Source organism: Suncus etruscus, chromosome 6 (assembly GCF_024139225.1).
Source record: "Suncus etruscus isolate mSunEtr1 chromosome 6, mSunEtr1.pri.cur, whole genome shotgun sequence".
NCBI lineage: Eukaryota > Metazoa > Chordata > Mammalia > Eulipotyphla > Soricidae > Suncus > Suncus etruscus.
The window spans coordinates 114,388,199-114,442,461 of NC_064853.1; the positions used below are offsets into that span (position 1 = coordinate 114,388,199).

A 54,263-nucleotide genomic window follows, 5' to 3' on the forward strand; every position below is an offset into this window, starting at 1 on the left:
ACCCATTGGCCAAAGAATCTGTTTTATCCCAGTAGCACACTGTTTTGATAATTGTGAGTTTGTAGTACAGCTTAAAGTTAGGTAATGAGATGCCTCCCTTATATGTTTTGGAGTCTTGTTTTTGTTTGTTTGTTTGTTTGTTTTTGAGTCACACCCAGTAATGCTTAGGGGTTACTCCTGACTATGCGCTCAGAAATCACTCCTGTCTCAGGGGACCATTTGGAATGCCGAGGATCGAACTCAGGTCTGTCCTGGGTCAGCTGCGTGCAAGGCAAATGCCCTACAATTGCGCTATAACTCAGGCCTCTGTTTTGGAAGTCTTTTATAAAGTCAATTATAAAGTTTGTGGCCCCACATAAAATGACTCTTCTAAGTTCTTAAAGAATGTTTTGTGGGGCCGGGCGGTGGCGCTAAAGGTAAGGTGCCTGCCTTGCCTGCGCTAGCCTTGGACGGACCGCGGTTCGATCCCCCGGTGTCCCATATGGTCCTCCAAGCCAGGAGCAACTTCTGAGCACATAGCCAGGAGTAACCCCTGAGCATTACCGGGTGTGGCCCCCCCCCCAAAAAAAAAAAAGAATGTTTTGTGATTTTGGGTAGAAATTGCATTGAATCTATATGGTAGTTTAAATAACATGGTCATTTTGTGTTGTTTTGGCCACACCTGGCAGAGCTCAGGGGTTACTCCTGGCTCTGCACTCAGTAGTCATTCCTGGCAGGCTCAGGGGACCATATAGGATGCCAGGAATTGAACCTAGGTTCGTCCCAGGTCGACTGCATGCAAGGCACTGTGCTACCACTCCAGCCCCAACATGGTCATTTTGACAATATTTATTATTTTCATTTTAATATTTTTATTGAGACCATTGTGAATTACATGTCTTTTATAGTTGTATTTCAGGCATATAGTGACAGTGAATTAGGGCCATTTTCACCACCAGTGTTGGCCTCTCTCCATCAGAGTTCCCAGCATGCACGCTTAGCCCTCTGGTCTACCAGTGTAACAGGTCCATTTTGTGTTTAACTTGTTATAGTTTGGCTCTCTTGATTCTATTGTTTGACAATATTTATTCCTCCAATCCATGAGCATGGAATGTTTTTAGTTTTCTAAGGTCTTTTTCAATTCGTTTCTTACATTTTTTAAAGTTTTTATGGTATAGGCCTCTCACCTCTTTTGTTGAGTTAATTTCTAGACACTTGATTTTTTTTAGACACTATTTTAAATGTTACCATTGATTTTTTTAATTCTTGTTTCGTTTTGGGATCCAAAAATGCTCTGAGGTTACACTCAGTGTAGTATTTTAGGGATCATGAAGTTCTGGAGAACAAATCAAAGGTTCCTGCAGGAATCCAAAGTGCCTAATTCACAGCACCATAAGCCCAGTATGAGTAAGGCATTTTCTTTTAGTGATTCAACACACAGGCAATACCTTTTGGAACCACAGGCCCATGAAACTTGGCACTGCCTATACTGACCCAGCCTCCATCCATGAGCCTCCTCCTTCCATTACATTTACTAATTTCTGCCTCATAGTCTTTACATCCTGATATCATCAAGGGGAAATGTTTCAATGGTTGACACCTAAGACTGAATGAATCCAAAGTTATCTCCTTGGAGAATTCATTTATTCCAATGAGATATCTTGTGAGGGCTTAAGCAAGCAGCTGAAGGGAACATAGAGACAGAGACGAGGGTCAAGAAAATCTGCAGAGGTGAGATTTGACAAGGGTATGAAAAAGACCATAAAAAGGGATCTACCAGAAGGAACAGTAAAATTGATTGAAAGACCCACAAGAGATGAAGGATTTAATTTTACACAAACACTGGTTTAACATTGGCAGGAAATCCATATGACATATAAAGACATCATCTGTTCAATGAGTGTTTACCACCAGCTAGAGAGAACAGGGCTGGAAGATGACCTAGTGGAGCTGATAGACAAGCTCTCCGGATCTACAAAACTGCAGTGAATGACATGTGTGAAAAGTCAAGACACAATTTTTGTTTTTGTCTTTTTGGCCAAAGCCAGTACTTCCTGGCTTTGCACTCAGGAATCACTCCTGGCAGGCTCAGGGGACCTTATGGGATGCCGGGGATCAAAACTGGGTCAGTAGTGTGCAAGGCAAACACCCTACCTCTTGTGCTTTTTGCTCCAGCTCTCTCAAGACTCAACTTTTATATAGCTTTGTAGTGGAAGACATATATATGTAAAATTTATATACTTTATAGTTGACTTCTCTGTAGAAACAACCGACTTCAGCTAGAGTTCAGGTAGTCCAAGAGAAGGTGCAGATAATGATCTGAGGACTCTTAATGTAATTAGAAGCAGCTATTCACATGTGCCCCACTCCCTGGCGCCTGGGTTCCTGTTTACATTCTCTTATCTGCCACCCTTCCCTGGAGGAAAACAACCTTCAGAGATTATATTTAACCTTCTCATTCCTTACATTTCCTTAAGAAATGTAAAGACCCCCTTAGGCTTAGTTAGCTTTAATTGAGAATTTGTTTGCTGTCTTTTTTTTTTTCTATGAGTGATTATTGCCAAATAATAAAAGACCTACATGGAGTACAGACAGGTTTTCATGCTCTGTCCACCAGGCAGTGAGGCCCCTAACTCCATGCTGTGTCTCTAAAGTCTCTTGTAATCCTCATGGGCAACCATGCTTTAGGCCTGTTCACCTGGAGCTGGACTCCAGCACAGCTTCATTTAGATTCTGGCTGCTATATATCTGTTCTTTGTCATATTTTTCTAAAGAGACTAATTCTCTTATGAGATGGGTCTTGTCTTTTACAAATACTTATCTTTTATAAATACATGTCTGTCTTTCTTATATAAGTTGGAATGTTTGCTTCTTCTCCTAAATGATGAAGCCCAACAGAACCAATGAAGACTTTCTCAAATCATTTTTTTGTTTTTGGGCCACACCTGGAAGCACTCAGGGGTTACTCCTGACAGGCTTGGGGGACCATATGGGATGCCAGGGATCAAACCTGAGTTTGTCCCGCTATGCTATCACTCTGGCCCCTCAAACTATATTTAAGGATGTATTGTACAGGGAGTAAAATTAATCTATAAATTTGCATTTTTCTCCAATAATTTTTATTCTAAATGACTTCACATTGAAATCCCTAGTAAGAGCTGCACTAAGAACTGAGGAAACAACCACATGAGTATAGACCAACAGACTAGGGGATTTTCCTCAGACTCAACATCCTTAGGAGCTGACTATTCTTTTTCATTCATCAGATTGTTTGAAGGTGCCAGGAACTAATTAGAAAACTTCAGCGAGTTATATAACATTAAGTTTCTCTGTCTATCCAAGCAGCATATACATTCTCAGAAAAGATATTTCTTAAGAGTATAGAATATTTTGACATTATGTTTGGGAGAGGGGGAGAGCATATAAAACATAAGGACCTCTTATTTTATATAGATCAATGCTAATTCATTGATACTTCATTGAGCTCCTGGGTAAAAGAACTAAATTCATGCTTGAATACAGGTCATCTAACGCCTGGGTTTTCAACGGTCTTGATCTTAGACTACATTTTGCTCTTGCTAACACTAAACAGTATTTTGACACTATCACCATCATTGTTTTTTTTTATAAATCAAGGTCACAAAATCATGAAAATACTGCAAAAAAAAAATCATGGAACTAAAATGTATTGTGCTTGTTTATAGCATGAAAGCTGAAATAAGATGGCATTGGCTTACCCTAAGCTAGGAACAACTATTATCAGGAGGCTGAACGTATTCATTATAATGTTTCATAAAAACAACAATATTCATGTATTAATTTTGGAATTATGATTGTACAAATTAAGTGAAATGGCAAATAATGAAGGCTGACTTACACACAAATGTAGGTACATGCATAATGTTTGGGGAGCATTGAGGAAAAATAGGCACCTCTATCTGCACTGATTGAAGATAGGATGTATAGGGGCCCAGAGAGATAGCACAGCGGCGTTTGCCTTGCAAGCAGCCGATCCAGGACCTAAGGTGGTTGGTTCGAATCCCGGTGTCCCATATGGTCCCCCGTGCCTGCCAGGAGCTATTTCTGAGCAGACAACCAGGAGTAACCCCTGAGCGCTGCTGGGTGTGGCCCCCCCCCAAAAAAAAGATAGGATGTATAGAATGTAATACTTCTGTGATGACTATTATGGGCATTACCAGTACCAGGTGACCTGAACCATTATTATTTGTCTTATATGAATAAGGATGAATAGGATGCAGGAAACAGCAGGGAAGAGGAAATAAAACAGTGAAATAGTAGAAAATGAAGGGATTTAAAAAGACCTCACATGCCTTGTTTGGTTAAAACTTCTCACATTTCCTGTCATTCCCCCACATGCCAGTATCTTTTAGTTAGTAGGATTGGAAATGGGGACTTTATTTTGTCTTTGATTGCTTGCTTAAATCAGTTTAAATTAAAGTCTTGGTTACTTAATCTAAGGAGAGAATTTTGTGAATCTCTGAGCAGAAAACAATGTGTCAGCCCTTTGCTAGTCTGTCAAAGGAAGAATTACTGACATTAAGTTCTAGAAATTGGAAGTTAATAAAATCACAGATTCTTAAAAGAAAAAAGGGGGTAGGGGTAGAGGAAGGGATAGTTTAAAAGGTCCACGAAGATGCTACTCAAGCCTGGAGAAAGTGTCTTTTTTGGGATATTGGTCATGGGAATGTTGCACTGGTAAAGGATTTTATTTATATATATATATATATATATATATATATATATATATATACTAAAATCAAAAAAAAAAGAAAAGAAAAGATAAGGCCTCTCAATTCTTACCACAGGCTGTGTTCTTTACACTAACTGTATAGAAAGAGGAGGTACAGTAAATGCACCTCATATACAACTCAACACAGGCCCTTTGCCTGGTCTGTATTGTGAATTGGGAAACAATAAATTTTTTTCTGAGAATATTTGTTTGGTTTTTGGGCCACATCCAGTGATGCTCAGGGATTTCTCCTGGCTTTGCACTCAGGAACCATTCCTGGAGTGTTCAGAAGACCATATAAGATGTTGGGGATCAAACCTGGTTTGGCAGTTTTCAAGGCAAGTGCCTTGCCTACTGTACTATCTCTCCAGCCCCTTATTTTCTTTAACTTAAAAATAAGTTTTGGGGCTGGAGTAATAGCTCAGCAGTAGGGCATTTGCCTTGCATGTGGCTGGCCCAGGATAGATCCTGGTTCGAACATATGGGATGCTAGATATCAAACCTGGGTCTGCCACACACAAGGCAAATGTCTCACCTGCTATGCTATTGCTTTGGCCTCACTCCTTTTCTTATCATCACCTTCCACTTCTCAGAATTTCCAAATAAACACCTGTTTTTATTTCACTACTCCTGTCTCTTCCTGAAATTTGTTTCTGTGAGGGAAGGCGACAGACCTGAAAGGCCTGGGTAAGATCTAGGAACTGATTGCCCTTTCCTGAAAAGAGCAATTTCTTGCTCCAAATTGAGCTCACAGTTCCCTGAGAAATCGTGTGGTAGGGATCACATCCCACATTAGGCAGACCAAATGGGCTTCAGGTGAGGCTTGACAGTTGCTTAGTGGAACTGGAGGGACTTGGCTTTTATGCTGTTCAGGGGTTCATTGCAGACTTTATCTGTCTTAGATCTCCCCAACCATCCCCAATGGCAGAGACAGAAAGAAAGCTGCAGATTCTTCTCAACGCTACTGCTTCTCCTCACCAATTCACATAAGTCACCATCTTCATAATCTTAAAGATATGAGACTTTTTAGAATCAGGATTACAGGGAAGAAGGGGGGGGGCTAGTGTTCCAGTGGAAAGGATGCTGAGGTGGGTAAAGTTCTAGTGACAGTGAATCCTTGAGGTGGGAGAAACTCACCTACTCTGCACAAGAGAGCGGGATTAGAGTAACTTTGGAGATATACAAGCGTGGAGTGATTTTTACCAGAAACATTTGTTTTAGTTGAAGCCACAAGTTACAGTCTGTTGTCAGAAAGATGTGGAAGTGTGATCAGGGATTTGAGAAGAACAAATATGAAGCTTAATCACTGTGTGAATGGGAAGTGGAGTGTTAAAATTTTTGCTACTTTGCCCTTTGCTTTTTCTTCTTTCCTGAAAACTTAGGGCTCTCTGGGCTTAAGAAAAAGTTAAAACAGACAAATTGGACGCCTGAAGTTTGGAGGGTGTGACAATATCTCTGGGAGAAACTGTATGAGCCAAAAGAACTTCAAGATCATATTTGCACTGAAACCAGCCCCCTGACTACACAATACCAGCCAGTGCACATTGGGAATACATACTCTATGAGACTACCATTTTCTGTACATGTGAGGAATGTTCAAGGTATAATCCACATGTCTGACAATCTCTCTTATGAATATACATGATGGGCTAGAAAAGATAGGGCATTTGCTTTGCATGGGCAGACTTGGGTTTGATCTCTGGCATCCCATATGGTCCTTTTGAACCTGCCAGGAGTGATTTCTGAGTGTAGAGCCAGGAGAACCCTGACTACCACCACGTATGCCCCAAAAACAAAACATAAAAAAATAATATGTATGAGCTTCCTGAAAAACTTTTGAAACATGTATAAACTGGTATATTACTTTATCTTTGATAAACATAAACCTACTACTACTACATAACCCCCCACTCCCTCTCATTAAAGCTGCTTTGCCGCCCATACTGGTGGACATCCTTTCCAATTTAACTTGTTTAATTGCTGATAAAGTTTCTCCTTTCTAGTAAGCAGTTTCTGTGCCTTTTCTTGGATGACAAGAGTCAGAAAAGGATAAAGAACTAAGGGAGAGGAAACCTTATAGTCCAACTAAAGCATCTGACCAGTGTAATGTTTTTGTTTTATTATTCCTGTAGAGTTCATATCAGTTTTGAGGGCACAAACTTACACAAAATTTTGATTATTTAATAATAGGAACAACGGAACTCTCAATCACTCCAGGGAATGCAAAGTGTTCAATAACTTTGATAAACTGCTTAGCTCTTTCTTATAAAGCCAGATATACTCTTGATCATTCGATTCCATAATAAAAGGTTTCAGTTTTACACAATGAGTTGGAACCTATGTCTACCTAAAAGCTCACACACATGGATAATTATAGCAGATTTTAATAATAATTTCCTTAGTTTTGCAGCAACCAAGATGCCCTTTAGTAGATTAATGAGTGACTAAACCAGTACATCCAGAAAACCAAATGCTAAGTAGAGCTAAAAATAAATGAGCTTTGAAGCCATAAAAATACATGAAGAAAATAGTCAAGAGGGAGGGTGTTCTTTCCGAGACACCACTTTGGTCTGTGATTTGGACAAGCAAAGATCACATGGAGCCATGTTCGGAGCCATGTCCTCCCCGTGTTGCCTGCTGAAGCTTCTGACTCCCCGAGAGGCGTTTGCTTCCTAATTGCTGGAAGTCGGAAGTTCACCAGTCCCCTCCCAGCCCCTTGCAGGAACGAGGAAGCCTGGGGTCTCTTTTAAATTGCTCCTCCCCGGAACCCACTGGCTGGGACCCTGAGCAGGTGTCCAGGAATAACCCTGGGGATCGGGAGGAAAGAGAGAGGAGGCTGTGGGGGGCAGCCGAGGCTGCATCTTCCACTTAGCTTGGCCAAAAAGCCTATAGCGTGGAGCCATGCCGTCCACGTGTTGCCTGCTTCAGACTCCATCCAAAAAAAATTAAAAACAAATAACTGCAACAGAATGCCTGTCTCGAATACAGGCAGGGGATGGGAAGGGGGGGAGGGGGAATGTTACACTGGTGAAGGGGGGTGTTCTGTTTATGACTGTAACCCAACTATGATCATGTTACTTAAATAAAAAATATATTAAAAATACATGAAGGAACAATAAATTTATGTTATTAACACAAAAAAGTATATAAAAAGACTAAATATGTGTGATTACATTGTAATGACATGGCAAGAAAGACAAAACTATAGAGATTCTAACATGATCATTGATTGATTACTATCAAACTCCAGGTAAAAACAAATGTGTTGGCAGAACACAAAAAATTTTTTTCAGTGAAGCAAGTTAGTTGCTATTTTGTTTGTTTGTTTGTTTTGGGAGCCACATTCAGCTCAGGGGTTACTCCTGGCAGACTTGGGGATCATATGGGATGTGAGGGTTGAACCCGAGTCCGCCACTTGCAAGGCAGATGCCCTGCCCACTGTTCTATCACTCCAGCCCCAGTTTTGTTTTGTTCTGTTTGTTGATTTGGGGGTCACACTTAATGGTGCTCAGGAGTTTCTCCTGACTCTGTACTCAGGAATTACATGTTGCAGGCTTAGAGGGCTATATAGAATGCTTGAGATTGAACCAGGTTGTCCCATACAAAGTAAATACCCTACTCTCTGTACTGTAACTCGGGACTCAGCACAGTAGTTTGTAAGTGAAACTTATTTAGAAAAGATATAAAAGGAAAGAAAGAGAGAACTGCGCATTTGAGAGGGAACAGACAGGAAAGAAACACATAGACAAACAAAGAAGATACGTGTTCAAGGGAGAACCTGGACTTGAAGAGCAAGCCAAGTGCACAGAGAATTTTTTGACAATAAAATAATTCTGAAAAATATTATATTTGTCTAAGCCTGTAGGATCAATGCCAGTAGGAGTGAACTCTGATATAAAGATGGATTTGAGTGACAATGATGTGTCAATGTAAATTTATTGAATATATCAAATGTACTACATTTTTGGAGGGATGTTGATTGTGAAAAATAGAATGCTTGAACAAGATATGGGGGACACAGGAACTCCCCATATTGATCGATTTTGTTCTGACCCTACAATTGCACCCAAAACAAAAAGTTATGAAAGAGTAAAATAATAAGCTGGCAGGGCATTTGCCTTGCACGTGCAGTCAACCTGGGATGAACCCGGGTTCGATTTTCAGCATCCCATATGGTCCCCCAAGCCTGCCAGGAGCGAGTTCCAAGTGTAGAGCCAGGCCGAGTGCTGCCAGGTGTTGCCCCACCCCCAAACCCCCCAAAAATAATTGCCATGCAGTTACCACAATAAATATGCTACAATATTGTAAACCATTGAAGAAGGCAGTCAGATAGAGAAGGGCCCTTCATGGCAATGAGGTCTTGGGATAAAATAAGAGTTTTTAGGACATAATTATACCAGGAGATGGAATTTGAAGAAGTTGCTCTTGTTAGTAGCCCTAAGGCTTGTTTGTGGATGCAGGATCTAAGGCCATCTAAGAGAAGTCCTGGAAGGAACAAAAGCCAGAAAAGGAAGGTCAAACAAGACCATCAATTTATCCCAACCCTTCCCCTTAGCAACCACCCTAGCAATGGACTCCTACCTAAGAAGAAAGTCCCATGTGAGGCAAGTTAGGAGAAACAATATAAACCACTTAGAATAAAGGATATATGCACACATGTGTTCCCACAAACATATATCAACACTATCCCTCTTGGTATGTGTACTTTCAGACTTTTCCACTTTCCCACTGGGATGTGCGTTCTTCACCTTTGGAGAAGCCTCTGTTGAGCACATAACTCTCTTTCTCTTCTCCCCTCTTTTCCTCAGAGTTTCCAAATAAAACCTGATTTTACTTCACTGTTTGTCTTCTGAAATCTTTTTGAAGAGAGAAATGAAGGAACAGAAGGTTACGGTTAAGGTCTAGGTCTGACTTTGCTTTCCATGACCTGGCAAAGCCCACAGCCCTAGATCTCACAGCAGTCCCTAGGGTGGTCAGAGGTGAAGGTATAGGAAATAGTAGATTTTCTTCTTGGGACTGCTGCCTCTCTCCCTCCACTTCACATAAGTCCCCTGGTGACCCCTCACTCACCAGCATCGCTCCTCCACTCTATGTCCCATGCCACCTCCTTTGTGATGTGTGAATTATGAATTTACCTTCAGAAGGAGTGTACTGTGTGGACTAAGGCAATATGCTTCTGACAGACAAGCATAGTTCTGAGGGGACAAGGTGGCTTGACTTGGCAAGATCATATGAGGTCATTCTTGATTATTTTTAAAAGTTCTTCCTGAGTCAATCAACAGGTAGACAAGTAAAATAAGCAGACCAGACATGTGTTCAAGGGATTCTAATCAAGAACAGAGTAGAGATATGAAAACATATTGCTCAACCCAGTTATATAAAGATATGTCTCATAGAGACATTAAGATAACAAAGCTATTTATAGGCTTTAGATGAGATGCGACTGAGGAAGAAGGAATGGCAGCTATCTAGTCCAAAAAAGGCCCTCTCATAGGCAGGACATAGTTGTGCTATTGTGCATTTTGGAGCCCAGGATTGGGTACACATCCTGTTCTTGAGTCATCTTGAGTCAATGCAGGACTCATTCTGGGCATTAATCCTGCCACATTCCAAAGGCCTCAAATAGAATGCTTTTGTTTTCTGTCTTTTATTAATTTCAACCTCTTTACTCTCTGCCTCTTCTAGTTGATATACTTTTAAGGATTTTGATTTATCCCTCAGATAAATCTTTCTCAGTGTTTTCTGATTATTCTATTTCTGTTTTTGTTTTTTTTGTTTGTTTGTTTTTTGGGCCACACCCGTTTGATGCTCAGGGGTTACTCCTGGCTAAGCGATCAGAAATTTCCCCTGGCTTGGGGGGACCACATAGGATGCCGGGGGATCGAACCGCGGTCCTTCCTTGGCTAGCTCTTGCAAGGCAGACACCTTACCTCTAGCACCACCTCTCCGGACCCTGATGATTCTATTTCTTACTAAAGAAAAATGTGTGTGTGTGTGTGTGTGTGTGTGTGTGTGTGTGTGTGTGTGTGTGTGTGTGTGTGTGTGTGATGGGTTAGGGGCCACATCTGACTGTGCTCAGGGCTTATCCCTGAGGATATTGGTTCCCCAGTCAGGGAACAAATATGGTGTTGGAGATTAAAATTGGGTCTGCTGTAAATGACCTACCAGCTATATTGTTGCTCCAGCCATTTACATAATTTTTAAGTAAAAAGTCCCCAAACAAAATAATTTTATTTTTTAAACTATTTATTTATTGATTGATTGTTTTTTGGGCCACACCTGGCAGCACTCAGGGGTTACTCCTGGTCTGTGCTCAGAAATCACTCCTGGCAGGCTTGGGGGACCATATGGGATGCCGGGAATCAAACCAGGACCCTCTTGGGTCAGCTGCATGTAAGGCAAAAACACCCCACTGCTGTGCTATCTCTATGGTCCCCCAAAACAAAATAATTTTAGTTAAGAAAGATGGGAGAGGGCTGGACCAATAGCACAGCAGTTGGGTGTTTTCCTTGCATGCAGCAGATCTGAGACAGACCCAGGTTCAATTCCCAGCATCCTATATGGTCCCCTAATGATTTCTGAGCACAGAGTCAGACTGTAACCCAAGCCCGCCAGGTGTGGCCCCAAACCAGAGAGAGAGAGAGAGAGAGAGAGAGAGAGAGAGAGAGAGAGAGAGAGAGAGAGAGAGAGAGAGAGAGAGAGAAATATGGGAGGAAGAGATTAAGAGGAGAAAGAGAGAAAGACAGAGATAGGAGAGAGACAGGGGCCATAGAGATAGCATGGAAGTAAGGCATTTGCCTTGCATGCAGAAGGTTGGTAGTTCAAATCCCGGCATCCCATATGGTCCCCTGAGCCTGCCAGGAGCGATTTCTGAGCACAGAGCTAGGAGTAACCCTGACTGCTGCCGGGTGTGACCCAAAAACTAAAAATAAATAAATAAATAAATAAATAAATAAATGGAGAGAGACAGAGAATGTATGGTATTGAGGAGTTATGGAATGGAAGACACCTACCTTCATTATTGACCCAAGCCTAGTTTAACCTCCAACTCATTTCCATGAATGTTCTGGAAGGTGTGCTAACATTTAGGAGCACATACTCCCACCCCACTTCCCACTGCTATTCCAAAATGTCAGCATGCTTGCATAAAAACCTGTTTTTTTTTTGTTTTTTGTTTTTTTTGGGGGGGGGGGCACACCCGGCAGTGCTCAGGGGTTACTCCTGGCTGTCTGCTCAGAAATAGCTTGTGGCAGGCACGGGGGACCATATGGGACACCTGGATTCGAACCAACCACCTTTGGTCCTGGATTGGCTGCTTGCAAGGCAAACACCGCTGTGCTATCTCTCCGGGCCCTAAAAACCTGTTTTCTGAGGGTCATGGTATCTGACTGCATCAGCCTCCCTTCTCCTGTCCACTTTCTTTAGACTCCCTCTTAACATTAAATTGGCAAGCTCTTGGTTTACATGCCTGCTCTCTAATATCACCCCCCTAATTTTCAGATAACTTCTTTAACTCCATGAATAATATTTAACTACTTCCTTGCTTGGTCACTGTGACACCAGGGACCAAATCCAATTCCACAGGGAACACACCTAAGGGCTAAGGGTTGTTCGTGGTCCATTTGGGCCATACCTAGTGGACGCATGACTTTCCTGGGTTCTGTGTACAAGGAATTACTCCAAGTGGAGCTCTGGGAACCATTGTAATGATAGGGACTGGATAGCAGTCAGTGTGCCAGGCAAGCACCCAGCACTCCATACACTTTCTAGCCTGAGACCTTCTCTTCAACCACCTTTCCCTCCCAATACTTTCCCTTATTTACAAGCTTCAGCAAATTACACACTAATGATCACATTTTGTAATTCGCTGATACAACTAATGTCTATATATATATTTGTTTTTTTGGGTTACACCCGGCAGCACTCAGGGGTTACTCTTGGCTCTACACTCACAAATTGCTCCTAGCAGGCTCGGGGGGACCATATGGGATGCCAGGATTTGAATCACCATCCTTCTGCATGCAAGGCAAATGCCCTGCCTCCATGCTATTTCTTCGGCCCCTAATGTCTATATATATTTTTTTTTCTTTCTTTTGGTTTTTGGGCCATACTCGTTTGATGCTCAGGGGTTACCCCTGACTATGCGCTCAGAAATTGCTCCTGGCTTGGGGGGACCATATGGGACACCGGGGGATCGAACCACGGTCCATCCTACGATAGCGCTTCCAAGGCAGACACCTTACCTCTAGCACCACCTCTCTGGCCCTAATGTCTATATTTTTAAGTAAAAATTTATGGGATGCTTTCATGTCCATGTCTTTCTCTCTTTCTGGGTATGTCTTGCAGAATGGACAGTTGAGTAGACAGAAGCTATCAGCAACCATACACCTCACCTGCTATACTATATCTCCCATACCTATACATAAGATTTTTTTTTTGACAAAAATACAATCTTGAGAGCCAGAGTGATAGCACAGCAGTAGGGCATTTGCCTTTCACACAACCAATCCAGGGCGAATCTCAGCATCCCATATGGTCCCTAAGCCAGGAGTAACCCCTGAGAATCACAGGCCCAAAAGCCAAAAAGAAAGAAATGTTCTTAAAACTACAAAGTATTTTAAATTAAAAGTTCTGTGATTAGGGGGCCAGAGAGATAGCACAGTGGTATGGCATTTGCCTTGCATGCAGCCAACCCTGGAGGGACCTGGTCCAATTCCAAGCTTTCCATATGGTTCCCCAGCCTGCCAGAGGTGATTTCTGAGTGCAGAGCCAGGAGTAACTCCTGAGCACCACTAGGTGTGGCCCAAGAACCAGCCAACAAATCAATAAAGTTAAAAAAAATAGTTCTGTATTAGTTTCCAATATGAATCATATCTCTTTATAATAATTAAGTTCAATTTTTTTGTTTGTTTTCTGGGCCACACCTGGTGGTGCTCAGGGATTACTCCTGGCTCTGCACTCAGAAATTGCTCTTGGTAAGCTTGGGGGACCATATGGGATGCTGGGAATCGAACTCAGGTCTGTCCCATGTTAGCCGAATGCAAGGCAAACACCCTCCCGCTGTGCTATCTCTCCAGCCCCTTAAGCATTTCTTGGTAGTCCTTGTGTAAGAAGAGCAAACATAGCTTCCCAAACAGCACAAGTCTTGTCACATTTTTTATTGACCAGCTCTTTGTTCACTCCACACTGTTAAGTGGCCGGTTGCCACTCAGAGCAGAGGACACAGAGTAAAGAGGACAGAGATAGGCTTATTAAAATTCACCTCTGAGGGCCTGCAAGTGCAAGAGACTTGGAGCCAGAAATCTCAGATGGACCTCCATATGTTACTGTTCAACGTGCAGAACAGAGGAGAATATAAGGATAGATTTATTAAGACTCGGCGCTGATATTTTGCAAATCAAAGGACTTAGAGAGCTGAGAGCCCGCAAGTCTGAAACACCTGGACCTATGTGTTGTGCCCCACTCAGGAAGGGCACACATCAAAAAAGTGTTGCACTCCTGAAAGAGAATTATTTGCCAAAAAGGCCCGCTTAGAGCAGTCAAAATCAGTTGACCCTTTGCGTGGATTGTTTGGCCATAATTCTTATATGTGGCTGTAACTATCTCTCTCTTTATTTTTAACCAATATTAAAAATCAGGCCTTAGTAATTCTAACAAAGAAGGACAGTACAAATCCCGCCAAAAGTCTCCCACTAACCAACTCTTGTGTTCTTTGCTACTTTGGCGCCAAGATCATGTTTTTTCCCAAAAACTTAGCTCATAGTAAAGCAATTTTCAGTTTTCCCCCAAAACTCTAAAATATTTCTCTCTCTTCCCACTTCCCTGAAAATTACCTGTTTTTCCTGCTTACCCAAAACAAAGCTAACCCAAAACAAAACTTTTTAACTTCAGTATCGGTTCTTTAATGTGCAAATTTTATCCATGGTCTTTCATTCTCTTTCCCTAACACTCTCCCACTTTCTTTGATGTCAAAAATTACACCCTGCATTCCAAACCTCAACCTTAAAAGCTACCCAGCTCAAAAAATAAATTTGTCTTCGTCTTTCTAGACGCAAGTCCCCACGCAGTCTGTGTGGTCTCATTCATTTCATATTTCATAATTCATATTTCATATTCGCCTCTTTGTGCTCCCATTTGACTTCCAGTGGGAAAATGAACTCACTAAGGAATTGCTTAGGAACTTTTTATCTCATCAGGATAAAACAGTCCGCAGCACCTATGAGCATGGCGTAGGCATACAACTTATGCATTTTCATGCGTACAAGGCACACATCTGCATTTCTAACCCTTATCTAAACAAAGCAGAAGTTAGATTAAGCCATGAATCTTGTGTATGAGCCCCGTTTGCTTGTTGTCCTCTGGTCCCAGCCCTCCCAGGGACCCTGGGGGAAATTTTCATTTCTGTTACTGGGTGGGTCTGGTCTTCATTGTTTTACTAGGTTCAGGCCAGAACTGTGTAATGGCACTTCTCTCACTTCTCTAGTTCACAACACCACCTGGATGGATACCCCCTTTGTTCCCCTCAATCACGGGAGGTGCAAAAATGTCCAGAAACAGTGGCAGCAGCTGGTACTGGATCAGAAACAAATTGGCACAGACCCAGAGAGGGACAACTTTGCCAAAAAAGGCAAAGTGCTAAGAATAGGCGGCAAGAGGGCAAAGTTGGGAAGGGGGAAACAAATGATCTAAAGCAGCTAAAATCACCAGATTAATTTGAAGCCACAGCATCAACAAAATTTTTTTGGAGGTGAAATATTAAAATAGCATAAAGCCTCCCCTTATACCCCAAATTGAAAAAAAAATGGAATGTCTCAAAATTTAAAAGTGCTGAAGATTGAGAATTGTTTTTTATCAGTATATCCATAAACCTTGTTGGTAATGGCTTCTCTTTGTTTCTCACAGGTCTATTTTTGTTTGTTTTTGTTTGGGGGCCACATCTGGCGGTACTCAGAAGTTACTCCTAGCTCTGCACTCAGAAATTGCACCTGGCAGGCCCGGGGGACCAGAGGGAATCAAACCTGGGTTCATCCTGGGTCAGCCACATACAAGGCAAACACCTGATCACTATGGAACCACTCTGGCCCCTCATAAGTCTATTTTTTCCTTTATTTCCCAACTCTATCATTGGAGGTTGACCCCCTCCCCCAGAGCTAAATATATCGGGCTTCTCTGTTACTTTCCTGCTGGGTCAACGAGCCTCTGACCAACAGAAATAGAGAACTAGTCTTCAGTAGGAATTTTAGGGGGGTTGAGGAAGCGAGAGTAGATACAGACTCTAGTGATGGTGGAATGTTTTATGCACTAAACCACATCATTCACAGTATTGTAAACGACGAATTTTTAAAAGTAAATACTTAAAAATAATAATTTTTAATGAGTCAAGATCAGAGAGAGTCCACCCTATAGGTTCCCTAGTTCAGCAAAAAGCTCTGGCTGTGGCAACATCATTCCAACAGGGGGCGCGCCTTCATTGCCAGGTGGTAAAAAGCGGCTTAACTTCTTCCTCGAATTAAAAAAAAAATTGTTTATCACCTCATGAAGCTCACCACAAAGAGTGATGAGCTTAGTTAGAGAAATAACTACATTGAGAACTATCCTAACAATGAGAATGTATGAGGGAAATAGAAAGCCTGTGTAGAGTACGGGCAGGGGTGGGGTGGGGAGGAGGGAGTTTTGGGACATTGGGGATGGGAATGCTGCACTGGTGATGGGGGCTGTTCTTTACATGACAGAAACCCAACCACAATCATGTTTTTAATCAAGATATTAAATGAAATATTATTTAAAATTTTTGTTTTTCAGTGTTTTAAATATAGGAAATACTTTAGAATGCCTGTAGCAAAGAGCCCTTTTTGTTTTTACTTGTTTTTTGTGTTTTTTTTGTTTTTGTTTTTGTTTGTTTTGCTTTTGGGCCACACCCAGTGGCGCTCAGAGGTTACTCCTGGCTATGTGCTCAGAAATTGGGACCATATGGAATGCTGGGGATTGAACCCAGGTCCGTCCTGGGTCAGCCACATGCAAGGCAAACACCCTACAACTGTGCTATCGCTCAAGCCCCCATTTTTTGGTATTTAAGAAAAATTTGTAACCATGATAAATCTTTGTGGTCTGCATTCACACTGCTTAGTATAGGACATAGCGACAGTTTCTCTTTCAAGGGGCTCCAGATTTAAAAGAGCTGAACAGGGTCCGGAGAGAGATCATGGAGGTAGGGCATTTGCCTTGCATGCAGAAGGACAGTGGTTCGAATCCCAGCATCCCATATGGTCCCCTGAGCCTGCCAGGCGCAATTTCTGAGTGTAGAACCAGGAGTAACCCCTGAGCGCTGCCAGTGTGACCCAAAAACCAAAACCATCCAACCTAATAGATAAATAAAATAAAATAAGAGAGCTGAATGGTGTTGAACCTACTCTTTCAGGCAGAAGAGAAGTTCTGGTTTTAAATGGTTCAAGTAGGGGGCCGGAGAGATAGCATAGAGGTAGGGCATTTGCCTTGCATGCAGAAGGATGGTGGTTCAAATTCTGGCATCCCATATGGTCCCCCGAGCCTTCCAGGAGCGATTTCTGAGCGTAGAGCCAGGAGTCACCTCTGAGCGCTGCCTGGTGTGACCCAAAATAAATAAATAAATAAATAAATAAATAAGTAAATAAATAAGTAAATAAAATGGTTCAAGTAATACTCAGTTAATGATTTTGTAAGGGGAGGCAGAGAGATGAAAACTCTGCTGTGGTTTGAGTAGACTGTGATGAATCAGAAACAAGTTTGCTGTGACTCTTTCAGCCTATGTCCTGGTATACAGGAAAGCAACTTCACTACAAATCATTACTTCCATACAAGCATAGCAGCACATATGTAGCTGAAAGGAGAAAAATATCATAAGAGGTTGAAGAATAATGTGTCTGTGTGTCTGTGTGTATGTGAGAGAGAGAAAGAGTGAGAGAGCGAGAGAGAGAGCAAGAGAGAGAGAGAGAGAGAGAGAGAGAGAGAGAGAGAGAGAGAGAGAGAGAGAGAGAGAGAGAGAGAGAGAGAGAGAGAGAGAGAGAGAGAAACCTCAATGTTGGCTAAGGGCCTTGGAGGTCCAGGAACAAACCCACTCAAGGCACAAGGAGACAGTGTATTGTCATTGCTTTCACTTCTAGCCAAATGCTGAGACCAAATATAGTCTAAGACACTTTTATTAGCCACTCTGTACATCTTATCTCTCTCTGTCCCTCTCCCTACCACTTCCATCTGCTTCAAGATCCCTGGAATCTTCTCTGTGGTGCTCACAGGGGGAGAATAAGTGGGTTCTCATTCTGGGCTACTCCTGGACACTCAGCAGAGCGTTGTTCTTTTGAAGGAAAAGGTAGGATGAGCAGCTTTTCCTCCAAAGGCCCCATGAAGAGGAAGGAAACGTCCAGGAGCTCTCCTTCAGGTTTGTTGGTTAGATCCAGATGCACAGGGAAGGCTTCGTCAGGACTTTGATTCCGCAACTGAGGACTTTTATCCTGCAACTGCTCGGGCCTCTCATCATCCAAATCAGGGAGTTTCTTGACAGTTCCTTTGGGTTCTGTTTTGGACACTGCGTCTAGGAGCTCTGCTTTCTTCTGCGTGGTTTCTAGCGCCTTGGGGAGTTTGGGAGGTGGTGTTTGAACAGCAACATTTTCACCTCCAGGAGCAGTAGCCTGAAATAAGGAGATTTATTTAAATAAGAGGCTCTCCCCAGAGGAATTCCCAGCAAGCTAATTGGCAAGTGTTCTTCTTCTTATTGGCACTTCTAATTGGCAAGTCTCAAAGAGATCAGATTGAGGTATGGGACTCTGGTCAAAGGAATAAAGCAAAAAGAGGGAAAGGTTGAGGGCACCAACAACTGTTGGGAACTTGATGGCAAACTTAGAAAACTTATTATCTACACAATAGTCCAGAGTGGTGAGCTGTGTCCCTGCTCCAGTATAGCAGTGGCAGCCATCTTTAGTGTTTTCCTCTATTCCAGGTCTAACATGTCCTCACCATACAGGCCTTGCACATGCTTCTCACAGACTCTGAAGGAGGAAGCTGCTGCAATACCAATCTATTTAGGTATTTAGAAGCTGAGCGACAAGCTGAGCCTACTGTCATACAGCTGTCATATGGTAGAGCAGTGTTGGAATCCTAATAGTTGATGCCAACCTTCCTCCAGTGATTCATGGAAGTGCTAAATCAATATATTTGTAAAGAGGTAGAATATTTCCAGAACATGAACCTCTCTTTATTGGTCAATGTGAAGGTCTTTGGGACACTGAGTTATTGCCTCAAAAACTTGAGACATCCAAGTTAACAGGTCTGTATTTTTTTTTTTTTGGTTTTTCGGGCCACACCCATTTGATGCTCAGGGGTTACTCCTGGCTAAGCGCTCAGAAATTGCCCCTGGCTTGGGGGGACCATATGGGATGCCGGGGGATCGAACCGTGATCCTTCCTTGGCTAGCGCTTGCAAGGCAGACACCTTACCTCTAGTGCCACCTCGCCGGCCCCAACAGGTCTGTATTTCTAAAGGAGAATAACTTATTTTGTAGTACAACAGCTAAACAAATCTTGAGTAAAATGAAACATAACAGTTTACAACATCTACCCTTTGTTTGTGGTTATGGTACACTGAGTAAAATGCTAATCAAGAATGTTAGAAAAATGAAAGTAGAGGATGACATGGTGTCAGCTAAACTGTAGATAGTTTACCTTGTTCTCAGAAAGGTAAATGATTAAACTGAAAGAAAAAAAATACCTGTAATTCAAAGAAATCACAAGACACAGTGACAGTCCTTTTCGTGTGGACTTCTACCAGAGAGCCTTTGCAAAGACCAACAGGCTAAAGAAAGAGAAAACACAATGAGCATGACAGTTATATGATAATACACAGAAATCAATTTTCTTTCTCATTATATAGACACATAGCCAATAAAAACTTTTTGTTACTGCCATAAAATAGGCAACACTATGCCAATTCCACCTAGTTAATTCTTAGGGGGAAAAATCACACAAAAAACCCTAACTTGAATTAGGGGGAAATCAGGAACTTGATCACCAAATTCTGAATATATTAAATTATTTATAGTGAATAAAAATCAGTTTCTCTATAACTTTTATTTTCCCTTGTAAATAACACTTAGAATTGAATGTACCAAATATGTATAGATAGGTGATCTAAATGACTCAAACCATATGAGAAGATTAGAAATTCCTGAATATGGAAAAATCCACTAATGCAGGAAATCTTTATGGATTTTTTTTTTTTGAGCCACACCTGTTTGACGCTCAGGGGTTACTCCTGGCTATGCACTCAGAAATCGCCCCTGGCTTGGGAGGACCATATGGGACGCCGTGATCGAATTGAAGTCCGTCCTACGCTAGCGCTTGCACCTTACCTCTAGTGCCACTTTCCCGGCCCCTATGAAATATTTTTTTTAATACTTTTACTTCCTCTTCATCATCAAGCCACATAAAGGAGAAGTTCTCAATAAGTTTTTTTGAAGAGAATGTTGATATAGTTATTACAATTGCTATACCAACATGGATAGGATTTATTGAGTCCTCACAAATCATAGGTCAAGATGGGACTACAGTAGAAGATCCACAAAGAGGGAACTTTTGCATGTACTTAACACGTACATGGAGGGCTGGAGCAAAATCACAGTAGTTGGTCTTGCATGCAGCCGACCCGAGAAGGACCCCGTGTTCAATCCCCAGCATCCCATATGGCACCCTGAGCCTGCCACGAGCGATTTTTGAATGCAGAGCCAGGAGTAACTCTTGAGCGCTGCCTGATGTGACCCGACACCCCCCACCCCAATGTAAAATCAGATAGCGGTGATTGTACTACAACTCGATATATACTAAAACATTCACTAAAATATGCAAGTAATAGACCACAACAATAGTATATTGACTAGGGCATTCGTCTTGCACACATGCCATCCAGATTCAATTCCTGGCACCACAGTGTCCCTTAAACCCTTCCAAGAGTGATCTTTGAGTACAGAAACCAGGAGTAATCCCTGAGCACTACTAAATGTGCTCCCCCCCCAAAAAAACCCCAAAAGAAACCAACTACCCTCCTCCAAAAGATTATGTATATATATATATATATATATATATATATATATATATATATATATATATATATATATATATATATATATTAGTAAGAGTGAAGTTTATGACTGTGAGTTAGTTATTACTAAATGTTGCTAAAAACAAATAGGTAAATGTGCAAGGAAGGAAGCTTTTTGTTGGTTTTTGAGCCACACCTGGCAGTGCTCAGGGGTTACTCCTGGATCTGCACTCAGAAATTTCTCCTGGCAGGCTCCAGGGACCATCTGGGATCCTGGGGATCAAAACCAGGTGCAAGGCAAAGGCCCTACCCACTATACTATGCCTCAGACCCCAGGAGGGGAGCTTTTGATGTATTTTCCACAGCTGTGGTACAATACACTTGTAGATTAATGAGACATTTCCCATTGTTTTTCCATAGTGGCAAGGCAATTTGTTGGATACATTGCTTAGATAAAGGCCTATTTGACTTTGTCTTTCAAGAATGAGGCAGGGAATAGAACATGCTACTGTATTCTAAATAAAAAGAGTTTTCTTTAGATGAAAGCAGAACACCACCAACCACTGAGGAGTTTCATCTATATTTGTATCCTCTTGTGATAAATTTTAGCAAAGATATCACATTGCGGATGAAAACAGCACTAACAATAAATACTTATTTATGTGAGTTAAGGCATTTGCTTTAAAAGTAGCACAAGGGTTTCATGCCCAATAACAGTTCATACAAAATTTGCACTCAAAGAAATAATCAGAAATGTAATAAATCTTGGAATATGAGTATAAATCTTGAAGACATTCAGAAATACTCACCAAGTCAGAGGGAAGTACACAGATGCTGTCCATAGATTTGGTACACGGAGGAGGTGACTCTTTGATTAAATATTCCACAAAGTAAAATGAACCAAATCCCCCCTGATATAAGACAAGAATTAAGAAACAAAAATTAATACTTTGCATGTGAGAGATGAATCAGCCTTGGCAAATTATAGTAATTCAATCACATGTTCCTAGAATTTTTTTCAAAACAGGTATCTTGTTCTTCTTAATCTCCACCATGATCAAAGTTTATGTTCTGATTTTAGTATTTTGAAAGCATAATAATTATACTTTTCTTCCTTTGGTAAGGACTAGAATGCATTCTAAAATCTTCCTGTGATTGGGACCTGAGGCAAGGTACTATCCTTACTTGTAGCCAACCCAGGTTTGATCCAGTACCCCATATGGTCTCTAAGACCCACCATGAATGATTCCTGAACAGAAGCAGAAGTCCGGAGCACTGTGGATGTGATCTCAAAATAAAATAAAAAAACAAAAGTCTTCCCATAGTTGATCTTATTTTTCCTTCTGTACAATTGGGGATGGGGGTTGGAACACAGCAGCTGTGCTCAAGGGTTACTTCTGTCTCTGCACTCAGGAATTATGGGGTACATGGGGAACCATAAGGAATGCCAGAAATCAAACCTGGGTTGGCCAAGTGCAAGATAAATGCCCTATTCACTATACAATTGCTCTGACCCTTCTCTAATTTCTATTAGATTAGTTTTCCCTCAGTATAATAAAAATCAACAAAAAATTCAATGCAAATGAACCTCTATTTCATTTGGTTCATAAAACCAAACACCCCTCCACTCCAGGTCTTAGAAGAGAGCAGAAGCTGATCTGCGAAATGATTCATGATCAAGCAGACATGAGAACATAAGTGAGTAGTTTGCCTAAGTAGAACAACCTGGGAAGATTTTCTTTTTGCCATAAAGCCAGTGAAAGAAACTGTAAAATCTCTCTCTGTTCTTGGGGTGGGAGACATAAAAGAGAGAGACATGAAAATACCCAGAACCAAAATATGATTGTGATTCATGGGGTCTACCAAAGCAGAATATGAAGAAAATACTCCTAAATGTTATTCAAGAGCTTAATAGCTCTCAGTTTAGGGTTGATGGCAGCATTTTAGAGACACATTGTTGGTTTAATTGGGTTGAGGGGGGGTGTGGGATCACACCTGGCGGTGCTCAGGGGTTTCTCCTGGTTCTGTGCTCAGAAGTCACTTCTGGCAGTCATGGGAGACCATATGGGATATTGGGATTTGAACCACCGTCAGTCCTGAATCAGCTTCGTGCAAGACAAACGCCCTACTGCTGTGCTATCTCTCCAGCTGCAAAATATCTTATTCTATTTTTTGTTTTGTTTTGTTTGTTTTGGGGGTTCACACCCGGCGGCACTTGGGGGGTACTCCTGGCTCTGTGCTCAGAATTCTCTTCTGGCAGGTACACGGGGGACCATATGGGATGTCGGAATTAGAACCACCGTCCTGCATGCAAGGTAAATGCCCTACCTCCATCCATCTCTCTGGTCCCTACCGCTGGGTTTTTTAACCTCACCTGACTGGTAGCCTGTGTGACTTCAACGAGAGAATACTTCTTCGAGGTGCTCTCTCTGTTGTATTTTGCAAGAGACTCTGTGGCAGCTTCCAAAACCTTGGGATTTGACCCATCAATGGGGACAGGGCTGGGGCAGTCAGGACAAGTCATGTGAACACTTCTTCGAGAAACTGTTGATACCAAGGAAATGACGTTAACAACTAGACCTTTAAATTCATAATGACTTCTAATCCTATAAGTCATATAAACACAATCGAGGTAGAAGGTAAATAGATGTTTAAATCCTCACTTAAGAAAAGCAATGAAAAGTCATTTTCTGGTAGAAAAGGAAAAGGGGGAAGTTATTTTGGAAAGAAGGGAAAGTAATTTTCTGGAGAAAAAGTTAGCTTCAGTCAGGGTTTCTCTGCTATGAGCATGCATTACATTCAAAATTCTCTTTAAAAAAGAACGTTCTCTTTCAATTATTGACCTTATGAATTATACCCAAATATGTTATGTGGCCATTTTAACAGAATTACTCCCCCCTCCCCAATCAATTCAATATCTAGGATCTCTTTAAGGCAGATTGGGTATCTTAAAAAATTGGAATCTTACATTATCATGCTTAACATTCAACATAAATATCTAGAACTTAGTTAATAATATATAGAACTTACTGCTTACTTATTCACTCATGTAGAAAATGGGAGTGGAATACAAGATCTTTGGGTTAAAGATTCTATTGAGAGATTAAATATCAACAATCTAGGTGCAGCTCTGTTGGAGGCCTGACTTAGAGCTCTGGTATCACATATACTTTGAGCATCACCAGGAGCAATTCCCAAGTACTGAGCATCCAAGTACAAGAGCATTCCCTGAGTCCTAACAGTGTGGCCCAAATAACAGGAAGGAAATGAAAATGCAAAGGAGATTAAAAAAAAAGTTGGTCAAATCACAGTGATTAGAGAGCATAATTATACTTTCTATATAGTTATTTTTTCTGATTATAATGAGGTTGGTGTGGTCTGGAACTTGATTTTGTAAACTAAGTGCATTATTTGAATCAATTATTAGTTCACTGGATGTGTGCTAGAGAAATCCATAACCTGTGTGTCCTGACCTCCAAGAACTGTGCTTGTGACTTTCAGTAATGTCAAGATCTATTTTATTATTTTTTTGATCTCCAACTTATTTAGATAAGACTAGTCTTACAAGGAGGAAGCTAAAATGACTAATACAATCTTTTCTCTAGTCTCTTGTCCCTCAAAAAATAAGCACTGTTATCCTTTGGTACTTGTTAGAAATGTAGATCTCAGACCCCATCCCAGATCTGTGAATCAGAATTTGTCCTTAAACAAGATCAACTTGGGAATTTGCTTGCACACAATAATTTGACAAGTGGTCCAATTCTGATTTCCCAGGTCATCTTAAGTAGCACCCAGCATAAAATCATGTTGGATAATTCAAATGTCACTAGTTTTAATTTTATTTTAATCCATTTATTCATTCAAGTTCAAAATAACATGTAACAAAACTACAGGAGGGATATTGAAAGGAGGAAGAAGAAAGAAAATATTTACATTACAAAAGCAGAAGACTCCAAATTAAGAAGTATCAAGTAATCCTTGAATGGTTAGGCTAAAGTGTTAAGGGAATGTACAACAGTTAAGCAATGTTCTTTTCTTGAATATAAAAAGTAATGGCGAAAGCTGTATTGGCAGTAGTCCCAAAGAATACACATGAATTTGAAGGACAAAGAGATCAAAGAGAGCGTTCTCTGCAAGGAAGAAACATGAGCAAGACAAAAAGATTGTATAATGGATTGTTAAGGAGACAATGAGGCATTCAGTGAATGGAACTCAGAGGAGGCATAGGAAGAGAAATGGACAGAATCTTATCACTTAGCTCCGATGATCAATTTTGCATTGAGATCAGTCCATGATGAAACTGATACTTAGAAATATGAAGTTTGGAAAGAGAATCAGTGAAAATATTCATATTAAGAACCTGCTCTTTGGGCTGGAACAGTGGCGCAGTGGTAGGGCATTTGCCTTGCATGTGGCTGACCTAGGACAGACTGCAGTTCAATCCTCAGTGTCCCATATGGTCCCCCAAGTCAGGAGTGATTTCTGAGTGCATAGCCAAGAGTAACCTCTGAGCGTCACTGGGTGTGGCCCAAAAACCAAAAACCAAACCCCCCCCAAAAACCAAAACAAACAAACAAACAAAAAAAAGGACCTGCTTTTATAATGAAGGAAGGAACTAAGGACAGGAGACTCCTCTACATTATGAGATTGTGTTGTTTAAATGTTTCCTCTCCACTTTTTACTTTAAAAGAAATAAACAGATATATGTTTACCTGGACGAAGAGTACAATTATAAGCAACTGTATGGAGAACCCGTCTTGGTCTGTTAATGTAAAATAATGCCTTGCATTGGCCATAAACCTGAAACAAAGACATTTTATGAAAGGTTAGAACAAATTCTGCCTTTTCAAATTTCTCAAAGTAAAACTGACATTTTATTTGTAAATTCTTTTGTATATATCTTTATTTTATTTATTTGTTTATTTATTTTTTGGTTTTTGGGTCACACCTGGCAGCTCAGGGGTTACTCCTAGCTCTATGCTCAGCAATCGCTCCTGGCAAGCTCGGGGGACCATATGGAATGCCGGGATTCCATCCACCGTCCTTCTGCATGCAAGGCAAACACTTTACCTCCATGCTATCTCTCTGGCCCCTATATCTTTTTTTTTTTCATTTAAAATTTATATATTGATGTAATGTTGGCTAACAAGAATGTAAATGTTTATAAGATTTAGGCTATAATATCACCTCACTACATCCACCATGGAAAGCCCAGTATCCTTGCATCACAATGCATTGATCCTTTGTTAATTTACTATTTACATGGTTTGGGACCACACTTGGTGGAACTAGGAGTTACTTCCAGATGATTCTGCAGAGGTCACTCCCAGCACTGGTCAGGGAATCATAGGAGGACCAGAGCTCCTAATTGTAAGGCAACAGGTGTCCTAGTATAAATAGGCAATCTGTTTGCAAAACCAATAAATTAGGTTTGGGCTATTTAGTTAAATAAATAAATAAATATGTGTCAACCAACTATTCTTAATTATTAACACAGTACTATACTCATTTTTATTAATAGATACAGACCCAGAATAATTGAAAATAAAATGAAAGCTGACTACTTTTTTTCAATTCTAGTGAACATGAAAAGGCTAAATTCCATGTCTTTTGGGAGCCTCCCAAGAAGTGCTCAGGAATGCCTATGGAGTCCACTAAAACAAATGAGAGCAAAAGGATTAATGTGAGGGCCAGAACTGTGATTCTTCTGTCACCTGAGCCTTCTTGGGGGTCTCAAGGACATTTAGGGCCACACCCAACTATGACTGGAACCTCCAGTGCTACAATAAACTGTATTTTGGGGACCTTGTGGTCTGGGGTTCAAAGTGGAATTTACCCAATGCAAGATGTGTGTCATATGGTCTGTATGGTCTCTCTAACCTCAATTTTGTTTGTTTGTTTTGGCAAAACCCAACGATACTCAGGGGTTACTCCTGGCTCTATGCTTAGGAATTACTCCTTACAGTGCTGGGGGCCTATATTGAATGCCAGGAATTGATTGGCTGTGTGCAAGGCAAGAACTTGCCTTCTGTTCTGCCCCTCTAACCTCTCCAGCTTCAATTTTTTTTCTTTAAAAGGTGTTTATTGGTTATATACAAAATAAAGAAAACCTTATATGACACAAACATATACTATGTACAGCAATAAATACCTGGAACCTGGCCCAACGCTGCCCCCCCCCCAGCAATTTAGCAACAAATACTGCACTGGGCAGGTGGGGCCCTCCTCTGCCCACCCCAGATGGACTTGGAACTCCAAGGACACTGCAGCAGCTTCCTGACAGCCCCCCCGGTGTGGGCCTTCTCCAGACAGGCAGCATCTACCAGCTCTGCTTTGTGCTGGGCACAAGGCACAACAGATGAGCTGGGCTGGGCTGGCAGCCTAGTCCTGGGCCACTTCTGCTGGGTTAAAGGCTCCAGGGATAAGCAAAGGAACCAGCTGGACCAGCCTCAGTTTTTTAAAATTGTTTTTTAATTTTTTTGACTTAATTGACTTTAGAACCACACATCTGTGTCCCAACTCTGATTGATCATGGGAGATTATTTCCTGTGCTACTCAGGTATAGGTGTGGTTTTTGTATACAACCAGGGCCTTCAGCAAGCAAAGTTATACCTCCAGGCCCAGGGACAAAGTCTGTAGCCTCATAGTTTGTCTGAATTATCTGAAAACTTCATTTTCATCATTTTGGGTTCACAGTTCTAAACTACATATTAGTCTTTATTAAAACAAAATCAAACAAATAAATCAAATAAATAAGGACTCTTTCTTTGGCTCCTACCACCATCTTTAAACACACATATGGAATACTTCATTTCAGAGTTTTATTTCCTCAAAATTTAGGCTGGCTTAGAGCAGCCAGATGAGCTCTTTTTGTAGAGGTAAAATTTAGGACTAATTTTCAGTTATGTTCCAAAACCCCTTCCAATTGTCTCTGCTCTGCAGCATCAACTACATGGGCCCCTTGACCAGAGATTATAAATGAAGTTGATTTGATGCTCCATGTTGTGCAATCTGCACTTTGTATAGAGAAGAACGAGTTTCTCCTCTAGAAGCCCCCAGACACAGGTACTTACTAAGCCACCCAGAAACCTCTCTGAACAGTCCTTCCAGGACTTCCGGCTGAGCACATGGCAGCTTGTCTCTAACACATCCAGGGTGAGATAGAAAAGAGATCCTCCTGGTTCATCATCCTGTGGGCAGGTGAAAAATTAGAGCACTTCATCATGAAGAACACGCCTCAAATAATTGGTTTCCAAAGTTTCTATTTTATAACAAAGTCAAGGCTATCACTGTGACATTTCATCTCAATTCTGGAATGCCAGTAAGTGGCAGGTAGGATAACTAAAAGCACTTGTGCCCAGGAACAATCCCCAAGAACTTTATGCCTCCTTGCAGAGGAGAGCAGAGCCTCTTGTGATCTCTCCACTTTCGAAGCATCTTCCCACACATATTTCAGGGGTCCCCTCACTCCCACTCCTTCCACCCCATTTACACACCTGTGAACACCCAAATAAGGGCCACCACTTGCCTGTCTCTGTTCACGAGCATCGCTCACTCGGTTGAGGCGGAGTATGTAGCCATCTGTTCGGTCCTTGTTGATGTTCTCCAGGGCAAAGTCAGCAAAGGACAGCACATCTGAGTCATTGCAGCCTCGAGAGAGTAAAAGGGGTGGCCGTGGTGCTACGACCTGTTGAGGTGGGGATCTAGCACTGAGGCTTGAGGCCAGGGCACAGAGCACCAAGGGAAGGAGGAGACCCATCCTTTAGGGAGAATGGGCCAGGTCAGTGTGAAGAGTCACAGAACCTGGTTGTTTATAAGGCTCTGTAGGAACCACCTGAGCAGTTTTGTAATTTCCGCTGATCTAGTGACCAGGATCTGAAACATGATGTTTTCTTCTATCTACCTGAAATCTCAGTATGCATTTCCCTGAGTCAGTACCATGAGAGAGGATTTGCCAATGTTTCTAACCTTAGACCCTGTGGGCACTCTATAAACATGCCCATGTAAACAGATTTATTTCCTAATCTTCTTCCAGGGAATCATAATACACACTGATCAAGGCTCGTGGGAGGTCATTATATCCTGACTTGTATTCTCTGTGAGAATGTGTGGGATTGTATTTGCTCTTCTTTAAAAAAAAATCTTTAAAAAAAACCTTTTTATTAAAATATTGGGATATACAATAGATTTTTAAAATGTTTTTCAATATTTATTGCTAAAGAAAAACTGTAAACTAGCAACAATAACTTTAAAGTGCAGAAAACCAACACTTTTAAACAATAAATAAATAAAACAATAGTTTTAATCACACTTTTCATACATAATTCATTCCAACACCAGACCCATTACCAGAGTGCTTTTTTCCTTCCATCAGCATCCCAGAGACCCTCCCAACACTCCTTACTCCCACCTCAAGCAAACTCAGTTTAATAGACAAAAATCTTCAGTATTAATGACTTTATCCATTTGTTGTCCTCTTACTATGTTTCTCCACACACTTACAAATAGGAGAAATCTGTGTGTGTGTGTGTGTGTGTGTGTGTGAGAGAGAGAGAGAGAGAGTGTGTGTGTGTGTGTGTGTGTGTGTGTGTGTAGATAATGACACTCCATACATATAGATAAATAGAGTAACCTGAAATTCCACAAAATTGTAACTCAATTTAAAAAATAATTTTTTTCGCAGGCCAGAGTGATAGCACAGTGGTAGGGCATTTGCCTTGCACGCATCCAATGTGGGAAGAATCCAGGTTCAATCCCTGGCATCCATATGTTCCTCCAGCCGGCCAAGAGTGACTTCTGAGTGCAGAGCCAGTAACCCCTGATTACTGCTGGGTGTAGTCCAAAAATAAAAACAAAATAATATTTTTAGAAGTATACATAAATTTAAAGAATATTATGAGGGGCCGGAGCAATAGAACAGTGGTAGAGCATTTGCCTTGCACATTACAACCTGGGACAGACCCGGGTTTGATCTCCGACATGCCATATGGTCACCTGTGCCTGCCAGGAATGATTTCTGAGTACAGAGCCAGAAGTAACCTGAGTGCCATCAAAAAAAAGAAAGAAAGAAAGAGAAAGAAAGAAAGAAAGAAAGAAAGAAAGAAAGAAAGAAAGAAAGAAAGAAAGAAAGAAAGAAAGAAAGAAAGAAAGAAAGAAAGAAAGAAAGAAAGAAAGAAAGAAAAGAAAAGAAAAGAAAAGAAAAGAAAAGAAAAGAAAAGAAAAGAAAAGAAAAGAAAAGAAAAGAAAAGAAAAGAAAAAAGAAAGGCCAAAGATAATAACAGGAGTTTGGAAACTTGCCTTGCACATAGCAAACCTAGGTTCAATCTCAAGCATCCCATATGGCCCTTTGAGCCCACTAGAAATGATTCCTGAGTTTAAAGCCAGGAGTAATCCCTGAACACCACTGAGTGTGGCTCACAAACAAAACAAAGATTTAAAGGGTAAAATCTGAGCAGGCCTATCAAATTACTGTGTCTTATCCTAAGAAAGAAAATATTGGCTTTATATTAGAAAATACTATATTGTAATTAATCCTTAAGTGTCTTCATTAATAAGTAAAAGATTGTACTAAAAATCTCTATTGGGCCAGAACCATAGTACAAAGTGTATGATGCTTGCTTAGCACACACAACCAATCCAGGTTTGATCCCTGACATCCCATATGGTTCCCTGAGCACTTCCAGGAGTTTATTTCATTTTCTTTAATTTTTTAACTTTATTTATTGATTGATTAGTTTTTGGGCTATACCGGCTGCTCTCAGGAGTTACTCCTGGCTCTGCACTCAGAAATCGCCCCTAGCTGGCTGGGGGACCATATGGGATGCCAGGAATTAAACCGGGTCATCCCCCCTCTTACCCCCACCCCTGGCCAACCTCATGCAAGGCAAATGCCCTATTGCTGTGATATGTCTCCGGCATTTACTGCTGTGCTATCTCTCCAGAGTTTATTTCTGAGTACAGAGCTAGGAGTAACCCTTGAGCCTCGCAAAGGTTATTCGTAAGTCCCCAAACAAAAAATCTCTATGGATGTAAAAAAAAATAAAACCAAATCAGACATATAGTATTCATTATAAATGAGTTGTTAATTCATTATTGAAAATGTATAAAATTCCTTACTAAGCTAGAAGTAAAATAGCTGTGCTACTGTAGTAGAGGGCAACTATCAAAATGATTGAGTACCATAATCAGTGACATACTCTGGGAAGTTTGAATGTTGGGGATTTAAAGATATTCTAACAATCGATTTAAAAGGATGTGGGTTGGGCCAGAAAGATAGCACAGTGGTAGGGCATTTGCCTTGCACACAAATGATCCAGGAAGAACCTGGGTTCGAATCCAGGCATCCTATGTGGTTCTCTGTGTTTGCCAGGAGCTATTTCTGAGCACAGACCCAGGAACAACTCCTGAGAGCTGCCGGGTGAGCCCCCCCCCCCCAAATAAGAAGAATGTGTGTTAAGGGTAAAAGAATGAGTCAAGGTGGTCAAAGATACAAACTTTCATTTATCAGAGGTCTTAATATCTAATGTAGATTATATAGTTACTGCCCATCAAAATCTTTAATGCATGTTATAAATATAATAAGTAGATCATAATTGTTTTCTATAATGCATTGAAAAATGATTATATGAAGTGACAGACTTGTTAACTTACTAATATGGCAATAATTTTTCAATATATATGTTTCAAATCAACACATTATAAAACTTCAGCTTACCCATTGTTTCATAGTAATTATATGTAATAGTGATTATATACATATATATTGGTTTTTGGGTCACACCCGGCAGCGCTCAGGGGTTACTCCTGGCTCTGTGCTCAGAAATAGCTCCTTGCAGGCCTCAGGGAACCATATAGGATGCCAGGATTTGAACCACCATCCATCTGGATTGGCTGCGTGCAAGGCAAATGCCTACCACTGTGCTATTGCTCCAGCCCCAGTAATTATATTTCAATGACGTTGGAGGTAAAAGAAAATGGGGTGGGATCAAAAATGCTAAGTATAGGATATCTCACCTAACATAGGAGAATTAATGTTACAAATAAAAAAATTCTTTGTACATTATCATTCCAAATAAAAAAGTAATACAAATTAATATTGAATAATACCTGGCAGATCTGTTATGGAGTTTCTTAAAATTTCCTTACTTGCTATTTATTTTTCTTCAAGAACTACAACTTAGGCAAGTGCTGTCAGAAACACCTCAGATTCATCATGAGTTTGATTTTGATTAATTTTTGGTTATACATTCAGACAAAAGTTTTGTGACTTCTGCATACAGTGATGTGACCCCATATGAGGTTGTTACCCATACAGTTTAAGAAGCAAAAATTTACTTATTCACTATTGAAATATATAGAGCTATACATAAAATACATCACTATTTTATGTACTTAAGCTAGAGATTTTGTCCTTTGTTGTTTGAAAACCAAAATTCCAAGTTTGGGAAGCATAAGAATAGAGAAAAACAAGAACAATGAGTTTTTATTGGCACAACAGGAATAGTATGAGTTAATAAGTTGATATAAATAGCATATGTGAGTGTATTATATTAATTACATTGCATATGTTGAAACTTCCTTGCATCCCTGGAATAAATTCCACTTCATTGTGGTACATAAATTTTTTTATCTACTGTTGGATTTGGTTTGCTATGATTTTGTTGTTATTGTTTTTTGGTCACACCCAGTGATTCTCAGGGGTGACTCCTGGCTCTTTGCTCTGAAATTACTCCTGGAGGTGTGTCTTTCCCCGCCAGAGTTGTGGATAAGACACACTCTGCTGGGCCCCTTAAGCTTGGCAGACATTTTGGGGCTTCCCCTGCCTTGCTTCAACCTGGAAACGTTTGTTTTTTTTTTGGGGGGGGGCACACCTGGCGTTGCTCAGGGGTTACTCTTGGCTATCTGCTCAGAAATAGCTCCTGGCAGGCACGGGGGACCATATGGGACACTGGGATTCGAACCAACCACCTTTGGTCCTGGATCGGCTGCTTGCAAGGCAATCGCCGCTGTGCTATCTCTCCAGGCCCCCAACCTGGAAACTTTGATTTTCTCTGCCTTTTGATTCATCCCCTGATGGCTGAGGTGAGTCTTTCTGGGCCGCAGTTGCAGATAAAGCTGACTCTGCTGCCCCCCTTAAGTCCACCTATAAGAGGTTGAAGCAGAGGAGCGCAGCCGCTCCACTTCGTGGCTGCGCACTCTACCTAGCCAATGAATACCACCACAACACGTAGAAAAACCCACAGCATAAACATGACAATGGGGAAACTACGCAGAACAACATCAACCATAGAGAATGAAGATGGAAACTCTGATGACCCAACGATGGCCACCCACCTAAGCAGTCTTTCAGAAATGAAGTTTAGAGAAGAAATATGAAGGATGCTCACAGAACTCAAAGAAAGTATAGATCAGAACACTAATAAAAATCAAGAGAATATGAAGATAGAAATCAGAAAACTCCAAACTGAAATATCAGGACAAATAACAGGTCTGAAAAACTCAGTAGACGAATTGAAGAACATAATGGATGAGTTTTCTAACAGGTTAAAAGTGGCTGAGGATAGAATTAGTGTGCTGGAAGATGCAACGCATAACAACTTTATACAGCAGAGGAGATTGGAAAAAAGCCTTAAATCAAATGATCAGACAATGGAAAAATTACTCAAAGAATATGAGCAGATGAAAATAAAAGTCTTTGATAAGCTCAACAGAAACAACTTTAGAATCATTGGAGTCCCAGAGACCCAAGAAGAAAATCTCCAGGAAGAATCAACAGTCAAGAACATCATCACAGAGAAACTACCAGAGCTAAAAAAAACATGTGACCAAATCCTGCATGCCCGAAGAGTATCAGCTAAAAAAGAACCCAGGCGAAACACCCCAAGACACATCCTAGTTACAATGATGAATCCCACAGATAGAGATAGAATACTGCAAGTAGCAATATCAAAACGAGAAATTACATTCCAAGGAGCATCCTTAAAATTTACAGCAGACCTGTCACCAGAAACACTCAAGGCCAGAAGGCAGTGGTGGGATATAGTGACAAAACTCAATGAAATAAATACTTCGCCAAGAATACTGCACCCAGCAAAACTCACTTTCATGTTTGAAGGAAGTATACATGGCTTTATAGATAAACAACAGCTCAAAAACTTTACAGACTCAAAACCAGCCTTAAAAGAAAAACCGAAAGATCTATTCTAAAGACAAGACAGAACAAAAAACACACCAAACTTCTACACAAAGATGGCAATAAATCCCATGACAATTATTTCTCTCAATGTCAATGGACTAAATACACCAGTTAAGAGGCACAGAGTGGCGAAATGGATCAAAAAACTGAAGCCAACCTTCTGCTGTCTACAAGAAACACACCTGAATAGTCAGAATAAACATAGACTCAAAATCAAAGGCTGGAGGAAAACCATTCAAGTAAACAACACCCTTAAAAAAGCAGGGGTGGCCATACTAATATCAGATGACACAAATTTTATACTCAGAAAAGTTGTAAGGGACAAAGATGGATATTATGTATTAATCAAGGGGTTTGTACAGCAGGAAGAAATCACTCTCCTAAACATATACACACCCAATGAGGGACCAGCAAAGTATTGAATACAATTGTTGACAAATCTGAAAAAGGATATCAATAATAACACAATAATTGTGGGAGAGCTCAACACAGGCTTGTCAAAACTTGATAGGTCAACCAAATTGAAACCCAACAAAAATATACTAGACCTGAAAAGAGAAATGGAAGAAAGAGGCCTAGTAGATATATATAGGACACTCCATCCTCAGAAACCTGGATACATGTTCTTTTCCAACGTACACAGGTCATTCTCCAGGATAGACCACATGCTGGCACATAAAACATACCTCCATAAAATCAAGAAGATAGAAATTTTGCAGGCTACCTTTGCTGACCACAAGGCTCTGAAGTTAGATGTGAACTACAAAGGGACACAGAAGAAAAAATTTAACACCTGGAAATTAAACAGTCTACTACTGAACAACTAGTGGGTCCGAGATGAAATCAAAGAAGAAATCAAAAATTTCCTGGAAACAAACGACAATGAAAACACAAAATATCAGAACCTATGGGATACAGCAAAAGTGGTACTGAGAGGAAAATTTATAGCTTTCAAGCAAACATCAGGAAGGAAGGAGCATACATGAATAGCTTAATGACGCAGCTTATAGAATTAGAAAATGATCAACAAAAATAAATAAAAATAGGGAGACAGAAGGAAATAACAAAGCTGAGAGCAGAAATCAATGAAATGAAAACCCAAGAAACAATCCAAAAGATCAATGAAAGCAGAAGTTAGTTCTTTGAAAAAATAAACAAGACTGATAGACCATTGGCAAAACTCACAAAACAAAAGAGAGAGAGAGAGAAGCTTGATAATGTGTACTAGAAATGAAAAGGGGGAGATCACTACAGATACTGCAGAGATTCAAAGGATATTCAGAGAATACTTTGAGAAACTCTACGCCACTAAATATGAGAACCTGGACAAAATGGATAAACTTCCACGGTTGAATAAAGAAGATGTAGCTTATCTAAATACCCCCCATCATGATTGAGAAAATTAAAACCGTAATCAAAAATTTGCCCAAAAACAAAAGCTCAGGCCCTGATGGATTTACGAATGAACTCTTTCAAACCTTTCAAAAGGAACTACTACCAATCCTGGCCAGGCTCTTTTATGAAATTGAAAAAACAGGAACACTTCCAAGTAGCTTTTATGAAGCCAACATCACCTTAATATCAAAACAAGATAGAGATGCTGCCAAAAAAGAAAATCACAGACCAATATTCCTGATGAAAACAGATGCAAAGATCCTCAACAAAATCCTGGCGAACAGGATCCAGTGTCTCATCAAGAAGATCATTCACTTTGATCAAGTAGGTTTCATCCCAGGAATTCAAGGATGGTTTAACATTTGTAAATCTATCAACATAATATACAACATAAACAACAAGAAAATTAAAAGATCACATGGTCATATCAATATCATAGATGCAGAAAAAGCATTTGATAAGGTCCAACACCCATTCTTGATAAAAACTCTCAGCAAGATAGGAATAAAAGGAACCTTTCTCAATATAGTTAAGGCCATCTACCACAAGGCAGTGGCAAATATTATCCTCAATGGAGAAAAACTAAAATCCTTCCCTCTATATAATGGTACAAGGCAAGGCTGTCCTCTCTCACCACTCCTATTCAACATATTACTGGAAGTACTTGCTATACCGATTAGGCAAGAAAAAGATATCAAGGGAATCCAGATAGGAAAGGAAGAAATCAAGCTCTCACTGTTTGCAGATGACATGATACTCTACTTAGAAAACCCTAAAGACTCTACCAAAAAGCTTCTAGAAATAATAGATTCATATAGCAAAGTGGCAGGCTACAAAATTAACACACAAAAATCAATGGCCTTTTTATGCACTAATAATGATAGGGAAGAAATGGTCATTAAGAGAACAATCCCATTCACATTAGTGCCACACAAACTCAAATATCTTGGAGTCAACCTGACTACAGATGTGAAGGATCTATACAAAGAAAACTATAAAACACTGCTCCAAGAAATAAGAGAGGACATGTGGAAATGGAAACACATACCTTGCTCATGGATTGGCATGATCAACATCATTAAAATGGCAATACTTCCAAAAGCATTGTATAGATTTAACGCGATTCCTCTAAAGATACCCATGACATTCTTCAAAGAGGTGGATCAAACACTTCTGAAATTCATTTGGAACAATAAACAACCCCGAATAGCTAAAGCACTCCTTGGGAAAAGAAATATGGGAGGCATTACTTTCCCCAATTTTAAGCTGTATTACAAAGCAATAGTTATAAAAAAAATCATGGTATTTGAATAAAGACAGACCCTCAGATCAGTGGAATAGGCTTGAGTACTCAGAGAATGTTCCTCAGATATATAACCACCTAGTTTTTGATAAAGGAGCAAGAAATCATAAATGGAGCAAGGAAAGCCTATTCAACAAGTGGTGTTGGCACAACTGGTTAGCCACTTGCAAAAAAGCGAACTCAGACCTCCAGCTAACACCATGTACAAAGGAAAAATCCAAATGGATTAAAGATCTTGATATCAGATCTGAAACTATAAGGTATAAAAAACAACATGTAGGTGAAACACTCCAGGACATTGAGACTAAAGGCATCTTTAAGGAGGAAACAGCACTCTCCAAACAAGTGGAAGCAGAGAAAAACAGATGGGACTATATTAAGCTGAGAAGCTTCTACATCTCAAAGGAGATAGTGCCCAGAATACAAAGGCCACCCACTGAGTGGGAAAAATTATTCACCCAATACTCATCAGATAAAGGGCTAATATCCAAAATTTACAAGGTACTGACAGAACTATACAAGAAAAAAAAAAACATCTAACCCCATCAAAAAATGGGGAGAAGAAATGAACAGATACTTTGAAAAAAGAAGAAAGGCAAATGGGCAAAAGGCACATGAAAAGATGCTAATCAAAACTACTATGAGGTACCACCTCAGGCCACTGAGTTTGGCACACATCACAAAAAAGGAAAACAAGCAGTGCTGGCAGGGATGTGGAGAGAAAGGAACTCTTTTTCACTTCTGGTGGGAATGCCGTCTAGTACAACCTTTATGGAAAGCGATATGGAGATTCCTTCACAAACTGGAAACTGAGCTCCCATAGGATCCATCTATACCACTCCTAGGAATATACCCGAGGAACACAAAAATACAATACAAAAAATCCCTTCCTTACACCTATATTCATTGCAGCGCTATTTACAATAGCCAGACTCTGTAAACAACCAAGATGCCCTTCAACAGATGAGTGGCTAAAGGACCCAAAAACCAAAAAAAAAAAAAAAGAATGTTTGAATCATTGTTCATTAGGGAGATTGACCTGAAATTCTTTTCTTTTCTTTTTTTGTTTGTTTGTTTGTTTGTTTTTGGTTTTTTGGGTCACACCCGGCAGTGCTCAGGGGTCACTTCTGGCTGTCTGCTCAGAAATACCTCCTGGCAGGCACGGGGGACCATATGGGACACCAGGATTCGAACCAACCACCTTTGGTCCTGGATCGGCTGCTTGCAAGGCAAACGCCGCTGTGCTATCTCTCCGGGCCCTGAAATTCTTTTCTTAAACTGTATCTATTTGCTTTGGGTATTAATGTAATGTTAACTTCATAGAAGGTTAGCTAGGAAGGATTCCTGTTTCTTCCAATATTTGGAAGAGCTTAAAGAGAAAGGCAGTAAGTTTTCTCTGAAGGTTTGATAGAATTCACCAGTGAACCTAAGAACTTTTGTTCTTAGGGAGATTCCTTTGTTGTTTTGGGGCCACATCTGCAGTGCTCAGGAGTTACTCCTGGCTCTGCTCTCAGAAATTATTCCTAGCAGACTCAGGAGACATTATGGGGCACCGGGAACTGAACCTGGGTTGGGTGCATGCCAGGAAAATGCCCTACCCACTATGCTTTTATCGGGAGATTTTTTTGTTTTGTTTTGTTTTGGTCATGCCCTGCAGCGCTCAGGGGTTACTCCTGGATCTGGGCTCAGAAATGACTCCTGGCAAGCTTGGGGGACCATCGGCTGCCAGGATTCGAACCATCATCTGTCCTGGGTCGGCTGTGTGCAAGGCAACACCCTACCACTGTGTTATTTCTCCAGCCCCCATGGGGAGATTCTTTTGGGGGGAATTATTTTTTGGGGGAACCCTGTGACGCTCAGGGATTACTCCTGGCTCTGCGCTAAGAAATCACTCCTGGCAGGATTGAGGGACCATATTGTCGGGATTCAAACCACCATTCGCCCTGAATTGGCTGAGTGCAAGGCAAACATCATACCGCTGTGCTATCTCTCCAGCCCCCATTGAAAGATTCTTTTTTGTTGTTGTTGTTGTTGTTTTGTTTTATTCTTTTGGGGTCACACCCAGTGGTGCTCAGGGGTTAATCCTGGCTCCATGTTCAGAAATCGCTCCTGGCAGGCTCGGGGGACCATATGGGATGCCGGGATTCGAACCACTGTCCTTCTGCATGCAAGGCAAATGCCTTACCTCCATGCTATCTCTCCGGCCTCCCATTGGGAGATTCTTAATAATTATTTTAATTTCCTTACTTGTGGTTGATCTATTTGGCTTTTTACTTTCTTCTCTTTCAGTTTTGGGAGTTGTAGCAAAGAGTTGATTTGACAAGAAAATGAAGTGTCAAAGTCTGAACACATATTAGTTTAATGCCTTTAGAAATTCCAGGTAATGTGTAAAGACATAATATAATTTTTTTCTTTTTTGATTTTTGGGGCCACACCCAGTGGTGCTCAGGGTGTACTCCTGGCTCTTCACTCAGAAATCACTCCTGGCAGGCTTGGGGGACCATATGGGATGCTGGCGATTGAACCAGGTTGGTCCCAGGTTGACTGTGTTCAAGGCAAAAGCCCTAATTGCTGTGTTCTCACTACAGCTCCAGACCTAATATGTTTAATGGGGGTTTCCCACAAAGTGCAAGAGGCCACAATTGAAACAAACTTCTCCGAATGGACAATAGAAGCCTTGTCTGAAGTTAATACAGTCACAGAAAAGTTAGTTTTTGTACAGTGTCACCTGGAATTTAGAGGTGGTGTTGTCAACACTTTTATTTTGCAAAAGCTTATTTATTTATAGGGTGCACCTTGTCCTTAACAAAATATCAATCTCTTTTATATAGAAGTTGAGGTTTTTACTTTTTTTTTTGTTTTGTTTTTGGGCCACACCCGGCAGTGCTCAGGGGTTACTCCTGGCTGTCTGCTCAGAAATAGCTCCTGGCAGGCACGGGGGACCAGATGGGACACCAGGATTCGAACCAACCACCTTTGGTCCTGGATCGGCTGCTTGCAAGGCAAACGCCGCTCTGCTATCTCTCCGGGCCCGAGGTTTTTACTCTTGCAGCACCATAACCAAGACACTTTCAAGACTTAATTAACTTGTATATGGTAAACATGGGGCAAAAGAAAAGTTTTGAACTAGTATTTTATTTAATTAAGATTTACTCAAAAATAGTTTTATTTTGACAACCTCATAATAAACTTCTTGAGGGAAACCAGTGAAGAAATAATCACACGAGATTGTTGTGAGCAGTGTCCAATATGCTGAGGGCTTCCTAGTGTGGTTAGAACATCTTAGAATTTGGTCAGTCTATAACCTCCTCCTGCTCAGAACTTATGGGAACCAGGTAATAAACAGAGAAGGGCATGAGCTATAGACCCTGACCCAAACCATAAATGAAAAATAGACTAAGGAGATACTGAGAACATAGAAAATCACACTATCTTGTGTGTGCGCGTGCATGCATGCGTGTGTGTGTGTGTGTGTCCAGGTACCTCTGGTCTTAATGTTTCATTAATTAATAATATTTAATACTGTGTAATGTGTGCTTCTATTTAAAAATATTCTGTTTAGGACAGAGCAATAGTACATCAAGTAGGGAGTTTGCCTTACTAACCCTGGTTTGGTCCCCAGCATCTCTGAGCACTGCCAAGGAGTAATTCCTGAGTGTAGAGCTAGTTTATTCCCTGGTCACTGCTGGGGTTCAAACAAAAAATTCTGTTGAAATACTTTTAATACATTTTATATATTTTATTAATTCATTAATGCCTAGCATCTTCATACTTGAATACAGTTTATCTAACACATGCTTTCAAAACATTTTTAGAAAGTTCTTCTATATGTAATACTACAGTGTTTTCATGCTTGATTGGAGATAATAAACACATCAAAATCATTAACAAAAAGCACAAAATCCCAAGATATGTGACAGTAAATAGACCACAAAAAGTGAATTATATATAGTTTGAGAAGTGTAAATAGTCTAATGCTACCTATTTGACCATAGCTAGGTATATTAAGAGACTTTTTGACAGGGGCTGGAGAGATAGCATGGAGGTAAGGCAATTGCCTTGCATGCAGAAGGTCAGTGGTTCAAATCCCGGCATCCCATATGGTCCCCTGATCCTGCCAGGAGCGATTTCTGAGTGTAGAGCCAGGAGTAACCCCTGAGCGCTGCTGGGTGGGTGTGACTCAGAGAGAGAGAGAGAGAGAGAGAGAGAGAGAGAGACTTTTTGCCATGTTTATGAAAGCAGAAATGAGTTACAAATATTGATTTTGGTGTCAAAATAAATTTTAGTGTTTAATTTGTATAGATAAAACCTGAAAGTAATGAAAATTAATAACATATACACCTCACCCTCCCACTGCACAATACTAAGCAGATGAGGGCCATAGGTCATGTACTCCATGATGCACCACCTCTGTGATGCTTCTTATTGGGGATTACCAGGCAACATCTGGCTTAGTAGTTCCATTGTATTTCATATGAAAGCAATGGGGTAAAAGAGAAACTTAAAAAAATAAATTTTATGTATAATTGCACCTCACCAGATTCAGACCTGGGAAGCAATTTAATTTAAGAAGAACAGTTTTATTCTAAAAAGAAATTACTTTTTTGTGTGTGGTTTTTGGGCCACATCCGGCGGCTCTCAGAGGTTACTCCTGACTCTGAGCTCAGAAATTGCTACTGTGGGCCAGAGTGATAGCACAGTGGTAGGGCATTTGCCTTGCAGGCAGCTGACCCAAGACGAACCTGGCATCCCATATGGTCCCCCGAACCAGAAGCAATTTCTGAGCTCAGAGCCAGGAGTAACCCCTGAGCATCACTGGATGAGGCCCAAAAACAAACCAAAAAATGAAAGAAGAAAGAAAGAAAGAAAGAAAGAAAGAAAGAAAGAAAGAAAGAAAGAAAGAAGGAAGGAAGGAAGGAAGGAAGGAAGGAAGGAAGGAAGGAAGGAAGGAAGGAAGGAAGGAAGGAAGGAAGGAAGGAAGGAAGGAAGGAAGGAAGGAAGGAAGGAAGGAAGAAGAAAGAAAGAAAGAAAGAAAGAAAGAAAGAAAGAAAGAAAGAAAGAAAGAAAGAAAGAAAGAAAGAAAGAAAGAAAGAAAGAAAGAAAGAAAGAAAGAAAGAAGGAAAGAAGGAAGGAAGGAAGGAAGGAAGGAAGGAAGGAAGGAAGGAAGGAAGGAAGGAAAGAAAGGAAGAAAGAAAGAAAGAAAGAAAGAAAGAAAGAAAGAAAGAAAGAAAGAAAGAAAGAAAGAAAGAAAGAAAGAAAGAAAGAAAGAAAGAAAGAAAGAAAGAAAGAAAGAAAGAAAAAGAAAGAAGGAAAGAAAGAAGGAAGGAAGGAAGGAAGGAAGGAAGGAAGGAAGGAAGGAAGGAAGGAAGGAGGAAAAAGAAAGAAATTGTTCCTGGCAGGTTTGGGGACCATATGGGATGACTGGGTTGAAATCCAGGTCTGTCCCGAGTCATCTGCGTGCAAAGCAGATGCCTTACAACTGTGCTATCACTCTGGCCCCTAAAAATCACATTTAAAAACAATAGATACAGCACATGAAAAATACCTCTTGTTGATGAACTGTAAGTTAACATTGTTAAGATGGCCATCCTACTCAGCATCAGGTACAAAGCTAATACAGTTTCAATCACAGTCGCAAAACATTCTGTAGGGACTTAAAACAAACACCACTGAAAGATATATGAAGGAATAAAATTGCCTGACGAGAGGTAAAAGAAGATGGTAGTTTTTCTTCCCATGACTTTAAATTATAATGTTATAAAGCCATAGTAACAAAACTATATAATACAGAATAAAGACTGATTCTTACTTATATGAATGGAATAGAAATGAGAACCCAGATCAGATATATGAACTTATGACAAGAAATTGGTTGCATAAAGCAAGAAAAAGCCCTAAATAAATGCTGAAAAACCCATTTAACCATATACAAGAAAAGAAAATATTCTGGATTCCTATCTCATATAGTAAACAAAAATAATTAAAAATGCATGAAAGCTCCACACCTGCACATTTCCTTTAACTCTGCTTCTAAAAAATGTGAAGACCCATCTTCTGAAGGATTTGCTCTTTCTACGAGGTTCAACTCTTGCCTCCTATAGTTGTGCCTCTGTGTGCTGAGTACTCCATAGGTCCCTAAAACATCAAGGCATCTGGCTCCCATAATCTGAATGAGCCTGCTCATCACTTCTTTGCCACAGGTTGAGTCTTTCCTCAGGGTTTCCAGAAGTAAGCACACACTTTTCAGGCTCTGTCATAAAGTTGATTTCCGAACAGTTTTTATAAGGCAAACATTACCCTATACCAAGTATATGCAAATCAACTCATGTGGGCGACCGTACACCCACATATTCAATGGATTTTTCACTGCTGCCTGATTCAAGCCATAAATTTGCTTAGCCCCGAGCCAAAAAGAAACTCTGCAAATAAATTTAGCCCGGCACACAGAATCTGGCTTAAACCAGATTCCTTAACCTTTCCATGGAACCTGTTTTTGTAACTGCTCTCAAAAACGTAATTATAGATAGGTTTTTGTAAGGTTTAAACTGTAATCCTTATTGCTTGCACAAAAGAAAGATCTATTAAGGATTTGCTTCCCCTCCCCCCATCCTGCCAGGTTCCTCCTTATCCTTCCCGCCATCAAAATGTGTCTATGCTCCCATTGGTTAAAATCGTTGTACCTGTACAAATCTGATTGGTTTAAGTTTCAATCCTATGTTGCTGCTCCTCCCACTGAAGCAGGGCATAAAAACCCTCCTCTCTCCCTCAATAAACCTCTTGACTGGCTTGCGTCACCCTGAGCACTTTATTAACTTCTGCAGCTTAATTTTCTAGGTGTTCACAAAAGAGCTTAACACTCGCGAATTATTTGTAGCTGCTTTTTGCCTTCTGTCCCGGCTGAGAGAAAGCTGCCGGCCGGAATTCTCTCCCAGCAAAGGGCAGGAGCAAAGGAAGTTACAAACTCATGTAAATGATAACAATACACAGAAAAAATTAAATAATAATGTTTTTCGGATTTGGGGCCACATCTGGTGGTGCTCAGGGGTTACTCCTGGCTCTGCACTCAGCAATCACTCTGGCAGGTGCGGGAGAATCATATGAGATGCCGGGGCTCGAAGCTGAGTCCATCCTAGGTCAGCTGCATGCAAGGCAAACACCTATTGCTGTGTTATCTCTCAGGCCCCAAATGATAATATTAATAGGTACAAAATGAAACATTTGATAAGATGAGGCAAAAGACAAGTTAGCTGTCTCTTACCACTATTATTCAATATAGTATTAGTAGGCCTTGCCATAGCAATTAGGCAAGAAAGAAAGATTTAGGGGCCAGGCGGTGGCGCTGAAGGTAAGGTGCCTGCCTTGCCTGCGCTAGCCTTGGACGGACCGCGGTTCGATCCCCCGGTGTCCCATATGGTCCCCCAAGCCAGGAGCAACTTCTGAGCACATAGCCAGGAATAACCCCTGAGCGTTACCGGGTGTGGCCCAAAAACCAAAAAAAAAAAAAAAAAAAAAAAAGATTTAGAGCGTCCAAATTGGAAAAGAAGTTAAACTCTGAGGGGTCAGAACAGTAGCACAGTGGTAGGGCACCTGCCTTGCATGCGGCTGACCCAGGATGGACCTCAATTCGATCCCCACCATCCCATATGTCCCCCAAGCCAGGAGCGATTTCTGAGTGCATAGCCAGGAGTAAACCCTGAGTATCACCGGATGTGACCCAAAATAAAAAAAATACTCATGACATTTAAAAAAATTTTTTATTTTGACCGAAGTGGATTACAAATCTTTCACAGTAATATTTTAGGTACATAGCAACATTGAATCAGGGGCATTCCCACCACCAATGTTGTCCTCCCTCTACCCCTTTTCCCAGCATGCATCTCATATCCCTCTCCTTTACCCCATGGGCTGCTAGTATAAGTGGTCCCCTATGTGTCTAGCATGTTTTAGATTGGGTATCGATTCTGTTGTCATTGGCTTTGGATTTGGTTTTTAAGTCAGATCATTTTTTTTTATTTCTACTTAATGTTCATACGACTATTTGGTCTTGGTACCCTCCATTATTTCCCCCTTCATTTGAATATCTTGTGGTTCAAGTTATATGTTCTGTTTGAAGGAATGAAAAAAAATCAAATAAAATGGGGCAAAATGAAACATTTTTGTGTTATTGATTTATGATGTATCTTAAACAATTCAATGCCATTGACTAAGGAAACAAGAAAAAACAAACACATGGGACTTCATCAAATTAAAATTTTCTATACTGCAAAATAAATGATGACTAAAATTGTTTTAAATACCCATATTGTGTGCAGTTATATTTTGTCACAGAATCATAGACTATTGAAGACCAAAGTGTTCTTTGGATTCAGCAGACCAACCCCATTTCTGTAAATGATGACCACAGTCATGAGAAAATAGATGACATGCCTGAAACTACACAACCAATCTGATTTTAACTCCAAACCCCAAATCCTAACCCAGCCATTATTCTTATTGAGTATTTGTTGTTCTTTTTAGGAGATCTTACTAAGTCAACACTCAGAGGAACAGACAATTACCCATTAACCACTACAGGAAAAGTCAATACACACCTCCATAGTTTGATCCAGTTCCAGCTAATACCAGGATCCCTGGACTTACCTCAGAGACCAAAGTCCCTCAGAAATTAATTTGGTTTCACACACATCAGTCTGGCCCTAGCTTTGTAGGAAGATAATATGAGAGGACCTCTGCTGTGTGGGGCAGTAGAAAGGCCAGAATGCACAACTGTTAGACTATTGGATGAAATTTGTCACTAGCTGACTGACTTCAAGCACACTTTATTTTTATGATTCTAAATTTCCTCATAAATAGAATGTGGACCATATGCATTATAGTAAATGAAAGCATGTTTGTGTTGTATGTTCTAACATTTGTGTCTATTCATGGAACTGCTTAGAAGGCATGGAGACTTTGTACAAGATATTCAAACCTTCCTTATTAAACTGGTCATTGTCTTCTCTAAACTCAGCCCAGGCCTGGCTTAACCTCCAACACATCATCTCCTTGAGAGCTCTGCAAGGTATGCTTACATTCATAAGCATAAGTTCCCTTTGTTTCCCACTTATGTTCCAAGATGTCAACTGCTATGCTTGCATAAAACGTTGTTTCTCTGAGTGTCAACACACATGACTGTATCATCTCCTCCTCTTGTTTCTGCTGCCTTTTGACCGTCAACTGAGACTCCCTCTCAGCTTAAAAGTCTGAAGCTCCTGAATATCACTTCTACCCTCCAAAGTCACCTTCCTGCTATTCTGACAAATTCTTCAACACTGTGAGCATTCAGCTTCCTTCTTGCTTGATCACTGTGAGTCCAGAGACCAAAGCCAATTCCACAATGTAAACACCTACTCTTAAACCATTATTTCCACTCTTCCTTGTCATTTTTGTTTTCCTTTGTTTTGTTTGTCAGTTTGGACCATCCCCAGAAATGCTCAGAGCTTACTCTTGTCTCTGCATTCAGGTATCATTCCTGGCAGGCTTGGGAGACCATATGCAGCCTATCTGTTGTACTATTGCTCCCCTTGGTGTGAGTGTGTGTGTGTGTGTGTGTGTGTGTGTACTCCCTCACTCTTTTTTTTTTTTGTGTGTGGTTTTTGGGTCACACCTGGCAGTGCTCAGGGTTTATTCCTGGCTCCAGGCTCAGAAATTGCTCCTGGCAGGCACAGGGGACCATATGGGACGCTGGGATTCGAACCAATGACCTCCTGCATGAAAGGCAAACACCTTACCTCCATGCTATCTCTCCGGCCCCACTCCCTCACTCTTGACTGTTATATATCACTTTGGACACTTTGGCAACTTATGCACTGAGTTGACTTTCAAATCTAGTCATCTATACTTTAGTATGTAAAATTTCATTGAGCACATTCAAGACTCTTCAAAACTTTCTTGCAAAGTTGAACAGTTAAGTAAACAGAAGTGATTGGGTTTGCAAAACAAATAGATATCCTAGCTTGTCCATTATAGAATATAGTTGACTTCATTCTAAGCAAAAATAAATATAATTTATACAATAGTAAGTCATGAATTTATAGAAAGTTTAGAAAGCACAAACAATATCTACTCACTAAATGAAACCGGATACCAATTATTCTGCAATTCAGGTATAACTGCGAATTTTTTTTTAAGTTTTTGGCCACACCTGGTGATGCTCAGGGCTTACTCCTGGCTCTGTACTCAAGGATCACTCCTGGTGAGTTTGTGGATCAAATTCAATTTGACTATGTAAAGGAAAGTGCCCAACTGACTATATAGTCTAGTTCCTCTATAAATAATTTTTCTATTTTTACACGTTTATAATTTTCATCTCTCTCCATACACATATACACATGCCTATGTCTACATACATAAGTTATAAATATATATATTTACAAAATAATTGTTTGAAACTTAAAAATCTACCCACCATTTTAACTCAAAATTCTTTGTGACTATTTTCTGCTATTAATTTAAATTATTTATATAAATTGCACTTAAATTTGTGTATTTATTGGGATCCTAGTGATAACACAATGGTAGGGCATTTGCCTTGCATGTGGCCAACCCAGTACAGACCTGAATTCGATCCCCAGCATTCCATATGGTCCCCCAAGCCTACATAGAGCAATTTCTGAGCACAGAACCGAGTAACCCCTGAGCACCATCAGGTGTGGCTAAAAACCTATAATAAATAAATAAATGAATAAATAAATAAGAGAAAGCAATAGGGGTTATGGGTCTTTATGTAGAGGCAAAGTGCTGTATATGGCCAAACCACAAACATGTAAGCATGGGACCCACACTGCAAAAAAAGTTCAACTTTAAAATGTACCAGTGGGGCCAGAGAGATAGCACAGCGGCATTTGCCTTGCAAGCAGCCGACCCAGGATCTAAGGTGCTTGGTTTGAATCCCGACGTCCCATATGGTCCCCCATGCCTGCCAGGAGCTATTTCTGAGCAGATAGCCAGGAGTAACCCCTGAGCACCATCGGGTGTGGCCCAAAAAACAAAAACAAATATAATAAAATGTACCAGTTAGTGAGGCTGGGGAATAAGTACAGCAGGTAAGGGGAGATTGCCTTGCATATAACTAAACTGTGTTTAATCCCTATATTGTCTCCCCATATAGTCTTCCAAGAATGTCAAGAGTGATTTCTGAGTACAGAGCAGGAGTCAACTCTGAGCATAGCAGAGTGTGGCTCCAAAACAAGACAAAACAAAACTATAAGTACCTGTTAAAAAGGCAGGTTTGGGGGGGGATGGGAAGGTCCCTAGGGACATTGGGGAACTGGGTATATTGGCAGTGGCATAGGAGTTGGAAAATTTGGAACAGACAAGGCTTTGTAAATCATAGTGCATTAAAAAACTTTTTTTTTTTATTTAAAGAGTCCTCTAAGATCAATTCTCAGCCTTTTGGCTAAGTTCAAGTGTACTATCTGTTCTTATCAGTTTAACATCTGATACGTCCTCTAAGGGCAAAAGAAAAAGAGTCCTCTGAGTTAAGTTTATCTGACTGAGTCATGTTACTGTTATTGTGTTTCTGCCAGACACTGACTGTATGTAGTCTCAGAGTCTACCTGACATGTGTGTGTAATGAAGGCAAGAAAGAATAATTTGGGGCAAAAAATATCTGCTGCTTTTAGGAAAATTATGATAAGGCTTATATTACCTTCTGTGGAACTGCCAGGATGGAAGCCAAAAAATTAAATAAAAAACAACCTTGCAAGTTCTTCCTCAAAACACCAAAAATAATGGGAATGGGGGCACACCCAGAAGTGCTCATGATTACTTCTGACAGTGTTCAGGGGGACCAGATGGGATGCTGGGGATCAAACCCAGGATGGCTGCATGCAATGTAAAAGCCCTATCAGCTGTACTATTGCTCTTGCCCAAAACACCAAAGATTTTATTTTTTATATAGTTCATTCGCACTTTTGTCTATATGTGTATGTGTTTTTGTAACTTAAATTCTAAATAAATTGTCTTCTTTTTTAAAATTATTTAAAAATTAGGCACCATGATTTATAAAAGTGTTAATAGTATTTTCAGCCGCACAATGGTAAGTCCATAGATAAACCCATAAACACCACCAGTATTAGTGTCTCTGCACCAATATGTTCCTCTCTCATTCGATCTCCTTACCACACTGGTAGGAAAAGTACCTTTTAAATTAATTATTATACTCTGAGCCCCATGTTTACAATGCATTAACGCTGATTATTTTGATGCACATAGTTCTCTCACCTCTCCCCTACTCTATTGTCTTTATTTATTTTTAATTTAAAAGATTCTGAGGGGCCGGAGAGATAGCATGGAGGTAAGGTGTTTGCCTTGTATGCAGAAGGTCGGTGGTTCGAATCCCGGCATCCCATATGATCCCCTCAGCCTGCCAGGATTTTGAGCACAGAGCCAGGAGTAACCCCTGAGCGCTGCTGGGTGTGACCCAAAAACCAAAAACCAAAAAAAAAAAAAAAAGATTCTTAATGGAAGTGACAATAGGTTCTTTAATATGTGTTTAAGAGAAATTATACCAGTGATAAATCTGTGTGCCCCCTGTGCTAGGCAGAGGAACCATGCACAGTTTCATGAAAATCCATATAAAAGTGAGCTGAATAGCTTTTAGTTTTTAAAATATGGCTATATATTTTTAATCCCTACCCCTGAGTTGCACATTTTTAAAACTAGAGAATTCCAGAGAGAATTCAAAAGTAATCAAGGTTGAAAGTAGTTTAGGTAGTACTCAACTAATGTTTTCATGGTTTGTTTGGGGCAATACTTAGTGATATACAGGGGAGACTGCCGGCAGTGTTTGAGTGACAGAGTGTAGCAGGGCTTGCATGTGAGGCTCCAGTATACAAAATATGCACTTAGGAGAACAGAGAGATTATACAGGAGTTAAGGCATTTGCCTTGTATACCGTTGATCAAGGTTCGAGTCCTGACACCACATCTGGTTCCCTGAGTACTGTCATGAGTGATCCTTGAACACTTAGATGAGGCCCCCAAAACAAAGAAAGACAAAACAAAACAAATAAACAAATGCTGTCCAGATTTTTGCGCCATTTCCTCAGGCTCAAGGATCATTCCTAACAGCAAATAAATCAAAGTAATCTCTATAGTGTGGGTTATATTTTATACTTCTGGGAAGACAGAACACATACCATTTTTGTTTGGTATCAGGGGTTGAACCCAGGGCTACACACATGTAAAGCAAAGTGATTTACCATATTACTAGAGCCCCAACTGTCAGGTAATTCATGACTTCTAGTTAAAAGACCCCAGGCTTGCTTCTTGGCTTTTGACTAAGATCAAGTGTAAAAGACCATAAAAAGCTATAGCATACATTCCTGAGACTCAGTTTCTTTTATGTATTAGTATTTAGGAAAGCAAATTTCACCACAAAGAACTAATACCACACAACCATATCATCACATATGTAACTGAAAGGAAAAAATATTATGAGAGGTTAAAGACATAACATGATGAATTTTCCCTTATTTACTGGTGTTGCTATGTCCCACAAAGTTTGGTCACTTGTTTCTTCATTATTATTAGTTCAAGAAATCTTTTTATTTCCCTTTTTATTTCCTGCTTGATCCAGCTGTTATTAAGAGCATGTTGTTCAGTCGCCAGGTATTAGAGTTTTTCCACATCTTTTTGTTTGTTTGTTTTTGGATCACACCCGGCAGTGCTCAGGGGCTACTTCTGGCTGTCTGCTCAGAAATCGCTTCTGGCAGGCTCGGGGGACCATATGGGATGCTGGGTTTTGAACCACCATCCTTCTGCATGCAAGGTAAATATCATACCTCCATGTTATCTCTCCCGTTTTCCACATCTTTTTATAGTTAATTTATATCTGTGTAACATTGTGGTCTGATAGGATGCATAGTATGTTTCTATGTTTATGAATTTATGTAAGTTAGATTTACGTCCTAAGATGTGACCTACCCTGGGGAATGTTCCATATGCACTAGAGAAGAATGTGTATTTAGCTTTTTGAGGATGGAAGACCCTGTATATATTCTGTATAAATTTGTTAGTCCCAAGTCTTCTAGTTTCTAATTTAGGGCTCTTATATCCATAACGATATTTTGTCTAGAAGATCTATGCATGTTGAAATCTCCTTCTACAACCACATATTATTCACATGTTTCTCTAGAGTTAAGAACCTTAAAACTTTGCTGACCCAACAGTTGTGCATCTAAGTTAATTAGAATTAGCACTCCTTGGCCTATTGCTTCCTTGATCAACAAATAGTGCTCATCCTTATCTCTATTTTCTTTAAGTTGAATGAAATTTGATCTTATATAAATATGGCTGACCCAGCCCCCCACTTTTTTGTTTGTTTTTCTGCAGCTTGTATAATTGTTTTCCATCTTCTTACTCTGAGCCTCTTACTCTGAGCCTGCATCTATCCTGTGATTTTTAGAAGTGTTTCCTGAAAGCAGCAAATAAATGGGTTTTGTTTTTTGATTCATCCTGCCACTCTATCCCTTTTGATGGGACTGTTTTAATCCCTTGACATTCAAGAATATTATTGATAGAAAAGGATGTTGTGCCATCTTACTGTTGTATAGGGTTATTGCTTCTTCAATTGGTTATTTTGTTTATATAAACAGCCTTTCAGTAATTCATTCAGAACTAGTTTGGTATGAATGTCACCAGCTCTTTTTTGTTTTTATTCATCCCTCCTATCTAAAGTTGATGGAAGTTTATAGAGTTAATAAATTTTCTAATCTGATAATTAAGTCATATGCCCAAATTCAAGAAGCTCAAAGAGGTCCAAACAAAAGAAACCCAAAAGACAAAAACTCAAGATACACTGTAGATAAAATGACAAAGGCCAAAGATTGAGAAGGAACCTTGAGAGTAAGATTAAAGGAAAAACTTGCACATTAAGAATCTGCCGAGGCCGGAGAGGTAATACAGCAGTAGGGCATTTGCCTTCACATAGCCAACCCAGGACGGACAGTAGTTCAAATCCTGGCATCCTATAGAGTCCCCCAAGCCTGCCAGGAGTGATTTCTGAGTGCCACCAGGTGTGGACCCCCATTTCCCCCAAAAAAGAATCTGCCAGGCAACTGGTAACTGATGTGTCAAAATGAATGGGTCAGAAGCAAATAGTTGAACAGAGAAATCACATTGGACTATATAGCATCTAAGTAAAATATTCTATGCATCAACATATTTAAATATGAAGGAGTGATACAAAACTTTACACACAAACAACTGTAAAATCACCCATGTGCTGTATCTCCAACCCTAGTGAAAAAGTCTGAAGCAGAATCACTGCATGAAATAATCCAGACCAGGCTGGGGGTGAAACAAGTGTAGTCTGGCAATCTTCTACATTGTATGAAGTGTGCTATCTTCCTACCAAAACTGACATTTTTATTGAGTACAAAGACCACCCCCAGGTGAGAGGAATAAGGATAGAGTAAGGACAGATAGTTCTGGCTATCTAGAGCCTGTCCCACCCAGTTTTGTTTTGTTTTGTTTTGGTTTGGTTTTGGTTTTTGGGTCACACTTGGCAGCGCTCAGGGGTTACTCCTGGCTCCATGCTCAGAAATCGCCCCTGGCAGGCTCGGGGGACCATGTGGGATGCTGGGATTCAAACCATAGTCCTTCTGCATGAAAGGCAAACGCCTTATCTCCATGCTATCTCTCCAGCCCCCGCCCCAGTTTTACATATAAAACAATCTTTGTTTTGTGTTAAACCAAGTCATAAACAAACAGATACAAAAAAATCAAGGATGATCTTTGTTTTGTTGTTTTTTGGGCCCCAAATTTTTAAAAATTTTTTTCTTACCTAGATTTCCGATATAGTCATTCTGCTATGGTGTTCAAAGACAATGAGAGAAGACATTGTCTTTAAGATGCTATGTTTTGACTTGGCCTTTAGAAGTAAATAGGCTGACAGAAAGAGAACAAGTCTGTCTATTTATTTGGTGCGGAAATTTCTCTGGAAAAAGGAATTTGATAGAGGCCCTATTTTTTTGGCCTGCAATTTTTACAAGGGAGAGAATGTGCCAAATAAGAAATTTTAATGTCACTATTATTCATGAATTTCAGAAATATTACCAGTAATCTACGTAGGGGGTATAATTCACATCCACCAATGGGCCTGCTGGCTAAAATATCTCTTGGGGATATATCAGCTCACTGCTCCAGGAAAATCCATAGATGATACATCTGGAGGGTGCCTTATGTCACAGCGGGCTGACAATTATGGGCTGGTCCTTCCAGCTCTCGTCTCTATTATCTCTGGGTATTATTACCATAATATCTTTTATTTTTCTTAAATACCACAATGCATGAGAGGATGAGCTTTGTTTTAGGTAAAACAAGATATAATCTAATAAGTGACAACTTTAAAAAGCTCTCATCATTGTTAAGCCAGAGCTGAAAGAAACTCTAACCCTTAAAAGGCACAGTAACCCTGTCTGAGAGTAATTCAATATTAAAACAAAATAAAGAAAGGAGGAAAGAAATAACTAAGGTTTGTACAATTCTCACTTGCTTTAAACTGAAGGAAGGTACTGCTTCTGTACTTAAGAGGTAAATTACATGCAAATCTCTAGGCAACTATTAGCAGATAAAACCAAGAAGAAACAACTTACTATTACATAAAAGTACAAGAGAAGAAAATGAAAATATCACAAACTCTCAGAATTTATATAAAAAGATGAAAATAACAATGTTGGGAAAACTGGTTAACCATATGCAAAAAATCCATAAAAACTGGGCCACTTCTATCTCACATAATATACAAAAGTTAATTGTAAAGGGATAAAATACTTCACTATTAGACCCAAATCTATAAAATAAATTAGGAGAAAAATAAAATTAATTACCCATAATACTAAATTCTGAAATAAAAACCATGCATTTTTAATGACTAGAGAGAAACAAAAAGCAAAAATAAACAAATGGAACTACATCAAACAAAAAATTTCTTGTACTTCAAAAGAAATTATATTAAAACAAAGAAGATGGCTGCTTCCAGCTACACATAGTTTTATTTTTATTTTTTTAACTTTATTTATTTATTAATGTATTTATTGGTTGTTGGGCCTCGCCCAGCAGAACTCAAGGGTTACTCCTGGCTCTGCACTCAGAAATAGCCCCTGGCAGGCTAGGGGACAATATGGGATGCTGGAAATTGAACTGGGTCCCTCCCCAGTCAGCCGCATGCAAGACAAATGTCCTACTACTGTGCTCTCTCTCGGGCCCCATGGATATATTTTATGACAGTATCACAGACAACTGAAGATAAGTATCACCGGGATTGGGCAGATCAAACCTGTTTCTGTAAATCACACAACCATACTCCTCAGAATTTAAAAGATTTGCCTGAACTAATACAACCAATTAGATTAGAACCCTAAATTCTAAACCTGGTGGTTTTCTTGTTTCGTGGGTGGTACTTGTTGTTTCATCTTAGAGGTGTTACTGAGTTAACAATACTCTGAGAAATAAACTATTATTCATTAACTACTGAAGGAAAGTCAATGTGCACCTCCATATTTTGATCCAGTTCCTGCTAATACAAGGGTC

At 40.2% G+C, this 54,263-nt stretch overlaps 1 protein-coding gene, 1 non-coding gene and 1 pseudogene across 2 annotated transcripts; 2 read left to right on the top strand and 1 right to left on the bottom strand.

Annotated features, from left to right (window-relative positions):
• Positions 1-4,783: 4,783 nt before the first annotated feature.
• Positions 4,784-4,916, top strand: LOC126012586 (small nucleolar RNA SNORA51). The gene has a single exon (XR_007497040.1). It is a non-coding gene; the product is annotated as a small nucleolar RNA SNORA51 (small nucleolar RNA).
• A 12,956-nt stretch (positions 4,917-17,872) lies between these two features.
• LOC126011961 (fetuin-B-like) lies at positions 17,873-28,650 on the bottom strand. The gene is made up of 7 exons (XM_049775742.1): positions 28,323-28,650; positions 27,868-27,984; positions 25,507-25,594; positions 23,169-23,338; positions 21,604-21,705; positions 19,469-19,552; positions 17,873-18,393 (listed from the first exon to the last, which is right to left on the bottom strand). The coding sequence occupies exons 1-7, from the start codon at positions 28,551-28,553 to the stop codon at positions 17,995-17,997; spliced, it is 1,191 nt and encodes a 396-aa protein (XP_049631699.1). The 5' UTR covers positions 28,554-28,650; the 3' UTR covers positions 17,873-17,994.
• Positions 28,651-48,104: 19,454 nt separating this feature from the next.
• Positions 48,105-48,202, top strand: LOC126012772 (uncharacterized; annotated as a pseudogene).
• Positions 48,203-54,263: the final 6,061 nt, after the last annotated feature.

Coding starts and splice junctions, on each gene's coding strand:
- LOC126011961 (XM_049775742.1), bottom strand. CDS start 28,553: ATGGGTCTCCTCCTTCCCTTGGTGCTCTGTGCCCTGGCCTCAAGCCTC. Junction 19,553..21,603: donor GTGTACTTCCCTCTGACTTG/GTGAGTATTTCT, acceptor CTCTTTCTTTAG/CCTGTTGGTCTTTGCAAAGG. Junction 18,394..19,468: donor GTGATTTCTTTGAATTACAG/GTATTTTTTTTC, acceptor TCCTTATTTCAG/GCTACTGCTCCTGGAGGTGA.